The sequence below is a fragment of the Wyeomyia smithii genome, chromosome 1, assembly GCF_029784165.1.
Source record: "Wyeomyia smithii strain HCP4-BCI-WySm-NY-G18 chromosome 1, ASM2978416v1, whole genome shotgun sequence".
In the NCBI taxonomy this organism is placed as follows: Eukaryota; Metazoa; Arthropoda; class Insecta; order Diptera; family Culicidae; genus Wyeomyia; species Wyeomyia smithii.
In genome coordinates, this window is record NC_073694.1 from 151,046,564 (window position 1) to 151,118,652 (window position 72,089).

Here is a 72,089-nt window from a genome sequence, read left to right on the forward strand (position 1 = left end):
ATCGTGTGAAAAATTTGAGTCAAAATACGTTAATACACTAACGACATCTGTCTTGTGGTGCCCCAGTTACACTGCATAAATATTGCTGTATCGATATCAGTGCTTGGTTTGTAAGTGACAAAAGCGCCACATAGCGGGAGCATTACCACTTAGTGGTAAATGACGGTTGCAAGTTTTTACACACCTTTTGAAAAGAAGATGAACGTCTGTTCTCTGTGGTTGTACCACGAATCGAACCTCCAAAATTTTGCATCCGAAATATCCGAATTTGCAATAGGTAAATTCTAGTGTTACTCCATAAGACTACAAGTCGGAAAAAAATTAATAAATTATAAAACCAAAATATAAAACTCACTGGATAACTAGACATTTTTGAGTTGCTAAGGAACTTAGTTAAATTTTAAAAATAGTTTGAATAAATTTTGCTTGCTAAATTCCTATAAGTCGTCGCGCACACTACAATGTTACAATGGTTTTTTTTTTTTTTCAAAGCACCTAGATGTCGATTTTAAATGATGGTATTGTATGTATTGTAATTGGAGAATTACCAATCCGAATTTTTAGTAGCTGGCGAACGGCAATTTTGGTAGGTGAATTCACACAATTGTGAATATACCTACCAAAATCTCATCTTCCAATATTGTTGGTTATAATACTAGCCACATATTTGAAAAGCACTAGTTTATAAACGATTTGCAGCGGAAATATTTCATTTTGGTTGTTGTGGAGGGGTAGGTAAGATCACACAACATAATAGAAGTCGGAACTCACCTACCCGATTCCTTTACCAACCAAAATGAAAGATTTCAAATATTGAGGTAGGTAGGATTTTGGTAGGTAAATTCACACTAGTTTTCAAAAGGCCCTATTTGACGAAACTTATTTTTGTTATTTTTTTGCCAATTGGGTTGTTTAGCTATATATCAGTTTTTATATCATTCGAAAGATCTGCATTTTCTGGGTAAAACGTGATTTGAAAAAAATTTCTATCGTTGCCCTTCGCTTTTTAAATCAAGATTTATTTTTAATTTTTATTTTATTTATTGTTTCGTCTTCGATTTAATCGTACAGACTACCCTACCTAATCTTAATTCTATTTTTAAAAACATTTTTAGAGATGCTGAAGTCGTAGTGATCGCCAACGTCGTTAAAGGCCCTTAGGCAAGCGTTAAGTGGATTGTTCTGGCTGTACGTAGTTCTGTGTGTGGGAGCAGCAAGGAGAGGAGATCTTCTCAGTTGTCGGGTCGATGTTTCCGTCAAGAATGTCGAAGATAAACATTATTTGTAACCTTTGTCGTCTTGTTCCTAGTGTTTCCAAGCTGATAAGTGCACAGCGTGCTGGGTATTCTGGAAGATTAAGTGGGTCTCGCCATGGTAAATTGCGTAGTGCGAACCTTATGGATAGCCTCTGTATTCGTTCAATTTTAATAACAAGCGATGTATGAAACGGAGCCCAAATAGAAGCAGCGTATTCTAGAAGACTACGAACAAGGGTGCAGTACAGTGTCTTCAGAGCATAGATATCCGTGAAATGCCAAGCGTATCGTCGGATGAATCCAAGAACAGCATATGCCTTTGAGGAAATTAGTGTTACGTGGTTGTTGAATCTCAGTTTGGAATCTAGCGTCACTCCTAGATCCGTGATAGAGGAGACACGTTCTAATGGGATTGATTTTAGGGTGTACTGGTGATTGACTGTGATACAGCGACGAGTGAATGTAATTATTTTGCATTTCTTGCCATTGATGCTCATTCCATTTTCTTCACACCATTGAAGGAGAATGTCTATATCGCGTTGGAAAGCCAAACAATCGAGAATGGAAGAGATAATCCTTTACATCTTCAGGTCATCTGCAAACAGCTGCTTGATAGATGATATACGAGAACACAAGTCGTTCACGAACAATACGAAAATCAGTGGCCCCAGGACACTGCCTTGTGGAACACCTGACGTGATTGGAAAGGATTCGGAACAAGTTGATTGTATCTTCACGAAAGCGTATCGATTGGTTAAGTAAGAACGGATCCAATCGACCAACCAATCAGGAAGACCTAACACTCTTAGTTTGGCGCAGGCACGAAGGTGTGGTACCGTGTCGAACGCTTTCACAAAATCAATATGGATTGAGTCAATTTGATTGCGTAGTTCAATCTCTCGGAACAACGTATTTGTGTAGCACATCAGGTTCGTGGTTGTAGAGCGACGCTGCACAAATCCGTGTTGGAACTCCGATATCAAGGGTCGAACAGCATCATACAGTGCTTCATGAACCAGCGTTTCGAAGGTCTTACTGATACAGCATAGAAGTGAAATCCCTCGGTAATTCTCGACATTATTACGATTAGCGGACTTATGGATAGGTGTAATAGATGCAGTTTTCCAAAGGCTAGGAAAAGACTTCTCCGACAAAGAACGGTTGAATATGCAGAAAATCGGGAGCGAAAGTGAGCGCGCGCAGTGTTTCAAGAAGAGCGGAGGAATACCATCTGGTCCAGGGCTCTTAGTAGCATCGAGATTGGCTAATGCCTTTTTAACGTCGTCTGGTGTGAAGCTCAGCGGAGGAAAATTCACGTCATGTTCCGCGTTACCATTAACTCTTTGTGCCACAGGAAGTGCGGTGCTTGCGTTATGAATGGACTGGAAAAACTTAGCAAACAGATGCGCCACCTCGATGGGAGAGTTTGCCGTTGTACCATCTAGAGAAACCGTAGCACGAATGCGGTTGCACGTTCTCTGTGAACGCATGAATTTCCAGAACATCGCAGGGTTTTGCTTGAGGTTGGACTGTGTTCTCTCGACATAATCTTTGAAGCTGGTTTCAAGTAGCGAGCTGTACCGACATTCAATTGAACGAAGTGAGCTTCGACTGTCCTCGGATTTGGAGATGAAGTATTGCTTACGGGCCTTGCGGAGTTTATTGCGTAGAGTACGAAGTTCAACGTTCCACCAAGGCTTCCACTCAGTGCCGTTGGAAGGAGATCGACGGAGCGGGACATGGTCGCGAAAGATTTCATTGAGTTTTTCGTAAAATCTATCAGTAATGACATCCACTGAGTCACCGTTCATGAGCCTGTTCCAGTCTACTCTGCTGAGAAGGTCGTTCAAGAGAATCAAATCACAGTTCTTAAAGTCCAAAACAGCAGGGGCATGCTGACAGTCGGGTATGCGAGATTCGACGTCGAATTTTAGAATGAATGGTCTATGGTGAACATCGATATTGAGTAAGGGAACGGCTGGTTCTATGAGATCGACAATGTCATAATCTGATGTGAAGGCCAGATCGAGCAGCCTACCGTTTGCGTTCACATATGAATTTGTAGCGGGCCTGAAAGCCACACTCTCAAATCCGCAGTTCCGCTCCCCGTATCTTCAAGCAAGTGGCTTAAGCGCCACCTCAAAGAGGACCACTTGCCTGTCTTGGCTTGCCTGGCCAGAAACTCCGCCTCAGGGCGGGTCAGGAGAATGAACTGGGGGAAACGAAAAGGCAGATGCACTAACCTAAGGTACTCCGTCTCGAACGCTAATACAATCCTCAAGTGAATTATACCGTAGAATTTCGCGACAATAATCCTAAAGCCTCAGAACACCGGACTCGTGATTCTCCTCACTGGACCAATTCTGAACAATCAGATTGCTGCCCAGTTTAGCGAAACCAGAGTGCGGGGACTGTATTCCCAAGCAGTCCACTTGGAGTAACACCAATCAATACTAAATAAAACGAACGCGAGACGTGAGACACCTTAGATCACTTAAATCACCTTAAACATCACTTCACAACAGGGAAACGCACTATATTAATTTTACAGATATATTTACAACATTTCTAACTACTAATTTTGGCCACCTAAACTAACGGATTACACTATAGTGTGCGTGGGTGGAGAATTTAATGGCTACGCCATAAAGCTATCTGAAGGGTGGGGGTCTTGGCTAAACTTGATTTATATCAACCTGCGCAGGGATTTTTATAGCTGGCGTACTCACTCGTCAATGGCTACCTGACCTTCTTAATTCCATACGGCAATCATCAAACGGCTTATCACCATCAATATGCCATTCAGGCCCCGATCACGGCGGCGTCAGCAATGGCGGCGATCAATTGTTGAAGCTGCAAATGCCGATCGGTCCGATCAGCGGCTGGATCGGAACGCAACCAGGCGGTCGACGGCGAAAGCTGTACTAGCCGATCTGTCCGATCGGCGGCCCAATCAGTACGGAGGCTGGTTCGCACCCTAGCGAGCAGTATATCCAAAATGCGTGGTAGGAGGATGGATGGCTTTGCTGGCGGTGCGGATGTAGCTTCGCCAGGCGCTTTCGAATCTAACAATAAAAGCCGTCGAACGGCTGTTCGACGCCGTTAGCCATAAATATTAGCCAAACCCAACTATGCGTTACCTTATTTTTCCACCACACTTGCTCGCAAAGTCTCCACCAAATAGTCTTCTCCTAACTGCGCTAACCCTAATAACGAAACAACATTTAACATAACTAACTAATCTAAAGCTAGTCTCACTCTAACACAAACCTTCGAAAATCGCGGAACAAACATAAAACACGCACTCTGATATCGGTCGCTGCTCAGTTGTATCTGATCGAAGCGAGATTGGTTTGCTCCTCAGATCAAACGAGATTTTGAGTTTGAAACCGGAAATTTTGCAACGACTTCCACGGCAAATTCCAACCCGAGTTTACATCTCCCTTTCCCATTAGATTCATGCATCTAACCATTTCATTTCCCGAGTTTAATGACCTGCGCTGGCTGGGATTTTACCAATAAGAACAAGCAAGTAAGTCGCAGATTCGTGCTTGAGATTTTGGGTTGCGTCACCGCGAATGAGAGGCTAAAGGAAGAGCAAATATTCAAACGGCTAACTCGTACGCAAGGTGTAATTGCGCCTGGTTAGTCAACTAACCAAGATCTTTATAGTAGATCAGCTATAAATTCGAAAATTGACGAAGGATAATTATGCAAATTTAATTCACCAACATGATTGCTACAAATTAACCTGGCACAAACCATTTGCAAGCATTTCTTCCACGAGAGTTTCCTCTTGTTCGGTTGATGCATTCGAAGGTAGATATCCGTTGATATCCTCGTCTAAGTTCCAGTGTAAATCGGGTAGATTGTAATCGCCCAGGGTCAAGATGATGTCATTGTTCGTAGAAATTTCGACGATGTTCCGTACAGCTGAGGTATGCAACTTGTACACCTCTGGACTAGACGTAGGCCGAATATAGATTCCAGATATGAACATAAGGCGACTCTTTAGCTTAATCTGGACAACAACCTGCTCAAGCAAATCACAATCATGCAACGGAATCAGGGTACTGTGGTGTTGTAATTTGACTGCTATGAGTGTACCACCTCCTCTGGATAGATGACTTGAAGCCTCATTGCGGTCACATCGGAAGATTTGGTAGTCCTGGGAGAGCTCGCAGTCCGGAATATCCGGCCGAAGCCATGTTTCAGTCAAAACTATAGCGTCGTAGTCGCAACTGGAGAGGCGTAAGGAACCATTCAAATATTACATAACGCGGAATTTGGTAATTTTCAATACCCACCCACCCCCATGTAACGCAACTTTACATGTTTGCCACATGCAATATAACGCTTCGCTGAATACCCCCCCCCACCCCTGAGCGCGTTATGTATTATTTGAATGATCCCTAATCGAAGGTCGTGTGTTTTCGTACGAAGGTCTCTGACGTTCTGGTAGTACACAGAGAAGACTGAATCGGAAGAAAGTCCCGCTTTGCTGCTATCCACCCGTACCTTTGTAGCCGTGGGGCGATTTCGTGGTCCAGCCGGCGGGTTCAAGCGGGTGTTGCTAGAAACGGGGGACAGTTCAGAGCTTGAATTTGTACAGTTGCAATGGTACTTGCCTGGCGAGACACGGTGGAAGACCCCCTCCCCAATCCCAACAACAGGCCCGGGACGGCTGTGTTGACGCTGGCTGCAGGGCACGACTGCGTTGGGTGGGTTAAGGTCTTCCACAATGCATTGGTTCGTGCGTCCCGGGGAACCATAAACTGGTGTCCGAAAAGGCTCAACTAAAGATGAGTTTGCGGCGGTGCAAGTTGGACTTGACAATGTTTCGAAAATATCGTCTAACGGGTAGTGGTTGATGCTGGAAACGGAGGGCAAATCAGAGCTCGAGGGAATGCTGGAATAATGGTACTTGCCTGAAATTTAAAAATGCTCGAAATGACAGTTCGCCCATATACCAACTATCATTGTAGCGATTTGGAGAGAATTTTAATTATTGATTTAAAAATCGAAGGATAATGATATAAAGTTTAAAAAATCACGTTTTGCTCAGAAAATTACACTCTTTCCGATGATATATAAAAATCGGAAATCCGTGAATAGCTAAACAACCCAATTCAAAGGAGCATATCGCGTCTCCGAAAAAAAGTACAATGAGTTTTGGGTGAGAACAGAGAATGGAAAATATTTTTCATTGCAACCATAAAAACATGGTATTTATACTGTGAGCTTCCAGTTATTACTATGCTTTAATAACGTGTTTTGTTATTGAATCCAGAATCTTTTTTTAAGGAGAATACTTCTCTCAGTAAGGTCGGCTACATAGGGATGTGAAATGAAAATCTAAAACCAAAAAAAGTGAAAAATATGTCCAATTTCAAATGCTCATAAATCGATCGATCGATATTCGATGGATTACCTTCGTTCTTGCAGCAATAGATTGGAAAATCTTCTAAGATTTTTCCCAAATACAGATACAGAAAACGAAAAATTCAGCCTCTGATTGGTCGTCATATGATTGCTTTCCAAGCACGGTCGACAGAATCATATACCTTGCCATTTTAAATGTGCAATTTGGCCCATATAAGAGCCTGTTTCACCCGAAGCAGCTCATTATAATTCTAGACTGTTGTAACGGACGCATTATTTACGGCCACATAATTTAAATCTTACATTTAGAATTTATTCTTTTTGTTTCAATAACGGGCCGATCGCAGACATATGGTCTACGTTTCTTTTCAACGACTACTCAAAATATAAAGAAAAGGTTATAAATAGCTTAAGTTTTGTCTATTACGTCGGTTTACCAAAAGGAAATAGCTTTGTCATAAAATCAGTAGGGATCAGGCAACAGGATGTCGGCGTGCGCACTAGCTAAAGAGCAGGCATAGAATTTTGGGCCTACGCAGGCGCAAAGAGTCAATAAACTTGAAATGTTTATTATTCATCCCTTGAGGGCATAAATAAAAATGCGTTGGCGCTTGTGACAAGCAACAGGATGTCGGCGTGCAGATAGTGCGCAAGGGCAGGTATAGAATTTCAGTCCTACGCAGATGCAAAGGGTCGTTAAACTCAAACTATCTGTTTTTCGTTTCTTAAGGCATAAAGAAGCGTAGGCGTGTGTAAGGAAGGGTGATAATGTGCGACCCTTTCTAATGTCGGCCGTAAGTAAAGGAGACAGAATATAAACGAAGTTATTATCGCGTCTAGAGTGCTTCTTGAACTGTCCTACAGATCAGACGTTTTTTCGGTTGCTTGTGGACTGGTCTTTGACTGCCTATAGCTTCAAAGTTTGTGTTTTGTCAGTGTGTCTTTTTAAGATTACCTGAAAGTTATTTCCCATCAGTCTTTCTCAAGACTACCTACTTTTGAATTTAACATTTGTTTTAACTTTTTTCGTATCACCTGAAATGGCTGGACGGAAAAAGAAACCTCGCATCGCTGCGGGGAGGAAAAGAGAGGCATCTCTTTCTGACACATCGAGTGTCTGTAGTGACAATCCTTTTGATATTTTGCCTGAGCAAGAAGCTGGTGAAATGGAAGTTATTAATAATGAAACTATACAAAATATAAAATCTTTAAAAAAGGAGAAAGTTCCACCTATTGTGGTAACTATTTCTTCTGAATTTAATATATTCAAAAAGGAACTTTCAACGTTTGTTTCTGACGTTAAAGTTACCTATCAAATTGGCCGTAGAGGTGAATGCCGCTTATTAGCCGACTCAGTAAAGGGTCGTGATCGTCTTGTTCAGTATTTAACTGACAAGATGTACAAATTTTTTACATATGACACCAAGAACACCAAGCCGTTCAAGGTTGTCTTGAAAGGTCTCACCAACGATCAAACCGTTGATGAGATCAAACTTACTTTAACAGAATTACTTGGCATAGCCCCTACCCAAGTAATTCTAATGAAACAAAAATCACGAGGCGAAAACAGTCAGAGAACTGGAATTTCCCTTGTTAATTATTTAATTCATTTTAACCGCAATGAGGTTAACAACTTAAAATTTTTTGAAAAAGCACATGCTTTGTATAATGTGCGTGTAAAGTGGGAAATTTATAGGAAGTATGGCGGAGGTGAAAAGCATATCACCCAATGCCGTACTTGCCAACGTTATGGCCATGGTTCCAAATTCTGTAACATGGACCAAAAATGTCTTAATTGTGGAGACTCTTCTCACAAAAAGGACACATGTCCTGTGAAAGAGAGTAAAAATTTTCGCTGTGCGAATTGTAACGGCAACCATATGTCAAATTTTTATCAATGCCCAGTCCGTTTAGCAATTGTTAAGGCAAGACAAGGTAAACAAAATTCAATTTCTCAATTAAAACCAACTTCAAAACAAAATTCTCCAAGCGTACCAGTGACGCATAGTTTACCTACTCCTTTGCATACCCGTTTAACTTATGCACAGGTTACAGGTAGTTCGAACATTATACCGCCTAGTGTTGGTAGTTCGAAAATGACCGTTAATATGGGTAAGCAAAACAGGCTAGAAAATAATTGTACACCTATCACTCCAGCTAATATTGCTGCCGAAAATATTTTTTCTAATGTCAACTGCCTGGGGCCTATTACGGCAGGTAAACTTTCTTTTTTGCAACAGGCAATGTTCGATCTTATGAACGCCATGTTGCAGGCAAAATCAATGTTTGAAGCCATTCAAATAGGCACAAATTTTACTATTAAAATTGTTTCTAATTTAAAATTTAGCAATGATTTTAAATAAAACAATTAAAATATTAAATTGGAATGCTCGCTCATTGAAGGCCAATGAGAATGAGCTTTTTAACTTTTTAACAGTAAATAATGTGCATATTGCAATTATTACTGAAACATTTTTGAAACCTAACATAAAATTAAAATATGATCCCAATTACGTGGTTCATAGATATGATAGGATTCAGGGTTCCGGCGGTGGAGTTGCAATTGTTATTCATCGCCGAATCAAACATCGTGCTCTTCCCCATCTTGAGACGAAAGTTATTGAAACTTTGGGAATTGAAGTTCAAACTGAACTTGGGATTTTATTTATTGCCGCAGCATATTTACCATTTCAATGCACACGCGAGCTCAAAAATTATTTTAAAGGTGATTTACAAAAACTCACCAGAAATCGTTCGAAATTTTTCATAATCGGCGATTTTAACGCTAAACATCGTTCATGGAATAATTCTCAAAGTAATTCCAATGGCAAAATTTTATTCAACGATTGTTCTTCAGGATACTATTCTATTTTGTCTCTGAATAGTCCTACATGCTTTTCTTCTGTAAGAAACCCTTCAACAATTGATTTGGTGCTTACAGATCAAAGTCATGTATGTAGTGATTTGATCACACATGCTGACTTTGATTCTGATCATCTTCCAATAACTTTTTCTTTATCACATGAATCAGTTTTAAACCCTATGAGCTCTGTTTTTAATTATAACAAGGCTAATTGGGAAAGATACAAAACTCATATTGAGAGAAATTTCAATAATGAGCTTGATTTGCAAAACGAAGTGAATATTGATTCCGCTTTGGACGCATTAAAATGTGCAATTGTTGATGCCAGGAATTATTCTGTTCCAAAGGCTCAAGTGAAATTTGATTCACCAATAATTGACGAAAATCTTCAACTTCTAATTCGTTTGAAAAATGTCCGCAGACGTCAATATCAACGTTCTCGTGACCCTGTTTTTAAAACTATTTATAAAGATTTACAGAAAGAGATTAAACATAGATTTACTCTTCTGAGAAATCAAAATTTTGAGACTAAAGTTGAAAAATTGAAACCATATTCAAAACCATTTTGGAAGCTGTCGAAGATTCTTAAGAAACCTTCAAAGCCTATTCCAGTTTTAAAAGATGGTGAACGTTTTCTTGTATCCAATGAACAAAAGGCTCAAAGACTTGCTCAGCAGTTTGAGAGTGTTCATAACTCAAATTTGAATTTTGTGAGTCCAATTGAAAATGAAGTCACACGTCAATTTGATTTAATTTCTTCCCAGAATTTTTTACCTGCAGAAATAATTGAAACTAACTTGAATGAGATTAAATCAATTATTAAAAATTTCAAAAATATGAAAGCACCTGGTGACGATGGAATCTTTAATATACTAATCAAACATCTCCCTGAGAGCACAATGGAATTTTTAGTAAAAATTTTCAATTGCTGCTTCAAAATTGCATATTTTCCCAAATTATGGAAAAATGCAAAAATTACTCCCATTTTAAAACCGGATAAGAACCCAGCTGAAGTTTCAAGTTATCGACCAATCAGTTTGCTTTCTTCAATAAGTAAACTGTTTGAGAGAATTATTCTTAACAGAATGATGTCACACATCAACGAAAATTCAATTTTTGCAAATGAACAGTTTGGATTTCGCCATGGGCATTCCACAACTCATCAATTGCTCAGAGTTACTAATATGATACGAGCTAACAAATCTGAAGGTTATTCCACTGGAGCTGCTCTTTTAGACATAGAAAAAGCATTCGACAGTGTTTGGCATAAAGGTTTGATTGCGAAATTGCAAACTTTTAATTTTCCAAGTTTCCTAATCAAAATTTTAAAAAATTATCTTACTGATCGAACTCTGCAGGTTGTGTATCAGAATTCAAAATCTGATAGATTTCCTGTCAGAGCAGGTGTACCTCAAGGTTCAGTCTTGGGTCCAGTCCTGTACAACATATTCACTTCAGATCTTCCTGATTTGCCTCCAGGATGCACAAAGTCATTGTTCTGCGATGACACAAGCATTTCCGTAAAAGGAAAAAGTCTTCGTGTCATATGCAGTCGATTGCAGAAAAGTTTAGATATTTTTTCTTCCTACTTGCAAAAGTGGAAAATCTCTCCCAATGCTTCTAAAACTCAAATGATAATTTTTCCGCATAAGCCTAGGGCTTCTTTCCTCAAGCCAAACAATAATCACGTTGTCAAGATGAATGGGGTTATTTTAAGTTGGTCCGACAAGGTTAAGTACTTGGGACTAATTTATGATAAAAAACTTATTTTCAAAGAGCACATTGAGAGTATACAAGCCAAGTGCATCAAATATACGAGATGTTTACATCCTCTCATTAACAGGAATTCTAAACTTTGTTTAAAGAACAAACTTTTGATTTACAAACAAATTTTTAGACCAGCAATGCTTTATGCTGTGCCGATCTGGTCAAGTTGCTGTTCAACAAGGAAGAAAACGCTTCAAAGGATTCAGAATAAAATTCTGAAAAATATTTTGAAGCGTCCTCCTTGGTTTGGTACACTCGAATTACATAGACTTACTGGTGTTGAACCATTAGAAGCTATGTCAAATAAAATTATTAACAATTTTCGACAAAAATCGTTGCAATCCTCAATTGCTACGATAAGCTCTCTTTATAGCCAATAAGTTAGCAATTAAGTTAGTTGTAAGTTAACTTCCCCTTTTCTGACAAGTAGGTTTAAATCCCTACGAATGATAAGTCCTAATTGTGAAAGCAAACAAATCCTAACAATTAAAATTACAAATTTCTAACAGTGTTGAGAAGTCACCATTTGTGATTGGACACACATACTCATTATTTACTAATATTTATCATAAATACTTAAGCTACTAACAAATCCCCCCTTAAAAAAAAAAAAAAAAATCGCGTCTATTTTTATATCTATGCTTTTCATTAGCCGACCCGCGTTCCTTTTTTGTTTCCATTTTCTTTCCCACGAGGGTAGGTTTAGCTTGTAAGAAAAAAATGTATATAAAGTGTAAATTCTGGAAAATAAATTCAGTTTCAGTTGGTAAGTCTAGACGACAACGTGTCTTTACTTTTTCTATTCAAAGTATAAATAAGTGTATATCCGCGCCATCAGGTACCCTATTCCAGCCAACCATTCCGCCGATCTACATACGGTTTGGACTTGATTATCCGAACGTTCCAAAGCGAAACAGTGCCACTTCATCTCGAAAGCCTTTCGAGTAAGAAAAGGATATTTCGGTTTGAGGTTTAATGCGCTAGATCGCCGGCGAACCATTTGTTTCAAGTCAAACCGGACCTAATTTAAAGACCCCCTAAAACCAACAACTCACCAGGTGAATCCAGTTGGGAGATCGCCCCCAGAGAGCCAAAAATCTACAACTGCGATAACAGCAGTCCTCCCTTAGCAGCAGCAGTAGCAGTGCAGTGGATACAGCAGCAGTACCAGCATCGACAGCAGCGGATAGCGGTCACAGCTGTGGTATGGCAACGAATAGCGCAGCGCGTCTCAGCATCGATAGCAGAGCCAGCTGATGCAGGGCAGCGGATACCAATGGCAGCGGAAGCGTCCACTGCCTCGGCAACGGGGATAGCGCAGCGGTTGCAGTTGATCTTAGCATCAATCTTAGCAGGGCCAGCTGATGCAGGGCAGCGGATACCAATGGCAGCAAATAGCGACCACAGTTGTGGCAACGGATATCACCATCGATAGCACCAGGGCTAGCTGATGCAGTGGGGCATTTTAATGAAATGCTGTCTCTGAGCGATAGCGGGCACACTAGTAAATGCATCCAATGAAAAGAACGCTATGGAAACCTAGCGAAATTTGGAGCAGAACGTTCTGGATACCTAGCGAAATTTGGAGCAGATATATATTTGGCTTCATCTCAGTGTATCAGAACGTACTGAATTATATTTTCCTTCAGTCATGAGCACAACCGGAGCTTTCCGGATGGAAAGCTTTCATTATCAGCATAAAAATTAATTTTTCGCATAATCAAAACTCAAAAATTGTCAATCCCAAATCATAACAAGCAACTTACTATGTTATTGAAAATGGTCAATCCTTGTTGAAGTGCAAAATTCGATTGATCTGATTGGTCGTTAGTATGATTGCTTCCCAAGCACAGTCCACAGAAACACAGACCTTGCAATTTGAATGTGCTGTTTGTCTGTATATGAGTAAGGATGAGAAATGAGTCGAAACCGCTCATAATAGTTCTAGGCAGCGACAACAGCAGTCCTCGGATAGCTATAGCGGCCACAGCTGTGGCATAGCAATGGATAACGCACTAGTTGCAGCGAATCTCAACATCGATAGCAGCTGGGCCAGCTGTTACAGGGACAGCGGATACCAATAGCAGCGTTAAGCGGCCAAAACATTGGCATGGCTGCGGATAGCGTAACAGTTGCAGCGGGTATCAGCATTGATAGCAGCTGATGAAGTGAGGCACTTTAGTAAAATGCAGTCTCACGCGATAGCGGGCGTAAATGCATTCAATGAAAAGTTGACTCATTTTGACAACACATGAGCCGTCTAGTTTTGAGTGTTAAATCAGCTTTTCACTGTTTATTTATAGCTGGGTTATCTTTCTTGTAAAAGTATTCTACTTCATCCTTGCGGTCGTGGCTTTGCACACAACCCTCCTGTTATTTTTTGTAAGATTTGGACCACTGCGACCATTGTTTTGATCTTTTGTGGTAAATCCAGAATCTACCATCGACAATAATTTTACCATGTCAGTGACTTCTAAATGTATGGGAAAATGCCTGAAAAATTGCTGTTAAAATACATAGAACCCCTTTTCATGGTAAAATTTGCAAATACAATGTTATTTATTGTTTTGGACAAGGGGTTTTGGACTCCAAGCGAAAATTGTAAATGAGGCCAACATAAATATGTACACCGCAAATTCTGATGTTTAGCTGTGTATGCACTTCGTTTGAATTGACCGTTGCTTGGAAACATGTTTTTTTTCACAAAACATTTAGTTTCTATGGCACTACCTGGAAACATATGAATAGACATGCAAATATCCTGTCCCTGTGTAACTCATTCTTTCGTAAAAATTGGACGGAGACAGTACAACCCCAGCGGAAACGAAATGGATTTCGCATCAAGATCAAATTTGAAACGAAAACAGAAGATACTCACATTGCATGAAAAAGTTAGAATTATTGAAGACTTCGAAGGAGGAGGCGGAACGTACGAATCACTAGCCCGGAAGTATGGCGTGGGATCATCTTCCGTATCTCGGTTTATACAACACAAGGAGGAGCTCAGAACAAAATAAGACAGCTATCGAGAACACGGCGTAGAAAATAGAAGAACGCTCAAAGAACAACGCTTACCGGTGATGGAGAAATCGCTCTATCTGTGGATTCTTCAGCAGCGAGAAGCCAACATTCTAGTTGCGCCGGAAGCATTGCGACTAAAAGGAGAACTATTGCTGGGAGAACTTCAAAAACGTGGACATTACGTGGACCAAAGCTTTACATTTTCGGATGGTTGGATGCGGCGTTTCAAAGCTCGATATGGGTTGCGTGTCGAGCGAGTAACAGGTGAGAAAGCTTCAGCCGATACAGCAGCATACCTAAGGTTCAAGGACATTTTTAAAACCAAGCTAATCGAAATGGGATTGAAATAATCTCAGGTCTACAATGCTGACGAGTCAGCCATTTTCGTAAAGCTTCTAGCATCACGAAGTGTAGTGCTTTCGAACGAGCATCAACCTGCCGGAAGAAAATTGAACAAGTTGCGCTACACGTTTATGCCATGCAGCAACGTAGACGGTTTAAATAAATTAAAATTGATGTTCATCGGAACTGCCGCCAAACCACGCTCGTTCCCGGATAAGAAAAAACTGCCTGTATCATATTATAACTCGAAGAAAGCTTGGATGACGAGGGACCTGTTTAAGTCTTGGTTCTACAACGAGTTTGTGCCAGCTGTGAGAGAGTTCTCAGACAAGTCTAATTTAGAGCCAAAAGCATTACTATTGTTGGACAACTGCACAGCACATTACGATGGAGGAACGATTTAGTATCGGACGATCGATTGATTAAGGTAAATTGCTGAGGTTAGTTCTGGAAGATGAGGACCTGAAGTTCGAAGACCGACTCAGAAAAGTTACCTTACTGCACAGCATCGACTGGTTAGCAACTGCCTGGAATGAAATTAGCTCATCTACCATTGAAAATTCATGGAAGAAACTGATTCCCCAGTTTCCCCAGATTGCGAGTGGATTTCTGCTAACACTGATGAAGCTGACAGTGAAAAGGACATAAGGGCTCTTGTAGCGGCTGTGGATGCTTTAGCAGGTACCGTGACTTCTGACGAAGAGGTGAATATATGGTTGACGGATCGCGTGTACGATGAGAACCAAAACCCAGCTTGGCTCACTAGCGTGGTATTCACGGACGACAAAATATTAGATTCCGTGTTGGGCGAAAGCGGAGGTAATATTTCACCAATTAGAGACATAGCAAATGATTCAAATGACACACAAATGAACATGTCATCAACCTTGGGACAGAATCATCTGTATTCAGATTTCAACCATGCCATTAAATCTGTCGATTTTTTTTATTTCTTTTATGCAACACGATGCTGCAGAAATTGTGCGGTTCAAATCATTGCGAGCAAAAATAGTCAAAGACGAATGGCAAAAACAAAATTTGTAATAATCTTTTATGTTTAAAACAAATACCCATGTTATGAATTCTCCGTTGAAAAATATTTTGAATAATTTAAATTAAACAGATTCAAAACCATTTTCTATTCTTTTTATTTTTGACTCATTCTTCCATTCATATACCCCTCATTCGCTTTGACAACAATATGCCAAACGCAGATTTTTGACGTTCATCTGCTTTTTAACTGGGCTGTAGCCCAGTTAGCGAACGCCCAGTTAAAAAGCAGCCCAGTTAAAGAGCACCCAGTTAACGAATAGTTACTGTACAACAATCAACATATAGTTTAATTATGGTATAACTATGTTTTTCAGGTGATTGTTTTTTGTTGTGGTTTATTTAATTGAAAATATGTTGAGATCTAGGTTGAGATCTTAAAAAAGGAATTGCGATCTTAGAGTGCCAACTAGTACTACTCGGCTGAACTCGAAAATAATCGCAAGCAGGGCCGAATTTGGTTAATGAGGGGCCCAGGACAGATATTTACGAAAGGTATGCAAAGGTATGAAAATTGCTAGTAAAATTGTTTTTGATTGGCCCTGACGACTCTGCTGATATCTGTTTGGTTTTTGCTTGCGAAAAAGAAGGAAGGAAATATATTTGCTTCTTTTTCCATATAAATACACATAAATAAAAATTCCACGGATGCCAGCGCGATACTGGTTCGAACCTAAATGAATAAAGAAACGTTTCGACAGCAGTTAGCTCCAGGGTCAAAACTAGATTGGCGTTGGGGATAAAGAAATTTGCAAAGAGTAAACAGAGTGTAAGCAGCATGCTCCTAGTCTATAGAACAGAATATGACAAGAGAAACCAAAAATCACTCAAAGCTCTGTCAAAGTGAAAGCCCTCTCTGATTGGTCGATTTTATTGAACGTACTGTTGAGTTTTATTACTAGTCGGTATGGTTGGCCGTGCTGCAAAAACTTTCGATTTTTTTGGTTTACACTGTTTCTGCATACCAAGCGGATGAACTGTGTTTCGTTCAACAACTTTTCGAAACATTTTCATACACCGGATCTGTGAAAATTAATATTCGAAATATTAATCATGTTTTTTAAACTAGTTATGATGAACGACTGCAGATTTGATTCAAAAAAAGCAAGAGGAATAAGTTGAAATTATGACTAGATCAAATAAATCCAAAATATATTTTCAAATCAATTCAAGATTCATTGATTAACCTTTACCAAGTAACTAATTATAATTGTAACCCAGAACTTAAAAAATCTTAGGTATTGAAATTTCCTTTATTAAATATTCTTGGAACCACTGGCAAGCATCGTGCCCAAAAATTGAAATGTTGTATGAGGGCTATTTTGAGCGAAAAGAAGAATAACTAGAAGCCACTTGTCACATCCTGTCCTAGGTCCTAGCTGATGAGATTATTTTCGGTGTATTATTATAATTTTCGGAGTTTTGCTATTCTAAACAATCGGCCAATACCTGCGTGATAAACGTCAGTGAAACAGAAGTTTACGTGCTTCAACATCAACACATTGACAGATTTTTTTTGTCGCTCACTTTGCTCGCTCGGCTTCGATTCCGTCGTGTGTAAAAGTCACCTGCGGTCAGGTGCGTGTGTCGTGAAAATAGTGCAAATAATTCGCAAAACACTTTGGAAAAGGACCCGTAAAAAGGAATTATGTATCGCTTGCTAGTGCAAAGAACGATCTTTAACGGTTCGAAGGTAATTATGGCTTTTGACGATGGTGTATCTGCGTTTTGCAGCGGGTCAATTCTGCCGAAAAAAGACGACGATGGAAAAGGTGTTATGTCACAAAATACACGCAAATAGCGAGTCAGCAAATGTCATCAATGCCGCTGCCGTATGAGGGAATTTTATTCGGTTTCAAATTTTTGCTGCCTGATAAAGTAGGATAATATTTGCATTGATTGCTTTTTTGTATATCAAAGGATGAAGATATAATCATATAGAACACACTTAATTGATATTTACGAACCGGGACCTATCATAACCAATTCTATAATGACACAGAAATTGAAACTCAAAAATATCAAGCGTTTTAGTAAACTCTGTTTAGAAAAACATATTTTGGCCAGTACATTTAAATAATTAACTTTCCTATTATCCGAGTGGCTTGGACTCCGAAACCAGGCATTGTTCAATTAATCATTAAAATTATTGATTGGAATGCTCTTCTATTTCGAACAGAGACAAAGTGCTCAGTTAATGCGTAACCTGGGCACTCGAGGGCCTACAAATGCAACAGAATTTCGTGAAGCCGGCTTCGGAAAGGTGTTGGTTGTTTTATCACCATTTCTTGTGGGTGGTGGAGTAGTTGCTTATGCAAAGTGAGTCGAAAGTATTATCAACTGCAAAAAAGTGCAAACACTTTTCACTTTCAGATACGACTATGAATTTCGCAAAACTCTTGTCATCAATGTTCCAGCATTGGAGCCCGTACTGGAAATACTTTTGCAAGAAAAGAATCCTTTGGATGATGTAACAAAAAAGTTGGACGAAATTTCCAGCACCATTAGTGGGTACACTTCTAGTGTAACGAGTTTTTTCACTGGTGGAAAGGAAGATAAGAAACCCGAGAAACGTGAGTGAAGTTTAAGCGTTGTTAGTTGATATAAACTAATATTATCCAATAATACAGCCGTTGAATTACCACCCGTCACCCGTTCCAAATCGGTACACGTACCTGTTCCATCGCCTCCACTGCCAAAACCAGAGCCATTACCGGAGAAAGTTGCCCCTTCATCAACGTCTTCTGCTAAAACTCCGAGCTCAACTGTAACACCAGTGAAGCCAGCACCCGCTAAAGCTACAAGCCCTATAATCGTTTCAAAACCTGTCGCGCCAGCTGAGGAAGTACCCAAATCAATTAGTGATCTCGAACGGCAAATCGACGTAGCAGCGGCAACAGCCATTAAAGAATATGAAAAGGCTGTGCAGATTTTGAAAAACTACACGGAAACAGTTCGCAAAGTCGTTGACGAATCCGTCGATAAGCTGGACAACACGAGCTGGACATTATTACGAAATCGCACCAGCGCCCGTGACACTGCTCTGATGGCAGCGGAAGAAGCGGCTGAAAAGGCAAGAGAGCACATCGAAAAGCTAAAGCATTTGTTGGATGGCAGGGAATTGAAATGTTCCGACGATTTAAAATCCGAAGCACGCAAGAATATTGCTTCGTATCTAGAACATCTGAACAAAGCTAAAGAAGATGTGTACCGGGCGCGTGATGTTGCTAATATGGGTGAAAAGTACTGGAAAAAAGTGGAAACAGCAAGAAACTTTTTCATAGACGAAATCGAATCGCTGTTCCCTGGTATTAAATTGAACGAGAAAAAACTTAACATGTCGAAGGAGGATTTGGATCTGTTTATCCTACATGCCTTCATACAAGTGTCGGCTCATCAGAAAGAACTGCAAAAGTTACAAATTGAAGGCGAGCAACAGTTGAAACGGGCCTTGGAAGCGGTCCGTGGTACCGATCAAAGTGACGCAGTCAAGGCGCAGCTAGAGTACGAGATGGCAAAAGAGAAGCGTGACTTGAATTTGCAAAACCAGAAGAAGGTAAGTTTGTGTTAAATTTTAAGTTGATATTTTGTTGAAAGATGTAATTTTGTAATTCAACTTTGTCTGTGCTGTTAATCCGTTGAAACTATCAATAAATGTCTTTTACTCGCCAGCTTCTTGCTATCCGCGCTGAGTTGGAACGGGACCTGCGTAACCAAATGAAGCGACAACTGGATGCCCACGCGGATCATTTGGCGGATGCAATTGCTAAAAAGGAAGCTGAAATGAAACGAAAGTTTGATCGCGAATTGAATGAGAAAGTAACGACCGAACAGAATGCCTATCAGCTGCAACTGGCGGCAATGTACGGTAAACTGAAGGGCATAGATACTGCCCTGAAAGGTAATAGTCATTCTTAGCCTAAATACGGAATTCTATTCTTGAATGCGAGTGTTTGCGTGTGTGTCTAACCTATTAGTCTTATGAAGTCCTGAGATTAACTGACATTATTCGGAGCTTTCTTACAGAATTTTCTTTTACTTAGTAAATAATTTCGTTTAATTAGCAACCACGTACCGCGTTTTCTAGAAATTACTTGAAACCTAATGAGATTCGTCAAACAATTCCAGGTTTGATGCGGTACTTAGGTTCAAAAAAGCAGGCATGGGGAAACCACAGCACTCGAAAGCGCACGTGGCCCATCTGCTAACAAACACACCACGCAGGGCATTTCGTATTACCCTTCGTCGCGAGTTCAAGACAAAACACTGGAGAGCCATTCGTAAACACGCCAACCGAGGGTTTTTAACTTCGGCACATGAGGCAACCGAGAGCTTGCAGTTTCGGGGAACACAAGCATTAGTCGCCACGAAGAGATTGACAATGGAATAATAATGAATGCTTTGATGTTAGCCATCGCAAACATTCACCAGCAATATTTTTTTCATATGTACTTTTGAAAAAATGAAGCGTTTGAGAAAACACGTCCCGAGGGCTCACGAAGTTAAGAACACTCAGGTCTGTGTTTGCCGAATCTTTCGAAGGACTGTTTTATCTAGAACACTGCGGTTTTTTTGTTTTGTATACGCACTGAAGGGCAATCTAAATACCCTCCGTGGCATCGCTTGAAACACACACGCCGTGGTGTGGTGGGTTTAGACATGCCTGCAAAAAAGTACGAAACTGCTTTATATTTTTAAATATTAAACCTATGCTTATGTTACTATAAAATAATAGTAATGTTGCTTTCATATTTTATCTCTGTATTGTGTGTTGTCACTAAATACGTGTTTTCATCACCAATCTGCATTTACATCCTTTTATCATCATTGCTAACGCCACTACTCAGAGATCGACGATGACTTAAAAGGTATTCCAAACGTAGTTTTTTCGAAATTAACTTTATCGGATTCAATGTTGATGAAGTAAGGTCAATCTTCGTTTGATTAGCATTGAGATCGGTAAAGTTTTTCTTTATTTGAACTGTTCATTAATTATATTGTGCTAGAAAGCAATTTTCAATAAGCTTTCCAACCTAATTCAACTCTCACTATTCCCCAACAGCGCGTGCCGATGCTGAACGAAGTGCACACCAGGCCCAGGCTCTGTGGGGAGCTTGTCAGTCGCTCTGGTCCTCAATCCGGTCTGGTCAGCCCGGAAAGTCGTGGCGTGATCAGTTGCGACCGCTTAAAGATGAAATTAGTGCCGTGGGTCGTGCTGCCGAAGGCGATGAGCTGGTTAGTGCTGTTCTAAAAGGACTTCCGGAGCAGGCGAAAAAACGCGGTGTTTACCCAGAGCACGCTCTGCGGGAGCGTTTCATTAAGGTAGAAGACGTCTCCCGTCGCCTCGCTCTGATCCCCGCTGAAGGTGCCCGTTTGCCGATGTACTTCTTGTCCTTCCTGCAAGCTAGCCTGATCATTCGACCCAGCGTCCCAATATCCAAGGATGAGCTGGAAGATAAACCGTTCGATTTTAGTAAACTTGATACCTACGATATCTTAAATCGCGCTCGCTATTGGCTGGATCGGGGTGATCTGGTGCGCACGGTGCAGTATATGAACCTTCTCAAGGGTGCATCACGGAAAGCTGCGATGGAATGGCTGAATGAAGCACGTTTGCTATTGGAAACACAACAAGCTGCCAATACCCTCATGGCCCACGCTGCATCTAGCGGTATACGGTTTCTGTAGTGGTACGCGTAAGGTGTTTTTGTGTTGTAGTTCCTGCAAATTTCCACGTATCAGCACCATCAGCAGTCATAAGTCGAAAAGTTTTGGGCAAATTTCGAGTCCTACTATAGGAAATTAGGCGCCAGTTTTATGTTGAATCCATTTAACGAATATTGCTTAAAGAATTCCACCCATTTTACCACGCCCAAATCAGCAATTCAAAAGTTCAAGCTTAAGTTTCTTGCTGGAAACTGGATGCCATCAGTTTTGTACAAGCTCAAGAGACATTTGAATTGTACTAGACAATGCAAGTGATAAACAAAAATTAAGTATGTATTGCTTTCGTGTTATTGAAATAAATTTCCCAATTTTTGCACTTTCATACGTGAATCAGAAATGAAAATTTTCCAACTGGCACAGTCATGATTGCTTTCTAGAATGATGGTTTTTTCAAAAATGATTGGATAATGTCGTGAAAAAATGCAGAAACTGAATTGAAAAACAAGAACGTTAAATTTATGAAAGGTTAAACGTTGGTACCAAATCGTAGATTGATTCAATAAAAATCGTAAAAAATACAACCCCAACAAAAGCTATTATAAATATACCATTTGTTTTTCGAAAATGATTTTTTTGCGTAAGTCGCATCCACTTAAATAGCTGAGGATAGGAAATTATGAAAATTTCGAAAAATCGAACTTTAAACTGATTTTTGTTGAAAGTTTGAAAAGCCATTTTGTTTCGAAGAGAATGGTAACATATAATATGTCCCATGTGATTTGTAACACGTTACACGTAATACGGAACATGTTTGTTAAATGTAATGTTGCACGTGATTTTAACTAAATTAACGCCATTAGCTTTGTCATTTACTACTCCACTCTATTTCGAAACTATTCGAGTATTCCATTGAAATATATATAAAGTCCATAAAGTCAGAGTGATCTTAAAAAAGTTAGTTGCATTCCCTTGTAAAACCACTTCATATTAGAAAATTTGGTTTAAAAGAATTCGTTGTACAGAGTTTTATTTAGATTTTTCGAAAATTGCCTCTTCTCTGTTTCCCAACGGCATGTTAATTCATGTAAAATAAACTGCTCTCGTTTTGACCTAAGACAAGACGCGACAGCTGGCTTCTTATTTTTCTTTTCGTAACGGCCGTCATCCCCGTCGAAATTTTTTTGAACGTTCCATACCGTTGATGCCAGAATGATTATTTTTAACAACTTCTGCAGGTCAATTAAAATAAAACAAAATGAATTTGCAATATATAGGCTAATAATACTCAAATTTTAATCATTATTTTATGTTCAATAAAGCATACTTCTACTATCAAATTTTTTCTTCCTAAGTTTCTTGGTACCCAAATTTTTTCTTCCTAAGTTTCTTGGACTTCAACCGAAATAGTAAAAACGATTAATCAATGCATTTTTAAAGTTATAATAGTGAAATACATTACTCGGTAATATCATGTACCTTGCATACTTTTGCATCATTATTTATGAACAATTATAATAGCTAAATTATGACTCGCCAGCATCACTGCTTTACAGTGAAAAGTAACCTCGTTGTATTTTCTACGTGACGATTGCGTTATCGGATTCAGCCAATCAGCAGCCGGTTCAAATTGGTTGAATGTAACGGTGACCAGCTGTCACGTCTCGTCTTAGGTCGCGTCTTGTCTTAGATTTTAATAACCGTTGGTTAAATTTGCTCGTTGGTATATTTATAAGGGCATCTTCAGCGGTGGTCTATTTTTGAAACAACTTTATACTAGATTTACACCAGCGAAACCTGAATAGAACCAGTTAATATACAAACTTAAATTATCTCGGCGAACTTCCCAACAACCGATGGAGCTCGGCGAATTTTTTATATTTCGCCAATATATTAGCATATTTAATTAGCAATATATTAGCAATATATTTCGACGAACATTCAGCAAATACATCGATCTACCGTAAACCAGCAGGTATTAAATTTCGTTTGCCGAAGTTCTTGAAAATTCTGCCGAAAACTTGCAGAACATTTCGCTGAATTTATCAGCTGTTGAGTTCTCGGCAATAAAATCTAAGTGTGTAGACCAACTTTTCGTTCTCCGCACCGGTGTTGTATATCTTGTTGTTTTTTTTCTTGTTGCTGACTTTTGTCACACTCACCTTCATTCTTGTTTACGTTCGTATCCAACATTCGTACGAAAGTATGGATTCGAATGAGTTCGAAAATGCCATTCTTGTTTACGTACAAAGGCCATACGAATCCATTCGTATCGCATACGAATGCGATACGTATACGAAAAAGGTGGATGTCTATGCAAAAAAGGTTGATGTCTAGACTTAAGGGTTAGAAAAAGTTTAAACGTCAGGAGAGAAATGTCAAGTGTGTCAAGCCGATTGAGCGAGGCTTCTGACGGCAAACAGTTTTTCACTGAATGAAAATTTAATATTTTTTTTTTTATTATAATTTGCATAATAAAAATACTTTGTTCTTGAAAATATCGTCGGTAAACGTAAGCATAAAACACAAGAAAATTCCGGCTACTCAAAATTACCTTTCCAGGAATGAAATTTGCAAGCGAAATATGAAAATGGAACCAAATTTGGTGCAAAAACATAAGATCGTCATGGGCCTGCGTGAAGCAATAAAACTTAAACTATTTACATTTTTTGTGCAGTTTGGGTTGTGTTTTGAAGGAAGTTGATTCTGCTTAATTCTAGTAAATATTTGTAATAATTAGACGTGTGGTCAGGAGAGAGCCGATAGACTCAAACTGTGATTTGGCAGGAGTGATAGTTTTTTCTCATATAGGAGACTGATAAGCATGGTTGATAAGAAAATCATCATGGTCTACAAGCGGCCTGAAGAGCAGGTAAGTTTGCTAATAGAAATGATTACTTCCACTAGCCAAAATCAAACTGATATCGATTTTCTTGTGTGCAGCTGTTTTTAAGTTTTTTTTTTGTTACAGAACCTACAGTCGACGACGTTCTTCATCTACATTCAGGTCCCGATCGCAATCTCGACGTCGCACAACGTGTGACTTAAGACCCAACAGTAGTGATGGGCTCTGGCTACATCTGGAATTGATTACGACAATTAAAGTTTGGTCCTCAATGGATAAAGATATGACTCGTTTCGATCGGGAGGCAGCCACCAATGTAAATAATTTCATACAAAAAAAATCAAAAGGTGTTTTTTGCCTAGTAATATTTTTTTTAGCTCATAGAACGCAACGCAGTGATGCTGGAAGAAGCCAAGGACACCATTACGGCGCCGGCCTCGTTTATGATACGAATGCTGGCGTGTATTCATTCGCTACGGAATCGCCGCAGTGCGACCCAAGCCGCTGCGGCAGGCAATGATAGTGAAAGTGATAATGCCCCACGGGAGGGCAACAATAACAATGACGATATGACGGCGGCGACCTATCCCAGAACCGACTCGTCGTCCGACGGTAGATCGCCGAAACACTATCTTCAGTTTTAGGTTAAGAACGGGAAATGTGTTATTACACACGCTTGAGGAACCTCTAATTTTTAAAACTGCCTCGCCCTCGCAACTCCGCAGGGGAAAGTGAAATCTAAACTGATTCGCTTATATAATGGTTTGTGTATTAAAATTTCAGGCGACAGCGTAGGCAAGAATGATGTGATTTTGTTGTATAAATATTTTTATAAATAAAAACCAATAATAGCCAAATGTAACTAGTGTTAAGTTTTAGCAATTTCATGTCTTGCGTAAATTTGGGTTCCATTAAGCTTTCTTTAGATTTTATTTCATATTGTATGAGAATTGTTGGACTTCAAATGGTGAGTTGACAACCTCGAAGGAGCGGAAGCTGCGGGCCTCATAAGTTTTTGTTGTCAATACGACAACAGCTAAGTGCGAGGACGCTACGCGATCACTTGAGCGTTAACCATATTTCAGCGACAGAAGAAATGCTTCGACAACCCGAGCGGCTGTTCAATAAGATAGTGCGACTCAAAACAGCGTCTGTTCCCCTTGTTAAGGGTGGTTGATCCAGTGTGAAACACGGGATTGGTGAAAGCTTTACGTGCAGTAGTCGTAAAAATCTTTTGTACAGGAAGCAACAAATGTAAATACAGACCGGAACCGGAACGAAAATGGACTAACGATTGGAAACTCGGATCTGTTGGGCAAATCAGACATTGTACAACAAGTAAAACCGCGATTTATCGTGAGCAATGTGTTAGTTAGACTTAGTTTAATTGCACATGTAATAAAAAATGACAAAATATTGTATCAGCAGGCATCAGACAATTTTTGGGATAGACGGTGTTGGTTTGCTCTCAAGGTAGACCGGAATAGGGCAGAAGTTTAATCGATTCGACTCGTCCATGTATTTCAAATGAGGCATGTTGCTCTTCGAAGCTTCTGTAATACAGCCCAATGTGAGAATTTTCGTCATGTACTTTGTGAGTAGAAGATGATGAAAAATAAAATACATAGTTGTTAAACCCTTTTACTCGAAGCATTTCGCTCTTTGAAGTTAAGTCCTGTTCGTCAACTCTATTGGATTTTATATATGTACATATATGCCCTTTTTTTAAGTATTCAGGCTTTGAATAGATGGAACTTTGCCAGTTTTTTTATTAGGCAGGTGTCTAAACTTTTTCGCCGTCTCAGGGAACTCATTCAAGCGCGATTCAGTTTACTCTTGGAAAGGGTGATTTAACAGAGATTTCACGCTCTATTATCTTTGCGCTCGATATGACTATTTCAATACAACGGCTTCAAAGTTCAATGACCACATGATGTAATAGTGAAGTTTTTGGGTGTGTCTCGTGATGGCTCTCTAGTAAGTGACTTCGTTCGCGTTTATTCTTCACTTCACCAGTTTTCCAAGCCCATAACCTATCATATCACAAAATCAACCCGTTATAATTTTTGTTTCCCGTACAATTGCCAATAATTTGCTTTTGGCGTAATATTTGGCTTACGTTCTACAAAATCAATGCGTGAGATGGTGCACAAATTTAAACGGGAATTTTTTTGTGATACAAATTATTAACGATTAGGTATTAGGTAACCGAAATTAATTTGATATTTAGATTTTCTTGTATACCGATACAGCGGCTATAATACGGTGTCATTTTATTGCCTCCCTGGGGGCAGATGCTCAGAGAATAAGCAGTAACCGAATCGTGCGCGTATTTGTAAAGCAAAGATCGCACCACCAACCGTGCTGATCCAGATAAGTTTCTTTTCGAGTGCGGGGGGCAGGGGGCAGTTCACTCCGGATGTCTCCCTTAGGAAAATGACCCCATTGAGAATAATTTCTTGCGTGTCAGGAGGATAACATCCGTAAGAATAATGAAATCACCATGCTTCTCTATCGAAGAGTCACTGCAACAAATAATGGAGATACACCTGACATATTTAGTGGCATTGAAAATTTTGAAAATTCCAGAATAAAATTTTCCCATCAAGTTACATAAAAAAACTTATTGATTCGTTACATGTTACATGTATTATCATTGAACACGTCACACTTCATCTTATCGCACATTGAGAGCAAATCACAATAGAAATATTAGTCCAAATTTTATTTTTCATGTAAAGTTTCCTAAAGAAACTTGAAAAATCAAGCGATATATATATATATATATATATATATATATATATATATATATATATATATATATATATATATATATATATATATATATATATATATATATATATATATATATATATATATATATATATATATATATATATATATATATATATATATATATATATATATATATATATATATATATATATATATATATATATATATATATAAGTTAAAGTATGATGGACTTCGGGAGGTTTTCGATCGATCGACGGACTCCGACCCGGGCGATATACTGAGCTTGTGGAAGAATGTGTATCGAACGATGGTTTGGTTCGATCGCGTTGATGTTCCGATGAATCGATGGTGTTGCTCTTGCTGATGGTGCAGCGGTTAAGTTGGTGCACCATAAGTGATGATGTGGTGTTCTACTTGGTGGATTTGTCGATTGGTTGGCCGGGTGGCACTTGGTCTAACTTCTGATCAGCTGGCTTAAGCAAAACTGGAATCCGTTGTTCGATGACGATGACTAGATGGATCTTTTAAGGAGTGTGCGGGGATGTGGGTGATAACTTATATAACTTATATAGCTGCAACTCTAATATGCAGTATGTGCTTTTCCCACACCGGCGGCAACAACAACTACAACAACAACATCATCAGCAGACGCATCGCATTCCGGAGCACCATAAGTACCTGGAAACACGCGGTTGGACAGATAGATTAGATCAGCAGTTCGTTCAGGAGCTAGGGTCCAGTGTAGGTTAATTGCTTTTAAATAAATCAGTCTTAGAGTGGAGTCGAGGTTGAATAGTCCGTTTTTCATTCTTAGTTTTTCAAAAACCTAAATTTCAATGTTTAATACTTAACTTATATACATATATATATATATATATATATATATATATATATATATATATATATATATATATATATATATATATATATATATATATATATATATATATATATATATATATATATATATATATATATATATATATATATATATATATATATATATATATATATATATATATATATATATATATATATATATATAAATATATACATATATATATACATTACAAATTTACAAATGACTAAAAAATGCATAAAACGTCTAGATCTGGTGTAAACTCGAGAAAAAATTTTAACGGAAAATCGACCTTCTGGGACTTTTCTGTGCCGTTTTCTGTGCAACCGAAAGCTTAATATGGAATATTTTAGATCTGGCTTATGACAACTCGGTCCAAACCAAATGCAAATTACTATGATGTTTATTAGGTATCTCAAACTTGACTTTCATTAGAGTGGTTCATTTATTTTTATCCAGGGTGGTTCCAAACAAAATTAAAATTGAATTTGACGTTGAGAAGTAAGAAAAACCCTCATGTTTATTTGCCTACTTGACATCTTATACTTGATGTACCACGAAGATTGACCACTAGTCAGTTACCACAACCACTAGGGTTGTGTCAACTAAGAAAACCATGACATTTTTTAATATTTAAACGAAAAAAAAGCCACCTCTTAACCTTCCGTTACACGCCCTGTTATATTTCGTACGAAATTCTCTGTAATTTCCCATTTAAAAAATATCGCTAGTCATGGTGCGTGTACGCAATGTTAATGACATAAGTTTCCTACTATGATTGCTTTTTCATATTCAATAACAATAAATTTCGTTCTAATTATTTTGGGAACCACCATAGTAAAAAATAAATGAACCACACTAATGAACATTGGAATCATGTTTAGCACGAGTTGGTAAAATGACTAGAAGCCAGTTTTAGAATATTCCATATTAACTCTTCGGTTACCCAGATAACGGCAGAGTGGTCGATTTTCAGCCAATTTTTTTTTAGGTAACACTAGAACTCGACGTTGTATGCTTTTAAGTCATTTGGCATCGAAAAATGTTTCGTTTATTTTAATTAAATGTACTGCCTCCTTGGTAGATTTTCGAGATTCGAAAAATCACAACTTTGAGTGCTTAGAGGCTTCCCTTAATCATCTCCGATTGAGTTGAAATTTTGCACAGATCATTTTTTGGGCCAATGAACAGCGATTATCCGGGATTTTTTTTTTTTGGTGTTTTCAATTTTTTATCCGAAATTTTACTTTTACCAACATGAAGGGTTTGGGACATATTCAAATGAAGTGAAATTATCAATGTCCAATTTTTTTCGTTTCTCAGGGTTTACCCCTTTCCGCCTCAGAAATAATTTCTGGTTACGTCACTGCATCATACAAGTAAAATAAAAAAATACATCAATCAAAGAAATAGTTATCGGTTTCCGTTATACTCTACTAAATTTTTTGGAAATAAATATTGAAATTCAGTCCGCAAATATATATTTCGACTGTGACGTACAGTCTTCCTCAGTGCTTATGTGGACTGGTAAACCAGTTTTTACCAGTCCACATAAGCACTGAGGAAGACTGTACGTCACAGTCGAAATATATATTTGCGGACTGAATTTCAATATTTTTTTCCAAAAAATTTAGTAGAGTATAACGGAAACCGATAACTATTTCTTTGATTGATCTCAATCACTCTGCTAAGACGCTCGTTATAGATTTTCTAGATTTAAAAAAATACATATTTATTCTATGTTCGTTAATAGAAAATTTGAATATTTTTTCTGTGATTCGATTATTCGGAACGAAAAATTATTTGATGTTCCGGATAATCGAGTCCGACCTGTATATAGGGTGAGGAACGGTTCAAGCAGTGGCGCCTATTTTTATCAGTCAAAGAAAACGACCCTCAAACACTCGAATTTTAATCAATATGGACAGTTTCAATGATTTGAACAAACACTCCGATTACCTAGTTGTCTTACGAACACATAAAATACCGTTTAACACAGAAAAATCTTTGAATAAACATCAATTAAAAAAATCTAACAAAATTGCAGGCAACTCGGGTGCTGAAAAAAATCCCCTGCAAAACCGATGCAAACTGCTTAGAATAGGTTCGTTCGACGGAATAGTGTCCCTCGATTGGAAACATTGATGGTTTATTGTTAAAGTTTGCTAACTCAGTTTTACAATCTGAAAACAAGTGCTAACAGACAAAAAGATAGAGAACAATTTGGTATTTTCATGTTTGAATTCCACCCAACACATGTCGAGTATATCATCTCAATACACAGGCGGCTCCTAAAACTGCTTAAAATATGTTCCCTACCCTATATATACATAATTTTAGGAGGAAATTAGCTTTTTTTGTTTCAATTCCAATATTTAAGTTTAGTGTTCATTCTCCTTTTTTAATTAAATTCAAAGCCCCTTAAAAACGGGTTTATTTGGGAAGTCAATCATCATAAGCTTTTAGGTTCTGAATAACGGCTGAAATTATTTAAGGGCCATCCACATACCACGTGAACAGATTGTTAACAATTTGAAACCCCCCCCCCCCCCCGTCGTGGAGACAACTGCCCATATAAATTCTGAAACTTTTGTATGGACCGTGGACATTACACAACCCCCCCCCCCCCTCAAGCTGTCCACGTGGTATGTGGATGGCCCCTAATACCATTGGAATGCAACTTTCATTAGAAATGTGGAAATTAGAAAAATGCTCTGAAACTTAACCTCCAGGGAAAATGTTTTGTTTCATTTCTATATCCTGGATTTTTTGCCAATTTTTTTTAACACGCTAAGTTACTAAAAATCAACTCTGTTTTGTAAATAAATACTCTGTATTTATTTGTTTCACGTCAAAAACATGTTTTTACTATGCATTATTTGTTTTTCACATTTAATTTTCAGACAGTTTTTTTATACAATTGAAGGTTTATGGGCTACATTGCTTTAAAAAGTCTGTACCAAAATGCATTTTACATCTTTTAGAAAAAAAAAATCCCGCTTACGACAAGTACTTAATTTGCTAAGTCGAATACGTGTTGAAGTTTCCGAGCCACCGTTATTGAGAAAGTCTCCTAGTGGTCCGTCAATATTATTTCCAACTGTTGAACCAGTCAGAAGAGAATCGTAACAATGTGCGCCACAATCCGCTATAATCGGCTGTTTGGCACTGGTTCCCATAAAAAAGCCGATATTGGTGTGATCGACGAGGTATTTCAACCGGTGCTGAATCTAAAATGTAAATCTTTTAGTTAACAGAAAAATAGTTTTTTCTATTAAGCTTACCTTTTTCCTAATAATTCGGTTTCACCAACGGCTCTGTATCCTGACCGCTGAAATCGATCCTTTTGCTTATTCGGCCTGCCTCGTAAATTTTAATAAATCCATCGTCAATCAGTGATACAACAACTTTGTTCGTTGGCATTAAATGTATAAGCGTTTGCCACGACTTTCGCTGTTTACGTGAGGCAATAATCTAGTATGACGGTTTAACGTAGGTAGTTTGCTGGCTTATAAACAACTTGATTTTCTCTAGGCCAATAAGAGCGGTTATGGATCGATTCAACGCAGCTAGATCAGGGAGTACTTTTTGGTTAACAAGTTGCAGTAAAAATTATTTCTTCTCCGACGGCCACTGCAGCAACCTTAGCTACTTTCATTGTGATGTTCGTATCCTGTTGCCCATGTACTACTTGCACTTATCACAATTTGTTTGGTGACCGACTCTTGCTGATATCACCAACATCTAATTACCCGGCACCGTCACCAACACTTTTTTTTCTTGATGGTAGCGACTTTTTTGCTTTTCTTCCGCTCAGAATTTCCCCGTAGCTAGTGGTAAACCTCAATCACTTACTATCGCTCTGTGCTTCGCTTTCAAGCTAGGAGGTTTTCACGAAAAAGAAGTTTTATTCAACTTAACCGATTTTTTTTACACGAAACAACCAAAACAACCCGCGGCGACGGCGATTCGTAGAGCGATCCGCAACTTTCGACTGACGTTGCTGTTCCGATACCAAAACTGGATTTAAAAATAATCGATTGTCACAAATGTTTTGCATTAAACACTTCACAAAACAATACATTTTATTCGTCTTATTCAATTTTGTCAAAAAACTAACACCAAACAGCAGAAAAACCAGAAAAAAACTACCGGCGCCGGCAATTCGTACAGCGATTCGCAACTTTTGACTGACGTTTGCGAACGAGAGCAAAAATAATATGGATACGCATACGTACGTAAACAAGAATGACACGTTCGTACGAAAGCAACGATGTTCGAAAGCTCGAATTGGTTAGAACGAATCGGATTCGTATGCGTTCGTATCGCATTCGTACGTCGCTGCTGCTTTCGTACGAAAGCGATACGGCCGTAAACAAGAATAAGGGTGACTGTCCACAATTCAATACCCCATGCTATCAGTTTATGAGACTTGTTATAATAAAAAGCACTCAATATTAAACAAACGGAAATTCGATAATCTTTACGCACATTAAACGATTACTTTGGCAAGACACTTTATACCCACAAGACTTTATGGATCTGACGGTTTGACCCGAGCGTTAGTGACATTTCTCAGGATGGATTGGTATGATCGAAAAATTTCTGCTACTAGAAGGGCTTCGGAGCAGAGCGAGAAATATTCGATCGCGTAGATGTTCATCTTCCAATTTCGTCTCATCAATCTTTCAGAATCTTGCAGTTCTTCAAACTTGGGTTCGGTTTTGAAGATATTGAAACAAGCCTGCATTTTGAACGTTTTCAGTTCAGTGTCTTCAAGGAACATTTTTCTGGCCTCTTACGGTCTCCTCTACTCCCACTATAATTAAGGCGATTAACGAAATAGCCAACATATTTGTTATCCCTGTTTGTTATCCCTGATGGTTGCAAACCAAGTAGTCTTCCAGAATTCCCCCTTTTGCTGGTTGGTTTCCTTGAAGCCAAAAACGACAAACCTGTTCATTTTCTTTTTCAGAAAAGCCACAAAAATGAATTGTGAATTGTCATAAAAAATCTTTGTTTTGTTTATTCCCAAACACTCGCAAAATGCTTATATGGAAATAGCTAAACATGAGGTATTCAAATAAAATATGACATTTTACCCACTTATTGGTAGCGTACAAAGGGTTTTAGAACGATCTATTTCTTATTCCAAAAAGTGACAAAAATAGACCAAAACGTATACCAGTTTCAAATTTTTTCAATTTAGATCTGGTATAAAACAAAATTTACACCACCGGTGCAGCAGTGAATTTGAGTTTGTTCCAAAAAAATAGATCAAAACAACGATTTGGACTACCGCTGAAGATGCCCTAATCGTGCCGTAAAAAGATACAGAATTAATTAAACTCAATAATTGGACTTTTTGTGACAATTGCTATTTTTTTGAGAATAGCTATTGTAATGAATTAATGATATCACAATAATGTTAAATTTATACATGTGAGAAAATCACCAGGAATATTTTCTTTCGTCGCATTAATAACGTGCTCTTTTTATAAATAATTGTTTATTGATAATATTATACTGCCATAGATTTGCTGTCCTGTCGCTTTTCACGCTGTACTATTGTACGGGAAATGCTCAATCGAATCAAAATGATTTTATTTTAGATTTTCTCTTTCAACGAATAAATGAATTATCAGGTAACTCGCAAAATTTTAGCCATTTTCCTCTAATCTCCGCATTCTTTGGAAACCGGAGTTGTTTGTTTCTTTGTCCTTCGCCAATTGCTGTTACATTTGTTATAAACGCACTTCATTTTCACATCAAATGTTTACTTTCAAAGAAGTCATATGCAACATGAATTATATCCAGTGGTGTCAGGATTTTAATGTCGAAAAGTGGGTTGCCAGTTGCATGGTTCCCCACTCCGCCAGACTAGTAAAATACAGTGACTATAGTGCAGCAGTGAATATGAGTTTGTTCCAAAAAATAGAACAAAACAACGATTTGGACCACCGCTGAAGATGCCCTAATGACTGATTTATTTACTTTGTTGAAATCGTGTTTTTTAGTTTTTACCCTTTAAAAAAAAGTTTTAACCCTTTATAAGGCAGTGGCAATCGAGGATAGCAGCCCAAGACCGAGGGACATGGCGACGTATTCTGGATTCGGCACTGGATCGATAATCGGTAAGGCAGTGGCAACTATCCACCAAGAACTTTCGTTTTGTTCTGCTTCATAATTACGAGCTATGATCAGTGATCATGAATAAACAATAAAATTTTAACATTTTCTTAGCCTCGGCTTTTTGACGACATGGATATGGTAGCCTTCAAGCGTTACGAACAACTATTTCTGTACCGTTTGTCCCAAAACTACTTTTTCTGCTGTCACAGTTTGCTTCACTTTGCTTTGGGTTACAATTAATGTACTAAATATCACTTAGAATATCACATACCATGTGAAAACCTCAAGAAATTGCTCAAAACTGTCTGATATGCTATTAATAATTGCAGTCAACATTTAGCCGGTTTGCCCGAATCAACATAAGATAAGGGTAAACTGCCCATTTTTAGGGTGCCAGTGCCAGTGATGTTGGTAACGCGTCAAATGTATGGTAGCTGACAGCGATGCCATTCTCGTGTAAATTACCCACCCATTTGACAACTCTGCTTACGTCAGTTTGAAGTCTTCATACAAATTGATCAAAAGAAAAATAAATCTGGCAACATTTGTGTTGCCAATTTTTCAGAAATCGCAAATCTGACGTAAGCAGAGAGGTTCGCATGTTACGAACCGGCGTTATAGCGCCCGCCATTATGGTGCGTAAAAAGCTGGATAGAGATGCCAATAATGGTACGGTCTATTATATATACACTGAAAATAAATCGCACGCTAATCCCTAATGCTCTTTACATACATTGTAAATAAACAGCACGATTACTTCAAGTGTTTTTGCACTCGACTCTCACACTTGACGTCGCACTGCAAATTGAAGTGATTTAGAGTTGATTTTACAATGATTAACATTTTCCAACGAAATGAACTTGCGTTGGAAACTGTTCAATGGAAATCACCGTCATAAAAATAAAAAGGGGGGTTATAAGAAGTGTTCAAAATATGAACACATGGTTTTTGAACGGCCCCTGTGTTAATTTCACGTTTTTAACAACATCTGGCATCTCTGGTGCTGCGTTTGTTTACATTTACTTCCGTCAACCTCTTTTTGACAAGCTCCGTTATTTTTAAGAAATTATTGCTCTTGATAGGATCTGAAAAAGTTCGAAATAATGACTGCACTCGTCGAATCTGATACGTCTACACTCGAGGATAAGGATGTGTTGCTGATTTGCGAAATAATTCCACTGGAACTGGAGGAAGACATCATTGAAACTGTCCCTGTATCAGCACCTGTATTAGCGTCTGAGCTCCAGCTGGAATCAACAGCTCCGTCAACCGAAATGTTGAATGAAGTATTACCAAGTAACGAAGTAAGACCCATCCAACCCAGAATGTCCGACTGGAATCATGAAAAATATCGAAATTCCTTCGAACCTGAAAAACACTGGGATCTCCGACGAAAGTTCATCGAGCAACACAAATGTAAAATTCCGGAAGCTGAGCTTGTGGCGTTAGCCCAAGCTTTCGTAAATGTAGAAATTCTGGGGACAGTTTATAGTGAAGAGATGATGACTCGTTTAGATTTGCTGGGATCTGCGATAGCGAAGGATTATCGCAGATACAAACGCTGCAAACCAAAGAGAGTCACAGTTTTGGCAACAGTTGCAGCGAAGGACTGGATTCATCAACGGTCAAAAAGGATAAAGCTGTGCGAACGTAGGAGTTTTGCCACTCATTTGCTGAGTCCAGTGTTCCCTGTTACCTCCATTGAGGATGTATACCGGAACTTTGTTCTTCTTGACGACGACCTAGAGGAAAGTGGAAGAGAGTTTGAGAAACTAGGCTGCGGATGGATCGTGCACGACATGAGGCGGAACGAGCAGCTACAACAATGGGAAGCAACGGTTACAGTTGCCGGCTATCTTTTAGTCGAAGTGGCAGGTCCATTTCGAAAGCTGAGGCATAAATGTCAAGAAGTTTTCCTAAATTTGCTGAGAAAGAAGTGCTACAAGGTTAAGGTAAGCTTAATTTTACATGTACATATATTGAATATAATTTTAATCTCGGTAATCATTATTTGATTTCTTAGACTAATCCTAACCGACCTTGGGATAGTTGCAATGTAGAAAGACTAGAATCCGATCAGGAGTTGGATTGGAATGGAAATCCGTATGATAGACGTCTATTAGTTACTGCCTCATCAAAAGACCAACTTCGGGAAGACAATGTGGGCTTTCGTTTGTTGCGTAAACTCGGTTGGGGTGGAGGTCCTCTAGGTAAACACCAGGACGGCATCCTGGATCCTATAGAGGTACAAGCTAAACGCGGTCGAAGAGGGTTGGGCTTACCGCAGTTATCACTCAAACCGCAGCAACCAGATGATTCCCGCTTTGCTCATGTTCCCGTCAATAATAATGCGCTGCTGGATGGCCTAGACTTAACGAAAATACCTTTTCGAATCGACGTTTGTTTCTATAAGGATTTAATGAGGAATTTCAAAACAAAAAAGCTGGGTTATGATCTGATATTTTCGGCTGATTTTTCCGAAACAGAGAGGGGCTTGCTGGTGAAGTAAGTAAAACAAATTTTGGCTTATGAGTTTTAATTTTATAGCTGTCACTACTGGTCAATATTGTTCTCTTGTTAAAAATGCAGCAGTTCTTTTATACAATTGCTAAAATTTGTAGTGTAGAAACAGTTAATTCTAGGGTATCATTTACTAGAAATGCACTTTTTTCAATTGCGAGGTTTTCAATATGGAGTTACAAAATAAACGTCTGCTGACGTTAGTTCGAGTTTGTAGCAGTTTCGTTGTTGATCTATCGTCTCATCGTTTATCCTACCTCCATCGTCATTCCAGAATAGCATCTGACCTGGAGCTGCACTGCACCACAATCACCTACGACTATGAAAACTATCAGTTTGTGCTGATGAAGCATCGGATGTCACCCCATGAGTTGTTGGTAAAATTGTTGGTAGAGAAAAATCACGTTTATCGCTCGTTGTATACTGTCGAACCGCCTGAAGATGGCCTCTTTGAGTATAATGAAATATTAGAGCTGTGCTCTTGATAAAATTTGACTGCGTTCATTAGTTGAAGTATCACATTCTTCAGTCCCGTTTGTTGTGATTTAGGGTAGATCACTAAGTCTGAAATTAATAATAAACATTTTCATCGTGGATCCAAAAAAGTTTATTCATGTTTACAGCCGTACGATATTTTTTTGACAGACACCATTGAGTACTGTTTGACTCTTGTATAAATTTAAACGTAAGCCTGATTAAGTAAATCATGAAAGAGGGCTCGCTGAAACGAAGGTCGGCCTTGCCTTTGATGAAGTTATCAAAGAAATGCCGTTCTGACAGGCCAACGGCGACTTGTGTTATCCGACAGCAGCTGCGACTCACGGCTCAACTTGATCTGCAAAAGGTCAACAATAAAATCGAAAGCAGAACCCGGAGTGCATAATAACAATATTTATGATTACCGTCGGCTATGAACGACGCAGTCGAGAAAATTGCCTCGTTACAATTCGATCTGTCAGACAGAAAGAAGAAAAACTTTAAAATAATAATAAAAAAATGCGGTTTCCCCTGATAAGCAAAAGTGTGTTAAAAGGTTAAATTGATTTATACCAATAAAAGAGAACCGATCATGGAGAAAATGTGCAATATACTGCGTTTGATGGATTAATCCTGATAAAAACGTCGGTTGACTCGCTGTTGTGGCATGTGTAAATTGCACCAAGAAGTAACCATTGCTCAGGAGCGAAAATTAGACTCCCAAGTCCGGATCAATTTGCAGATAAGACAATCAAACGCTTCTTGATTATTGGGGGATGGTTAACAGCATGAAATCTTTCTTCTCTTGAGCGATTGTTATTCAGGTGTACCAGTAGATGTTGCTGGACAGTTTAAGTTGCTAACAAAAACCGTTAGAACTTTTTCTGCAGGTTGCCCAGTAGGCAACTGTGCGGATTCGCGATGAGGTTGTATGACCATTATAATTATATGAAGATTGAATTTGAAATATTGATAATGGTGAGTTATTTATAGAATAAGCTGAGCGATGAAAACATGACGGTGGCTACTGAAGTTAGTGACAAATCTATTACAAATGTTTTTTTTCGACGAGTAATGGGAGATACACAGGTTACGGCTATAGTTACTGTATATTTTACTAGTCTGGCGGAGTGGATTCGGGAATCAATTTAAACTGTTATAACGGGAACCAGTCAATGGAGATTCTGTACGAGTGGTTCCCGTTATATCAGTTCAAATTGGTTCCCAAATCCATTCCGCCAGACTGTAAACATAGAGACTGTAGTTATGGCTGGGTATTTGTATACCAATTCATGTTAAGGGGTCATATACTGTTTGTTTTTTGAGGTTTTACAATAGTGAAAAAGTTACATTCAAAATGCTTCGTTATGGCCGAATAAACTAAACTTGAAACATTAAGGAGTTGCCAACATATATTTATTTCAACTGATTTTTTTGCAGCGTTTACAGTTTTTGTTGTAGTTCAAAGTTTATTAGTTTCTCATATCCGTGTTATTTTTTTTGTCGACAATTCCTCACAGGAGCAATCTCAGGACACGTTGGCAGTGTTTTCTGATAAATGTTAAAAAATACATTAGCTGGTTCAGGTAGTTTATTTTGACTGTTCTGAAAATCCAGTATAAGCCGCTCGAGATAATTTTCACTACGCAAAAATGTTCCGTCGATGGAGTGTGCTTTACATATGTTTTCTACCATGTTATAAATCCATAGTATAACGATGTTTTTGGTCGCAGTCGTAAATTGCTCGAATATTTCCATTAATTCTGACAAAGCTTCATAAAACAGAACCAAACATCTGTCATACACGCACTGAAATCCGCTATTTATACGATAGTTTATTTGCGGGTCGATATCTGGAGTAATCGAAAGCATCATTGAAAGAAGGTTCAATTCTGTCGACTTGTTAATAGCATAAATAACCAAATGGTTAATTAACTTAATTGCGCATTCTTTGGTCACTAGTTCGGTTACTTCGGCTGGAATTGTTGCAACAGCACTTTGTTTTAAATCAAAACATTCAGCACCATCTGGGCAATAAACGTTTTTATTATCAGAGAGCATAACATCTCCGTGTAAAGCATGATCACAGATCCACTCTTCCGTAAAACTGTTCCTACAATCGTTCTCTTCTTTTGCTAATACAGCTGTATGACAACTATTATCATCCAAAGGAATAGTGACTGTTGTATCCTCGGATTTAACACTTTTGATATCACAAAGATCAATAATTTCGCATTTAGCTTTTTCCATTTCGTGATTGTTGTTGTTGTTGTTAGATTTTAAGTTTATTATGGCACCATTTCGTGATTCAAAATTGTATACACTAAGATTCGTCGATGTTGGATCGATCTTCTAAAGATCAATCTTTTTCGCTAAAATTTTCGAATATTTTAATCGATTCTTCAAGGTTGAAAAAATCGAAAAGAGCGTTTTTTTCGATTTGATGTTTTCGATCTTTCGAAAGTTTTTTGAAAAGTTCACCGAGCACCTTTCTTCTAGCTTCAGTTTTGAATAATAAGGTGTTTTAGGGGTATGAATATTATTTTTTCTTTTGATAAAAAATGTCAAAAGAAATACATATTCTACTGACTTTTCTTAATTTAAACAACAAAACTATTAAAAAAAATCGATTTCGAATTTTAACAACTGTAAGTGGTTTTAAGACATACCCTATCGTCAAGAAATCATGAGCAGATTGAAATCTGTAAACACGGTCCCCGTTGAACGATTACAAAACTTCCAGTGACACATTAAATCGAGTGCGGGTAATCAACCGACTAATAGGCTTCCACTCATTCACACGCGCTCAAATGTTTTCAATATTAAGACATGTCTCCACATTTTGCATCCCTGTCATGACACGTGAACCGGGGTGATATTTTGCAAAAGCCCGCAGCAGAAATGTCACTTTGCTTACTATCAGGGTTATATTCCACAAAAGCCAGCAACAGCAATGTCACTCTGTGCACTACTTGCCAGTTAGTGAAATTTAAAACAAATATAATTTTTCAATTCTAAAATCAAAGAAAGCTCGTAGAGATCTAAGACAAATTACGTAATGCCTACTGAAAGGTCTGTTATTGATTAGTATAAGAAAAAGCGGTATTTTTTGAAATTAAAACCCCCTTTAGTCAGTGATCGTGTACCGTTTCTAACGTTGTCATACCGGCTTTTGAGAGGTTGCGTGTGGTCGTGACGTCATCTATATTCATAATCCATTTCATTTCAAACGGCTTTCACGGTTGGAATTTATCAACCCGCTGGCTGACTGACGTTTACGGACCAACAAAAGTGGAGCCAGCATTAGCTGGATCACCTGGATCAATTGTAGAGGAACATGTCAAAAGAGTCTAACTACTTTCATCGATTTTCTTGATTGACTTTTCATTTGTTTAATAGTTCAGCTAAAGTAACTATTCCTAACGTGGTTTTTATTTAAAAAAACTAGATTAGATTCACCGCTATCAAATGGTGTAAAGGACATATCATGAAACGTGTTTAATAAGCCGTGGCGGTTGAAAGAATCCGATCGATCATAAAATCGATCAAAGCAGATAGATCCTTTTGACATGTTGCTCTACAATTTTACATGAAATTTGACAGTTGGTTCATCGACACCCAGGGAAACTACTGTTCATAACGCATAGCGTTAAATGGAGCAAATTCCATGGAACAAAAAAAAAAGTGTTGCATCACAAAAAAAATCGTGACACTTAAAAAAGCTTAAATTTGAACAAAACTAACACAAACCTTCTAAAGCATTCCTTTAACTTAGATTTTTAGAGAAGAAATTCTAGATTCTTCTTCTTATTATACAATGGCACATTATATTTTTCAAGAGATTAGCGTTCTTAATTTTATGTTAATATGTTGATAGCTATTAAAACTGCACATTCGAAGTGCGTTACAAAATTTTGATTCATTATCGCATAAATAAAAAAAAATATATTTATCATCCTTTGAATAACAATAAGTTTGAAGAATTTAAATGGAAATGTATTAATTCAAACTGTATTGATATAGTTTATAACACCACAGATAACAGACATCCAAGTTAATTTTACTTTATGTGTAAAAAGACCCAACTGTTTTTCAGCATGTCGCAATACGCAGTATGGTGGCTAAGAACACTTGGTCATTGATTTACTCTCAAAGATGCAAGATTATTGCTTATTGCTTTGAATACTGGATTTTTAGCTCACTTGTTCAAGCACAGTTTGAATCTGTACATTGTTGTTGCCAGAAAAGATTGAGTAACACTAATATACTTCCTTCGGAATTTGATTGATTCAAACTCTAACTATTTTTTTTTGAATGTTAAATCAAGAGTGGAATTTATTGAATGTATTACGTAACACTTATTAGATGTCCGTAACTTACTTTTTATATTTTTTTTTCTTCTAATAATGTATTTTGGCAGCACTGCCGCACACGCTTTCATTCAAGCTGTGGGTGACAGTAAATTCGTTTTTGCGGTGTAGCTACACTCGTGTTACACTTTTTACCTTGTAACTCCGGGATTGGTGTAGTACCGTCGCAAAAACGAATTCATAAATGTTAATGAGCACTTTGATGCACACTTTTTTTTTGAATCAATCAAATTCCGAAGGAAGTATATTAGTGTTACTCAATCTTTTCTGGCAACAACAATGTACAGATTCAAACTGTGCTTGAACAAGTGAGCTGAAAATCCAGTATTCAAAGCAATAAGCAATAATCTTGCATCTTTGAAAGTAAATCAATGACCAAGTGTTCTTAGCCACCATACTGCGTATTGCGACATGCTGAAAAACAGTTGGGTCTTTTTACACATAAAGTAAAATTAAATTGGATGTCTGTTATCTGTGGTGTTATAAACTATATCAATACAGTTTGAATTAATACATTTCCATTTAAATTCTTCAAACTTATTGTTATTCAAAGGATGATAAATATATTTTTTTTTATTTATGCGATAAAGAATCAAAATTTTGTAACGCACTTCGAATGTGCAGTTTTAATAGCTATCAACATATTAACATAAAATTAAGAACGCTAATCTCTTGAAAAATATAATGTGCCATTGTATAATAGGAAGAAGAATCTAGAATTTCTTCTCTAAAAATCTAAGTTAAAGGAATGCTTTAGAAGGTTTGTGTTAGTTTTGTTCAAATTTAAGCTTTTTTAAGTGTCACGATTTTTTTTGTGATGCAACACATTTTTTTTTGTTTCATGGAATTTGCTCCATTTAACGCTATGCGTTATGAACAGTAGTTTTCCTGGGTGTCGATGAACCAACTGTCAAATTTCATGTAAATTGTATATATGAATATATATATATATATATATATATATATATATATATATATATATATATATATATATATATATATATATATATATATATATATATATATATATATATATATATATATTATTATTATTATTATTATTATTATTTATTGAATAATTCATCCGACAGTAGTCTTAATGAATAAATATTAAACTATATGGCTGGGAAAAGCCACCTTGAAAGGCCGTGAATGCAACCATTCAAGCTGGCATAAAAACCCAACATCTTTTGCAAATAATACATGGCAACAGTACAAGTATAAAATAACATACATTATATACAATTCATAACATACAAGACATGACTAAAAATTAAAATTTGCGTAGTATCGATTGAAGAGCATATATATATATATATATATATATATATATATATATATATATATATATATATATATATATATATATATATATATATATATATATATATATATATATATATATATATATATATATATATATATAGGCCAATAATACTCAAATTTTATTTATTATTTTATGTTCAATAAAGCTTACTTCTACTATCAATTTCTTTCTTCCTTTGTTTCTTGGTACCCTCCTGACTTCAACCGGAATAGTTAAAAACAAAAAAAAAACAAAAACAACACGCAAGCAACACCAGTTACCCAATTTTGAGGAAATTTGCCGCCATGATCAATTTAATTCTACCCATTTTTTGACGTCTTCGAACATCTGAAAAAAAAATGATTAAAATTCAACTCAGCCGCTGAGTAGCCCAGAGTGAGCGTGTGCAACACTTGACACATGTCAAAATTTAGAGAGGGGTCCGTCCATTTTTGTTTTCAATGATGTCGATATGTTTTTTTTTAATGAAAAAGTGGCAAAAAACAGCAGAAAACTAAAATAGGCAAACTTTTCGATTAATCAATTTGGTATCTATATATCCGCATCATAATTTATTGCATTTTAGTAACTACTTTACATAACCAATATGTAGGTGAAGATAAAGTTCATCATCAAAATAGATCATTTTACGAGACGTTTCTGAACTCAATTCATGAATGAAATTTTGACAGAAAGCTCGGAACCGCTGACATAAGGCAAGTAAAAGCAACATCAATGTCAGCAGAATCTGTGACACCTGTCAGTTCGTAAAATGGTCTATTTAACGCTAGGTCACCAAATATTGTTTGTGATCTACTATGCACTGCCTCGCTGAGTAGTGAAAGCTAGTCAAACAATTCACAAGAGATATTTTTTTTCTCATATAATAATAAAGGAAAGTGAACCACATAACATGGTGATTTTGCTTCATCGATTAACAGTAGAGATCTTTAAATTCAATCTAGAATGAAAAGACAACAAGTAAACGAAATCGAAAAAAAAAACGAGAGAAATGAAAGTGTCCTTCGGAAATGTTTCTAGAGATTCAACAATTTTCATTTTCGAATGCATTTAGAATTCCTCCGCGAGATCTGTCACTTCAATGTCAAATATGACTTTGACATCAGATTTGACGGATGGCGGTCCGATAACTGCAAAGTTGTTGTAATTTTGCGGTCTTGCAGTTAGAAAGCGTTGCAGTTAAAAGTCTTGCAGTTATCGAACGGCGACTGTTTTCAGAAGGAGACAATACAATGGAGTATATATAGGCACAGAGAACAGACGTTCATCTTATTTTCAGAAGGTGTGTAATCAAATTGTTACACACGATTCTCAATTTTTTATATGAACACGAATGTCCGTTCTCTGTGATATAGGTATGGAGTATGGTTTGAACCTTTGGTTTAAAGGGCTTTCGTTTGTTAACAGCGATGACGTAGAACTCCGAAAACAATCCGGAAAAAAACCATTTTCAAAGATTATTTCAAGAATTTTCAGAGCTTGTTGGAGATCTACGTCACAACTCAACGTGTTTTTCCCGAGCCATTCACACTTATTTCCGCCTTGATTGTTCGGTAATTTTTATTACGGTCGCGTTCAGTAAACTTGAAATTTTACTGGTCATTCTGTAATTTCCTGAAAAATTACTGATGTCGGTTAACTTTTTTGCCGAAATACTGTTCAATAAAACTCACTTGACGAGTTCAGCAAAAAACATTGCTGACCTCTTCAGTAAACTAGAAAATTTTTTGCACTTTTTTATAGTTCAGTAAATATTTAACGATCTATCAGCACTTATCCAGATGTTGCTGAGTAATCTCTAATTGGTTTACTGAACTTTTGTTTATTTCACTATACTGTTCGGTAATTTTTTTACATCTGTCATAACAGAATCGCACATCAGAAGTCTGCCATTTTGAGATTTTCAGAAAAGTTTCGTGGTTGTGTTATTTAAAGTGTTCTACGAGCCATTTGGACAAAAAACTCTAAAAGCGGTATCGTGCTTTCAAATTTACCACCACAGTAGATTGATTTACATAAAGTCTTTAATAAAAAGTTTATATTCGTCATGATATAAAACGTATCTAGTTTTAGTAGAGTGTGCATGAAACGTTAGTATAATGGTCTGAACAATCCGAAATACCTGTATAAAATTAGTCATCGGTTGCAATAGCAGCTATAGGAATAGTTACATTCATATTTATCTATATTATTATAACCGGGAAAAAGCTTACGTTGCATTTTGCGGAACACTTGTAAATTTGTGACGAATCATCAGCTTTGTAAATGCCGACTAATGCAGCAACTTTTGATGGACGCTTTGTAAATTTTCGCTGAGCTATCTTCTTTATTTGACGTTTCAGCCACAGTGAAAAAATACCGAACGCTCGTTAAGCAAATGAATTACCGAACAGATTACTGATGGCTCAGCTGTTGAAAACTCAGTAAAAAGTTTGCTGAGTTCGGTAAAAGAAACTAAGTGTGTTGACATCCCTATACCGAGTAATATATGTATGGTATTCGGGTTATTCGCGTTGAAGGAGATTTTGAAGGCTGTTTGCACCTACGTGAACACTCTTATGTAATTGTCAAAATGTGCGTGATGACAAAAGCAAAAATATTTCCTTCCTTCTTTTTCGCATGCAAAAACCAAACAAATATCAGCAACACCGGTAACGCGAATGTTATCTCGTTTACACATACGTTGAGATGTGCCCTTGATTCACATGCTTTGAGATGTTAGCCCTATGGTCAAACGAAAAAGAGAGGTGCAATAAAGCCAAGTATAGATGACAGTTCTACAAGGTATGCTATTCACGTCCATGCAATAATATTAGTGAGCGTTATGAACTTTTTCAGATTTTGTATGAAATTTGAAATGATTATGCATTTTAAACTAAACTTAGAAAACATACTTTCCTGAAAAGTTAGAGAAATGATGTTGAAACATGTTTTATTCGTGAGAAATACATAAACATGCTGGGGTTTAGGTAAAATATGCTGTTTTTCATCATTTTACCGGTAACCTTCTTGCAATTTTCGTTTTTTTTCTTGTACTCTAATAGCACTTCTAAATAGAGTCGCTTATGTTTCATACAGTAACAAAAGTCATGAGCTATGACAATGACTAAGATTATGCTCCAACTATTAGAAATATAGCATTTTTATATATTTTATTTCGACATATTGTCGCAATTTTTCACACTAAACCTAAATTAATATCAATTTCTGTGTGTTTCAACTGGAGATTCACTCTCCAATCAAAAAAATCAAATATAAATTAACATAAAACGAGAAATCTCCAAAAATGTTCCGAATTCCATACAAAACGCGAAATTTTTGATAACGAGATTTGTTTGTGTGAGTGGATAGACAAAAATGTAGCATACCTTGTAGAACTGTCATCTATACTTGGGCAATAAAGAACGTTTCTATAGATCATTGCACGATGACGTCACAAAACAAGAAGAAGAAAGAGATTTGACAGTTGTCGCGGGTTTGTTTACATAGAAAAGTTTTCGGGTCGAATAGAAGCGGAAGTTTTTTGTTAAAAATTGCGTTTCCAAAAATAAACCAAAAGATCGCATAGGCGGAGAGTTTTCGTACATCTTTTTCGTACTCGTATAATTCATTTTCACTCTGATCACATAAAAAGTGAATAGAACACCTTGTAAACAAACCCGTGGGAAGTGTCAGAAAAGTGAGGTTATTTTTCGTGTGCAATGATCTATAGACCTCTCCAAGCAAGATCTCATGAACATTAGCACCATTGCAAACTAAGAGAGCATACACGCAGAAAAAACTCTCTGGGTTGAATCAATAAAATGTTTTATGATTAACAAATTCGACGATTTGGTTTGTTTCAATCAAAAGAACGATTTATTTCAATACAAACATTTTTTAAAAACAAACCAAGGACATAGTTTGAAATAATTCTGAAACACCATAAAAGTTTTGATCAAAATGGTTTGTTTGTACCAGTGGCGTAGCTATGGTTTGGTGGGCCTGGTGCGGCAACAAAAATGTGGGCCCCAATGAAAATGAATGGTCTACAACAAACAAAAAATTTAGATTTTTCTACTTATTTATCCCGCTGTCCGCAAAATTAAAAATTAGGTAAATTTAGATACTCATTTTCCATGCATTTTGGTTGGCAAAATCAGAAATTACAGATTCAAAATCGATTAATAAAATGGCAAGGTTTGTTAATCTCAAGTTACTCATCGGTGACCTCAAATAGTTCTTGATCAGCTTCAACTTAGAGAAACTTGATCAACTTTAACTTAGAGCCTACTGCTTCTAGGTACATATAGTTACGCGCGAACGCAGATTATTTCTCTCGCTCTGTTTCATGTTTTCAAGTTAGGCACGCAGCCAGATAGACAGCGTTTTCCAGACTTGGTAAAAGCTCCGCTTCGAGCCGCACGGTGACATCGGCAAATTATAGACACCCAGCACCACGAGCGTATTATCTTCTTATGCGGCATTCGTAGCAAGCACCAGCTCGGCGCAAGAGCTAAAGCAGCTACGAATGTAGTGCGGTAACCTTGTGTTTGTCACCGGGAGGCACTTTGAGCGTTTTTTTCTTTTTCGTTTTGTTTTGATCCATTAGGGGCCATCCACATACCACGTGTACAAATCTTCAACGATTTTGACCCCCTCTCCCCCTCCGTGGACAACTGCCCATATAAATTCTAAAAAAAATTATATGGACCGTGGACATTAGCCCACCACCCCCCCCCCCTCCCAAGAGATAGAATCAAGATTGATGATTATGCTTACTGAAACGACGGAAAGTATCAAAATAATTCTCTACTGTTTTTTTTCGGCTAAAGGCTCAAAACCATAAAGCAATTTAAACCACATATTAGAGGAAATATTTACCGAAACGCATGCTTTCTTTAAAACTATTTAATACGCCCCGGTTCTTATGCCTATATCTAGTTTTCTACATTTAGAGAACGACACCCCGTAGAACACCTTGCTCTTATTCTTGCTTCATTCTTTTATAAGAAGTAAATTAGCCTCCTGGTTACAGTGGTACAGTGAACGTGTGAAAAAAACATCAAATGTGAGAACGAAACAAACAAATCCAAGTAATTGCAACTATTAAACAGAGCATTATTTTACTGCTTCATCAAATTAAATTTCATTAAATTTCATTTCATTGAATTCATGACATTTAATTTAAAAAAAAAAACGTTTGTCGAAAAAAATGGACAAAAAATACCGATTTTTCACGGGTTCACCTTCAATCGCACTGACGAAACTACTCATGCATCATCAATCGTAGTAACCCATAAGTAAGTAAAAAAAATTGAGAGCTCTATCAGTCATACTCTAACTGTGATGATGAAAAAAGTGAAGCTACTCCGTTCAGAAGTGTGCGCGTTCAAAGAACGGTACCCCACCGCGTCGAAAACGGACCTCGTGCGGCACTTTGTGGACGTCGGGTATGCCCGTTTCGGCACTATTGGACAACGATCAGAGCATCGAAAAAAAACCCGGTTCCGGACGGCCAACGACCCTGTGGGACAAGAAGCTTTAAAGGATGCTGAAGAAGAAGACAGAGGGAAAAGTAGCTAATCGCTGCGTTCATTTGGCCGGGAGGTTGGTGCATGCGGTAAAACAGTGAAAAAGTATCTGGAGAACATGGACATACATGTCAGGAAGCGGCAGTGCCGTCCACTGGTTTTGGAGCTGCAGGCAATGGAACAGCGACAGCGGTTGAATAAGATTGTCAAGCCGATTTTCCCGGCGAATCGCGACGTGGCAGTGGTGATTGACGACGAGACCTATCTCACCCTGGATGGCAACGATTAGCAGGGCACTTCGTATTTTACCTTCCCCCACGAAGGAAGTGAGCACCGAGGAGAAGTATTTCACAGACCAAGTTCCCCAAGAAGGTGCGGCAGTGGCTGACAATCAGCGATAAAGGGATGTCAGCGCTGCTCTTTTTTTGCTCCGGGCTGGCCGTGAACGGGGAAATTTATAGTACGAAGTGCCTGCCGGAAGTTGCGTCGTTCATCAAGAAATACCATAAGGGCGAAGATACGGTGTTCTGGCCAGATTTGGCGTCGGCCCACTACTCGAAGCCATCGTTGGAGGAGATGGAGCGGCTGAATATCGATGTGGTACCGAAGTCGGCGAATCCACCCAACGTCCCCCAGCTGCGTCCCTTCGAGAACATCTGGGCAAACTTGAAGCGCAAGATTTATTCCAATAATTTTGTCGCTAAAACAGAGGACGACTTAATAAAAAAAAAACGAAGAAAGAGCTTGAAAACATGCCTACACGCGCCATGGCGAATGTTCCGGTTAACTGCCGGAAGGCCGCTCTTAAGGGCGTAGAATTTTTTTTTGCAAATAAGATAATATAATTACCATTAATGGGGAATTTATCCAACTCAATTATCTGTCTTAGTTTTTTTTTCATTACCATCTGAAAAAAATCCATTTTTTACCGCAAACGTTAGTCACTCACCCACTCACCCGCATACGTCGTCAGCGCTCACCCTCTGCACTAGTGTAACGTGTTGTATACATAGCAAGGAGAAGCAGAAGACGGAGATGCCACGAAACAAAAAAGCAAGCAAAACGATTCGGGGCTACACCGTGCGCTCTATGTAACTTAAGAAAAACACCAACGAAAAGATATCCGCTCTGTGGTGGTATTCTGCATTCTTCGGGTGCCGAATTATCGACCGAAGCACCCAGCTCAAGTGCGTGATACCTAGCAAGCTAGAGCTCAATTTTTGTACCGCTTCTAGTGCGGTGCGTTGAGTTCAGATGGGCATGTTGACTGGTTCGGTGTTCGCAAGATTTTGGGGCCCTCTTGAGTGGTGGGCCTGGTGCGGACCGCACCAACCGCACCCCCCCCCCCCCAGCTACTCTACTGGTTTGTACTTGTCGTGGTTTTTATCGAAACAATTACCAATTTTATTATCTCTGCTAATCATTCTTTAGCGTGCACTATCTAAGCAGTTCGATCCTGTCAACCTCTATTGATCATCTCATCTCCTGGCATTTTAGCCTCACAATCTGCCTAACTGTTCGGTTTAATTTCGAATTAAGTCGACTGAAATTGATTTTGGAATTTTTCAGCATTGCTCAGAGGTTTCCTAGGGTGCGCAGAATTATTACGATTTACGGTATCCGGTTTTGTGAACACTGAGATCAATTTCAAAAATCGATATAATAGCCAGGAAGAGAATTGATCATATTTTTGACTACTGTATGATTTGCTTTAAGTTGAGTTAAATTCAAATTAAGCTTTTGATCCTGCAAATTCATTATCATCTTGATAACAATAAAAAGACGTCCCTGTTTAATTTAATAAAAACCTTTACTGGATTCAATAAAATGTTGTATTATTTCAATAAAATCTGGTCATTTGTTTCATGCAAACGATTTTATTGAATTAATAAGATGCTTTGATTGTAATAAACTGCCCATTTTGTTGGTTAGAAAACAATCCAAACTGTTTATTAAAACAAACCAAAATTTATTTGATTTGATTGACTTTGGTTCGTTTATTTTTTTTTTCTTACAGCAAACAAAGAAAATCATCAACAATGCATCGCAACAATACGGAAATAGATAAAGAAGCCTATTGCTAAATGATGAATTGAAAACGCTCCAAAATTACATTATTCCGGTTCTTCTTAACTGTTTGAATGTAAAGCCAAATCAAAAAAATTTCAGGTTAAAAGGTAATCTTTATTGAACATCATCTCGTCAGGTCGTTATAAGCGACCTTGTTATCTAGCGATTGTTACAGTTGTTTTGTGTTCCTCTTTCTTAGACTTGTCTATCTACTATTGCTTATAGCTCATACACCTATACTCTATAAGCTGCCGCGCACGTATTGCACAACTTCAAGCTTCCCACCTAAAGCTTTCTATGCAATATTGCATACATGCTGGCTGTCAAGATATATTTAGTTCTTCTCGATCTACACACTAACTAATACAGGTATATTGCCTGGTAAATGGCAAATTGCTTATTATTGCTGATTCATCTGAAACGCGACAACTTGCAAGCAAAATGCTGATAACGTGCACGCCAGATTGATCGTATACCAGTAAACTAGAGCGAACGCGACAGAATGCCTTCGTTAATTCGGGTTATTCGCGTTGAAAGAGATTTGAAGGCTGTTCGCACTTACGTGAACACTCATATGTAATTGTCAAAATGTGCGTGATGACAAAAGCAAAAATATTTCCTTCCTTCTTTTTTGCATGCAAAAACCAAACAAATATCAGCAACACCGTCAACGCGAATCGTATCTATACAGTCTATCGCGTTCACTCTCGTATGCTGGTATACGATAAATCTGACGTACAAGTTGTTTGCCTTTTGCTTGCAAGTTGTCTGTAATTCGCGATTCATTGTTTAGGGTGATTTTTAATCTTCATTTAAAAATCGAGGAACAATGATATAAAACTTGAAACAATCACCTTTTGCTCAGGATATTACGCTCTTTTATCTAACATATAAAAATCATACATCCGTAAACAGCTAAACAACCCAATTACCACCACTATTATAAATTACAAGCTTCCACCTTTGATAAATGGAGCGCGCTGTTCGATTTGACACTTTTGATTTGTATGGAATCGATTCAGAGTTGCAAGTCTTTTTGATATGATGTTTTTGGTATACAGACAAAGAAAATATTACCAAGCGAACACGTAAAATAACGTAAATTTACGCAAACCTGAATGTTTAAACTGGTTTAGGTAAATTAAAGCATACGAATTGGTGAAAACAACGCAACTGCTTAGTAAAATGAGAATACTTAATTCTGGGTAAAATTTTTATGGAGTTTTCGATATTGATATTGATAATTCAAGGTATCCATTTTTACCTAAATGATGACTTCCGTGCAGGTACTTAGAAGTAGGTGAATCACGTTTACATAAAAGTACCTTCCCGCACAGAAGGGCTAATTTGCGTCATCAATAGGCATATTCGGGTATTTTCATTTTTCTATGTAGATTTGCACCTACTTTGGGAACCACTTACTGATTGGTTAAAACTGCATCAGCAAATTTTCTGAGCAAAACGTGATTAAAAAAAAGTTCACCGTTGTCATTCGATTTAAAAATGAAAATTAAAAAACTGCACGTTATGTTCTACACAACTACAACTTTTTCAGAGTCTTAAATGAGTTTTCCGGTATACTACACTGTAAAAAATCGACACGTTACTGCCAAGTGGATTCCACTGCTGTACTAATAGATGAAACATTTTATATCTACGTGGAATACACTTGCGTTCCATTTCACTGCACAAAATCAAGTGTCTTACACTTTGGTTCGCCATGTCATGCATTCCAAAATCAATCATTCCACAATCCGATTTCAATGCTTACACACGTCAAATGCCAAAACACGTTAATATACCGTGGATTCCAATAAAAAGCGATGTGGGTCGATATAGTAGAATGATTAGGTTCGGTTATTGACATTCATATGTAAAGAGCATTAGGGATTAGCGTGCGATTTATTTTCAGTGTACGCTAGGGGCACCAAAGTTCACATGATTGGTTAAAAGTATATAATCTTCTGAGGGCACTATTTTAAGCTTCAGGACAACATTTTTCCGTTTTGATATTTATTTTTCAGGATTCCTTGGTTTATTTTTTCGCTTTAGAGATATAAATAAAACAAAGTAAGAATTTCTGACTAAAAATGCGTTTTTTTTTCTCAGCGTAGAAGGGGCCCTCACCCTTCCCATTCCATTATTCCATTCGGAGGTATGTCATTTAACACCAGTACAAGATTCTGGCGTAATGGTTCGAGATGATTAACTCCACATACTTTGAACCAAATCCGTGTTGTGTTCAAGCGGTTCCGACGTATCATGTATGAAATGATCCACATTGAATGCTACTTCCAGTAACAAATAACAGCAGAAATTTTTGATAAAAAACAGCTCAAGAAGTTCAGATGTTGAAATTATCCAGTTGTGTTCAACAGTTTTTTACCTTTATCTATGTTCGTTTTGCGGAATTTTTTAAAAGCTAGTATTTCCGTTTGCAGTGTTAATGACAATCATTTGTTTGGCATCATAGTAAAGGGAAAACCGTAACTGATGCAGCAAATAACAAAGTTGCGCGCTCGCTTATCCTGATTGCGCATTGCTCAGGCGTTAAGACTGGTGCAGAATCTTCGCTAACGGGATCATGCCGGGAAAAATCCCATCATCGATTCGAGCGCTAATCGACAGCGCTGTTCCTGCTCACCATAGGTTGAAAGTTGATGGATGGATGGCTGGAAACATATTTATGAAAAAGCTAAGATCTACGACTCGCTCGGCATCTACGGCTGATCTCTCCCACTTTCCGTCACCCAGCAATTGTAAGGGAAAAGACGTTAGATGTAGTGAAGAACGGGCGGGCAAAACTGTTCCTTCTAGTACTCAAATTCACTCAAAATCTCCCTCTGCGCAATCTTTCTGAAGCTCATGATTGGTGGCTAAGGCAAATGATGATGATTATTATTATTATCGAGCTGCAGTAGTGGATGACTTTCTTTGGTGCCGTGGCTTTGCACTCGGGTTTGTAATGTCGGGTTGGAAAAAGAGTAGAGAAAAACTCATCAATCTTTTCGTCTTTGTAAAACGGTTGGAAATCAACCGAAGTAGATCATGAGATTTGAGTACACACTGGTATTGCTAGTTCAACACAAAATAATACAAGCTTGAACTGAATGTAGTACAAAGTATATCCAAAAAAGTCAATAGTGTGCACTTACAGTAATCTCATGGCTGAATTGAAGTTGCAAAAATTACAAACGTTTTTAAAATGAATTGATATAGGTACTGTACGTATTACACATTATTAGAACGAATAACAAACATTTGAGAAATTTACTTTACGAGCTTTGATTGGAGCAAATGTTTTAATATTATCTGTTTGTATGGCGACGACTTCAGCGCGTTTCGTGTTAGAAGAAACAGATAATAACTTCCCCAAAATCGATCGCCGCTTCTAGTTCGTTTTTAACAGATAAGATCGACAAATTATTTCGGTGAGATTGAGCCATAGCTGAATTTTACACGTGACTCCCTAAAACGTGTGTCATCGCCACTGGATAGGAATGTCATTTAAAGTAATCAAAATGTTTGTCGTCATTTTGTATTATATGAGAAAAATGCATTATTGATAATGTTCGCAACTACCAATATTCAATCTGAGACAAACATTGGAAAGCTGAAAAATAAAATGCTACAAGGGGCGGCGGGAAAAAATGCGGAAATTTGTTTTGTTACTTTCAAATATTATTCGAAGTACTTTTAGGCAATAATATCCAACAAACTTACTCGATGTATCCTTCATTTTGACAATGACATCCTCGAGACTACGCCGGAAGTTAGAACATGCTTTTAGAACCTAGTCGTGTGGCATCGACCGTCATGTGCGCGCTATGTTAGACTTTATGGTGTTCACACTACACAGTGGGGAATCGCTGGCCATCAGCCAAAAAAAAATTTTTTCGTTAGCTGTTTCATAATATTTTTCCTTTATTGCTATAACATTCAAGTGTCTAAATCCAAAATTTGGGCGCAATATCATGAAATCTGAATTTTTTATGACTTTGCAAAGCTTGGCGAACTGACGTTTTTTGTCTTTTTTTTGAAAAAAAGTACATTACTTTGAAACGCTCTGTAGCTTCAATGATAGCTTGGATTTTTTGACGTCAAAGAAAAAGTTGTTGTAAATATTGTGCAAAACAAACCCTTTTCATTAGACATAGTAAAATTTGTTCTAAATAGGCCTGACACTAGAAAAAAATTAAAAAAACGTGATTTTTTGTAAAAAAGTAGCTTAAAAGTTTAGTTGCCGCAGTTTGCCACGGTTGTGACTACATTCAAAATTTAGGTAAAAACGTGAGTTTTCAAATGCATACTGTCCGCTGCTGCGCAAAACTGCGCAAATTGTCACTTTAGTGAAAAAAGCGATAGCAGATTTTTTTATTTCTTATTTTTGAGGTTGAAATTTCATCCAGGATTAATTTTAATCATAACTATGATACCCCATTAATGGATATTTATGATATCGACCTCAATCCGTGAGAATAAAATAAAAATTTGGGCAAAAATTACAATATTTATCAATTAAAAGTTATAAAATAAGTGTTAAATAAGAAAATAGTAAACAAATCTTTATGAAACTTTTAATTATGTCAAACTTCATCACTTTCTGTAAATTTAAAACAATATTAAAAACATTCAGCCCATTTCAATTTATGATCATGAAATTCGCTAAACTGATTGAAGTGTTAAATACTAGCAGCAAATTCATACCATCAAACTCCGGCTAACAATAGCCCGTTTAAAGATTGCTTTTGCTTTGCACTCGTTGGCATACAAAAGGAAAGCACACATTTTGCTTTATGAGAAAAAAAAAACAAAGAACTGTCGTCCCCCTTTGCATCTTTTCCTATTCATTTAGAACGTTGTGTCATTCCAGTGTCTTGGTTTTCAAATTCATAAATTCGTTGAATTTTATTATGGAGCCTTCAACTTCAGCGGCACCACCTAATTCAATGTCTAGTAAGTTATCAATTCATGGTGTTATACATGTATTTAAATGTCCTTTTCAACCATAGAAACCGGGTTAGGAAGATATATATGAAACAATGAAACATCGAAAATTACTAGAAGAAATGAAAATTGCAGCGAAAGATATTTTTCCTGCTGATAAGTATAATGAACTTCAAATTTTCTGGACACAATTCAACACGAGATTTAAGCGATCACAGCGGAAGATGAGGATGCTGATGATGTTTTTTCAATTTGTAAATAGTTTGTATTACTTATGTTGTTTTAGTTTATAAAAAAAAAAAAAAAAAAAAAAAAATATATATATATATATATATATATATATATATATATATATATATATATATATATATATATATATATATATATATATATATATATATATATATATATATGTATTTTTTTTTTTGTTTCAGGTGGAGGGGAAATTTGCATCCAAACCCCTGAGGTGACCAACCTCAGGGAGTGTGGGGTTGGTTTGAATCAGTGACCGGACCCACTAAAACCCCTCCAGTCTCCAGCCCATAATACTCCCCGGGACCACCGCTAGGTATTGCTTCGGGGAGCGGCTTTTGTGCTCTGTGCACCCTCTTGGTTCTATAGATCTCTTTGCTAACTTAGCTAACTAACCTGGAGACTGGCCGTTAGCTAACACTGGCGTGTCGGTGGTCAACCTGTCGCCTGTTTTGCAATTCTAAAACTATTTGAGAGGCGGCTGTACAAACCGCCCTCCAAATGTTTGGGTCTTTACACATCCTCCGAACTAGGTTGTCCGGAGTGGTGTCTGGCCCGCTCACTACCATCATGTCGCTCCGCGCATGCACAAAACGAGGGCACACGAAGAAGACATGCTCAGCAGTTTCTTCCGCATCCGCACACTCGGGACACATGGGGGACCCCGCATGCCCGAATCTGTGTAGATACTGCCTGAAGCAACCATGACCTGACAGAATCTGTGTCAAGTGTAAGTTAACTTCTCCATGGCGCCTCCCGACCCATCCGGATACGTCCGGAATAAGTCGATGCGTCCATCTACCCTTTGCGGAATTGGACCATTCCTGCTGCCATCTGATCATCGAGAATGACCTTCTGGTGCCTCGTATACCCCTTGTGTCACGTTGATCGAAGCATTCTACGTCCTCCTTAATGGCTATGCTGATAGGCATCATGCCGGACAGGACGCAGATTGCGTCGTATGACACTGTACGGTACGCGCTCACAACCCTCAGGCACATGAGCCTGTAGGTACTTTCCAGTTTTCGACGATGACTGTTGGTACCTAACGCTTTGGACCACGCTGGCCCACCATACCTAAGTATGGACGAAACCACGCTGGCAAGAAGTTTACGCTTGCTGCCATATACCGCTGAGCTATTGGACATCATTCGAGATAGTCCTGCAGCGGCCGTTGAAGCCCTCTTACAGGCATAGTCGACGTGACTCTTAAATGTGAGCTTATCGTCAACCATAACCCCCAAGAGCTTCAAGGAACGCCTTGAGGTAATGGTGCAGTCACCGACTCTGATCACCGCCTGTTGCTCTAATTTGCGGTTGTTCACAACCGTAACCTCCGTTTTATGGTGCGCTAACTCCAGTTTCCTAGAGTGCATCCAGTCTTCGACCTTGCGTATGCAGTGCGCGGCCGTCAACTCGACCTCTTCGATCGACTTGCCGTAGACCTCTAGCGTGATGTCGTCTGCGAAACCGACGATCACAACCCCTACAGGGAACTTTAGTTTCAACACCCCGTCATACATGACATTCCACAACACCGGGCCCAGGATGGAACCTTGCGGTACCCCTGCGGTGATTGGGACGCACTTCTGACCCTCCTCCGTGTTGTAAACTAGTACCCGATTCTGGAAATAATTTTCCAAAATCTTGTACAACGACACCGGTACGTGGATGCTCCTAAGCGCGAGCGCTATGGAGTCCCAACTGGCGCTATTGAATGCATTCTTCACGTCAAGCGTGACGATTGCGCAATAGCGAATGCCCCAACTCTTACGCTGGAGTGCTACCTCTGCCGTCTTGGTGACAGAGAGAATAGCATCCAGCGTGGATCTACCTTTCCGGAAGCCGAACTGGTTACTTGCCAGACCGTTTACACCCTCTGTGTACTTCACCAGTCTGTTGAGGATAATCCTCTCAAGCACCTTGCCCGTAGTGTCCAGCAGACAGATAGGTCTGTATGCCGATGGGTCCCCTGGCAGTTTCCCAGCCTTCGGCAACAGCACCAATCTCTGTCGCTTCCACCTGTCCGGAAAGAGGCAGTCATCCAGGCACTTCTGCATGACTGCTCGAAATAGATCGGGGGCCACTTTCATGGCCGTCCTGATGGCCAAGTTCGGGATTCCATCCGGTCCCGGTGCCTTGCTCACCTTTAGGGAGTTGGCGATCACGATGAGTTCCTCATTCGTAACCCTTACCTCCTCCACAACCTCTGCACGGCTGCCGTCTCTCACGGATTGGATGCCCGGCAGGTTGGCCGACCATCCCTGGTCTGTGTCTGAGATACTGGAACGTCGGACGTGAGACTCAGCAACCGGAGGCCAAGGATTTGGCTCGTGTCGTGGAAAGAGTCCCTCGATGATACGCTCCAGCATCGCTGGTGATCGCTCTGCAGGCGCCAACACGCCTTTGGTCTTCGCCATTACGACTCTGTAGGCGTTGCCCCACGGATTCGTATTGGCACTCGCGCATAGCCTATCGAAGCAGGCCCTTTTGCTCGCCTTCATCGCACTTTTAAGCGCCGATCTTGCAGATCCGAATACTACACGGCGCTCTACCCTCTGTGCATCGGTACGTGCACGTTGCAACATCCGTCTTGCACGGAGGCACGCGCTACGGAGGTCCGCTATCGCGTCGGTCCATCAGTATACCGGTGACTTACCATTCCTAGGTTGGCGGGTCCTAGGCATGGTGGCGTCGCACGCCCGCGATAATGTGGCAACTAATTGGTCAGCACTCGGGCGGAGCCAACTGCCCCCCTCGCGCTCTCTTCTCATTGCTTCTGCAAATACCTCGGCATCGAAATGCGATGTCATCCACCCGCGGACGGTCGGAGTATTGGCTCTACCCGTCGCCTGCCGCCTCACGTTCTGGACTACGCTATAGCAGACCGACTGGTGGTCACTATAGGTGTAGCCATCGTCTACCCTCCAGTTCACGATCAGTCCTGGGCTGGAGAACGTCACGTCGATGATCGACTCCGCACCATTTCTGCTGAATGTACACTTGGTTCCAACGTTGGCCAGATCTAGGTTGAGCTTTGCCAAAGCTTCCAACAAGATCTGACCCCTCCGGTTCGTGCGGCGGCTTCCCCACTCAACAGCCCAAGCGTTGAAGTCGCCCGCCACTACTAAGGGTGTTAGTCCCGTCAGCTCCATAGATAACAAATCGACCATCTGGGTGAACCTTTCGATAGACCAACGCGGCGGAGCATAACAACTGCAGTAGAACACTCCGTCCACCTTGGCAACCGCGTATCCTTCATTTGAGGTTGACACAACCTCCTGAACCGGGAACTTGCTGGTCGTGCATATGGCCGCCGTACTGGACTTATCTGCAACCCAATTACCGTTTCCGGGAGGAATGCAGTAGGGGTCCGATACGATTGCGATGTCCGACCGCGACTCAGACGCTGCTTGGTATAGCAGCTGCTGTGCCGCATAGCAATGGTTCAGGTTCAATTGTGTCACCCTCACGCCCGTGGTTTCGTGGCCGCCTTACCGGCTGGGCACCGTGGGCCTCCCATAAAGTGCTTGGCGTCCCGTTTTCCAGTACATACCAAGCACTTGGGAGGCTCCCCGCAGTCTTTAGCTTTATGGCCAGCACCACCACAACGCCTACATAACTGGCTCCTCTCGGTGATTTCATCCAGGTTTTTGAGCTGGAGAGTCACCTCTGAGGTGAGTGCCCGAATTTGCACATCTTTCCCGAGGACCTGCTCGGCTACCGTCTTGTAGGCAGCGCCCTTGTTTTTAGCATCCTTACGGAGCTCAAGGATCATCTCGCCGGTGTGAGAACGACGGATGGTCCGCACATCCGCTCCCAGATCCTTGAGCTGGGTTTCGCCTCTCATTTTCTTCAAGACTTCGGAGTACTTGGACCCCTCCGTCTTGAGTATGAGGGCGTCGCCCCTGCTTCGCGCCTTCTTTCCCATTTTTGGACGATCTGTCGCCTTCTCGTCGTTGCGCTTGCTGTCTTTTTGGCGCTTCCTTCCTCCCACGGTAACCCAAGGGTTTCCCGTAGCTGCCACTTCGGCAGACTTTTCGGCGGACTTGGAGGCCGTTGGTGTGCTATCTCGCGGGCTTAGCACAACCAACCGTTTCTTGCTGTTCTCGGGGGCTTCCCCCGGAGACTGCCTTGCTCTTTTTGCGGCTGACCCGGAGGCGCAAACCGCTGCAAACATGCAGGTGTCCGTTTGGACCGACTTCGTCGCCCTTCCGGTCACCTCCGTTGCATTCTTCTCTGCAGCCACCGCTCTTGCCTTGAGCTCGGCGTGCTCCTTCTTCGCAGCATCGACGGAGGACCGAAGCATGTAGAGAGCCTGCTTCAGGTACTTCGTCGTGTTGGTGCGACTTTTCGCAAACTCGATTATGGCATCGAGCTGCTCCGACAGCGCTACTACCTTCGGTAGCGTGTCTCGCTGTCTTCCGACCGCCTTTATCAACAGTGGACCAGCCACTGCGATGTCTTGCGTCGATCCGGTAGGCGTACTGCCTTTGCCGTCTTCGCAGGCGTCCTTTACTGCATCCATCTCCGCCTTTCTCGGCGGAGACTTCTGGATGCCTCCTCGTGCAAACGGGTTTTTCAACCCATCTGCGCCCAATTGTTGATCTTCATTATTACTGTTCATTTTTGTTAAGTGGGTCCCCCTTCCAGCCGCTATCCTTATCCATACTGGAGTGGTCGCCTATCTGGTCCCATGGTAGTCTATGCCGAAGCAGTGAGGCCATGGCTAGTCAGGTCCGGCGCAAGTCAGGAAAGGACATCTGATCCCACTCCTGCCCGGTTCCCACCGGGCAATGAATTTGGAACGTACTGGAAGGCCTGCCAGGTTTTACGGGACGGAGACCCCTGCACCGGTTGTTGTCTTGCCGTTTCAGGCCGTTGTCACACGACCTTACTAAGGGAGCTCGGCGCAGGTGCCAGCCCAGAATCGTGGTACGAAAACGAAATCCGACTCTTATCATATGGCGTTGCGACCAGTTACCGTAATTGGGAACTTACTGGCATCAATCCCAATGGGCGAATTAGTGCATTTGGGTGGTGGGAGCGGCACTATTCGCTCCGTCAGAGCTGCTTCCGGATAATGTGGCTTTTGTGAGAATTCGGCGGCCCAATGCCTGAGTCTCACCACAACCTAGGCTAGCTCTCGCTGATGGTCCGGGACTGCGTTCTTGCAGTTAGCACTTCCGTGGCCTACGGTAATCGCCAAATACCGACCCGTGGTGGCATACAGCTCTGCCAAATATATATATATATATATATATATATATATATATATATATATATATATATATATATATATATATATATATATATATATATATATATATATATATATATATATATATATATATATATATATATATATATATATATATATATATATATATATATATATATATATTTAGGCAAAATTTGTTTAGTTCAAGGGGTCGTCCATTAATTACGTATATTTTCTATGGGGAGGACGCCCGATGGCCCAACTTGTGGTCAAAGATCATAGAATTCTATAAAAAGAGAAAAAAAGTGCCAAAAATATTAAAAATTGGATTTCGTGCTTTATGGACGGCCCCGAACAAAAAATTGATGCCAAATTCGTGTTCAGCGCCCCAAAATTATGTAAATACCAAGTTTTCGTCGCATTTATCGACACTTTTTTTTTGCTTGGCCAGCCTTTGAATGGAGTCGCCCCACTGTGCACTAGTGTGAAAGGTTCTGCAGGCTCTTGGTTCATCATACGAACAAATTGAATAATCCAACGGGTTAAGGTCCAGGCTGCTAAGAGGGCACAAATCTTTTGGCCGAAACTTCAAATTTTTTATTAGCCAGTGTTGGATCCGATTGGACGTATGACAAGGCGCTCCATCCTGTTGTAGCACAACGTATTGATCCTCAGATAAGTTGGCCTTCGTCCAAGAAAGCACATGAACCTCCAAAATACCGATATACACTTCGGTATTGATTTTTACACCAATATTAATAAAAACAGGCGGCAATTTCGAACCGTTGGACGCTACCAAGCCAAACATCATTGCACCAGACGGATCTTTGTTTTGGAACTTAAACCTTACTTTCTCAAGAACATCTTCAACTTTCCTCGATGAAATGAACCGGTCTGTGCGGCTATTGGATACAGTATCGATGCTAAATAGCTTATCGTCGGAGAACAGGATTATATTTTTTTCTTTTTCAGCGAAGAAAGCAATTTCATCGATCGAGTCACTCGTAGTTCTTTCATCCGCTCCGTGATCAAGTGTCGTTTCACTCTAGCTCTGGAAGATGCGTGCAAGCCTTCATTGATGATTCTCGCATGGATTTCTCAGAAATGTTGGCATCATTGGCAAGTTTCCTTATAGAAGGTACCAGCACAGATAACAGACATCCAAGCTAGAACAAAAAACTCCAGAAATCGCGAGTAAGATGTAAGATGCGTGAAAGTGTTCTTAGTGCCACCATACTGCATATTGAGACATGCAAAAAAAAAAACCGTGGCATCTTTTTACACATGAAGCAAAATTGGCTTGGATGTCTGTTATCTGTGGTACCAGGTTGCAAGCAATCTTTGCACGGACCGATTCGATCATGAATTTTAACTTGTTTGCAATAAACGTTAGAACAATTTTCTCTGCCGCACACTGCATAAGAAGCCACGATAGAACTGGATGAGCATTATAGTATTAACCCATCCACAGACTAACAGACTTAACACTGGAACCTAGCTCCACAGACTAGACATAACACTTCGAACAAATTTTCAATAAGATCATTGTTCGGATGATACCAGTACTTTACGTTAGTAACACTTGCACCATCTGCTGGCGTGTTCGCGTTGCGTCTTGTATCACGACATAAGCGCTAGCGTACGCACATGTGTCGTATTCGGAACTACAAAATATGTATGTATTTAGTTATATTCAACCTCTGCGCGGTAAATATGACTTAAACTAAAAAAATATAAAATATGTACAGTATTTAGTTATTTTCAGTCTCACTTCGGTAAATAATTATTTCTTTGGTCATTGTCCTAAAGTAATAAATATCAGAGTAATAAGTTAACAACTCGGTTGTTGCTAAAACAGCGATGAGCACTAACTGAATAAAAAGGTGCGCTCGGTTGGTCTATTTTTGACTGGTTTCAAACTATTGAATGGAATTTGCACGTAGCAGCACTGATTCAGTAATCTAAGCCTCATTATCAGCGGAGATAAACATTCAGATAAAGATTGCGACAACCGATTATGAATATACATTTGCCCATGAGAACATTATTCACCGATCGGATCTGCTTTTTTTTCTGTTCGGATGTCATACCATTCGTTAATTAATTCGCATCCTCGAATCGAATAACTTCATTCGGTTCCAACTAAGCCCCTCGACCCGAAATGTTGCTCGCTAAAGACGACCACAATCAGATAAGCGATGCTAATTAATTTCTTAATCGGCGTAACTGGATCCTTTCACAGCAGTGTGAAGGGGCCAGACTGGATTGCGATTGCCGTGTAGGGCTGCCCCGTGCAGCGTAAATCGTTTGCAAATTTCGGGCAAAAAGAGGCAAGACATGTTCCAAAAGAAGGTCTGAACGTGAACACACAGGAAACTCAATCACAGTCTTAAGTAGAGCGCTCATTTCCATTTTCGGTGTGTTCTGATAAAAAAAAAAACTTTCATAATCTAGCAAACTTCATTGCACTGAAACAGCTTGTTTGTTCTGTTATTTTAAGCTGATAAAACGGCAAACTTTAAGAGAGGGTCGATAATCTTTTGAATCAGACAGTAAACAGATGCTATCTACACGCAAAAGTTTGAGTTTTAATGAATATTTATGAGCTTTAATGAATTATCTTGCCAAAGTGCCTTAGAAAATTGAGTATTTCTCTTTAAATTGTAATTTCTTGAATATGGAAGGTTTTAAAACGTTGATCTCGACGAAAGTTATGATTTGAAATTTCCATTAGAATCATATTACATCATTGAAATAAGGCTATTCTTTGAAAAGGTTTTAATGTAAAATAATGTCTTAATGCACAATAAAAAAAAATAACAAGTTTTTAAAATAATTCAAAACTTTGTGTTTAAAAAAAAATTGTTAATTCTTAGTGTATATTTTTTCTTACTAAGCATTGTTCCTTACTAATAATTCTTAGAAAGTAACACTGGAACCCTGCTCCATCGTTAAAAAAAAATCATATAAAATTTCCAGCAAAAAAAAAAAACCATCGCGCGACATGACAATCTCACACATTTTTTGTGGTTCCCTGTTTGACACATGCACGTACGTTAGCGCTGCTGTCGAACTGTAAATGAGTGATAGTGTTAGTTACGTAAACTATTGTTATGATCCGATGATTTTGCTCAAAGTGTTATGTCCGTTAGTCTGTGGTTTTCATATAAAACTCATGATTTCTGAGCCACAAATTAGAGATGGTCGGGTATGGGAAATTTGTTACCCGTACCCGACCCATACCCGACTCATCGAAAATTTTCAAACCCGTACCTGACCCGAACCCGAAGTCTGGTTTGTTTAAAATACCCGTACCCGACCCGAACCCGAAAAATATCTATTCTAACTACCCGTACCCGACCCGTACCCGACAGAAAAAAACGCCGAAATTGCCGGTACCCGACCCGTCCTGGTTTTTTTTTTTAATTTTTTATTTCAACATGCCTGGGTACCTCGTACATTTTATGCACTGATTGTCATATGTGGTTTCTCGAGATGATGGCAGGAGCCAGGCTAGAACCGAGTGTGCGTGTGAACGAATGATAATGAACTCAGAGTTTCAGGCGGGTGGTCCACTATAAGGAATCAGTCCACTATGAAAAGTGCATGTCTGGTAAAGTTTAAAATAAACGACGAGTTTTATAAACACATAAAAGGGTCAAACGAATTTTAAAAGGTCGAAATTAATATAGTTTATAACTTGAGAAAAATTTGATAATTCACTGCATTTGCCAAAAACCTGTAATTTTGAGTATAGATTCGGTGTCATTGATAAATTCGAAAAATCTGTAAAAAAACAGATATTAAATAAATAAATAAATAAATAAATAAATAAATAAATAAATAAATAAACATTTAAGTGTTTAAGTCCAAAATTTGGGTGCAATATCATAAAATTTGATTTTTTTATAACTTTTCAAAACTCGGCATACTGACGTTTTTTGACATATTTAAAAAAAATATATCATTACTTTGAAACGCTCTGCAGCTTCAATGATAGCTTGATTTTTTGAAGTAGAATACTTCTCTCAGGAAGTTCGGCTACATAGGGATGTGAAATGAAAATCTAAAACCGAAAAAAGTGAAAAATATGTCCAATTTCAAATGCTAATAAATCGGCTAGTATTCGATGGATTTCCTTCGTTCTTGCAGCAATAGATTGAAAAATCTTCTAAGATTCTTCCCAAAAGAAGATAATTGTAGTTTTATTATTCACACTATTGTACTATTGAAAATAGTCAAGCCTTGTCAAAACGAAAAATTCGACCTCTGATTGGTCGTTATATGATTGCTTCCCAAGCACGGTCGACAGAATTATATACCTTGCAAATGAAAACATGCTATTTGGCCTATATAAGAGCCTGTTTCAGCCGAAGCCGCTCATAATAATTCTAGACAGCTACGACAGCAGTCGTCCTTCCTTAGCAGCAGCACTAGCCCTGTGGTTGGTCACCACGTCTCGGGAGCAACGCGGTTCTTCTCAGCGTGTGTCGCCAGACTGCCTTATTCCCCCCGTGTTGGGGCAGCATGAAGATTGCCATCGGGAAATCCAATTTTGAACATCAAAATGCCTTTTTCAAGTCAAATAAACAAGTCATTGAAAGTTAATAATTTTTGACAACGCAAGCAAGCATTCTGTGTTGCATCCTAGCAATTTAAATCTGTCACACCCGTCTAATTTACTGAATGTGAAATAGCTTTCACAGTGCATGTTGCCCGTGTATCTTAATCCCCCACTGTTAGGGCAGCTCAAAGGTTGTGATCAGCAACCGATTTTGAACCGCAAAATGCCTTTTTCAAGGCAAATAAACAAATAATTGAAGGTTAATAATTTTCTGGCATCAACACAAGCAGACATTCTGTGCGGGATGCAATCAAATTCTGTTGTAGTTGTCTAATTTTCACTTTATTTAGTAAACCCCCCACTGTAGGGGCAGCGCAAAGGCTGCGATCAGCATGACCGACTTTGAATGACAAACTGCCCTGTTAGAACGCATTCACAAAAGTAGTTAGTTCGACTATGCAGAGCTAATATGAAGTCGATTCAATCAATCAGCATGAACATAATTTCGTCGTCTTCCAGCTGCCAAGTTGCAACATGATGCAACACGCAACAGCGAGCGTTTCTGGGAAAACTAGCTACATTCATTAGTCGGAAGGTGAGCTGGATGGACCGTCCACAACGTTGACAGCAGTAGCAGCAGATATCAGCACTCACCAGTAACAGAGGATAGCAGCGGGTTGCGCCTGTGGCTGCCTTCAAATTAAACAAATCACTTGCCCTGTGGTTGGTCACCACGTCTCAGGTCTCTGCCAGGCTGAACGCCAACGCGAGCGATCGGGTGAGATTTTTGCCGTACATCAGCCGGCACTTCCTCTCATGGAAAAGTTGGATCATTTTGTTCAGAAGAATATTACTGTCGGTTAAATTACAGAGATGCGATTGCATTATATCCGATATGGAATTTAACAATTGTTCTTTTGAGGACAAATAAAGCACTTAATTTGAAGAGTTAATAGCTTTGGGTACCAGTAGCAGTATTGTAACAGCCTCAGCGGTAGGTGCAGCCGGTACTTCCCTGAGGCCGATGTTATAAGGAAGTAAATGGAAGCGGCACGGCGAAACAGTTCGGGTGTGCTTAGATGCGCGTCATTTCTCGTTGTTGATATTATTCCCCACATGAAACGACGCGCTTTCGTACGATAGCGGCGGTATTAGCGGTAGATGCATTTGCTAACACTTACTCCAGTAAATCCGTGTCTAATTTTCAATGTTAAAACACCTTTCTATTGTGTTGGCCGTGCGCATTAGGCCTCTGCCAGGCTAAACGCGAAAAGCGGCGCGAACCGATTCGCCCGGCCGTAGGTTAATGTACAGCCGTAAGTAAAGCTGTCTAAAAGTATTCTACTTCAACCTTGCGGTCGTGGCTTTGCACACAACCCTCCTGTGATTTTTTTTTGGCCTCGAAGAAAAAGTTGATTTGTAGTTAGTTTTTATTACCTATTATAATATATAATATTGCTTTAATTTTTATAAAAAACAATTTTTTTTGCGAAATTTGGTTGATTTGAGGAGTTGTGCAAAAACTACGTAAGCTGTTTTTGTAAAGAGGACGCCCTGTGGCGTTGCTTGTGGTTAAAGATCATATAATTCTGTTTAATAAAAAAGTGAGGGGAGAAGTGCTAAAAAATCATGAAAAATTAAGTCACGTGCTTTATGAACGTCTCCAAATAAAGTGTAATGGAGATTCGTGTTCAGCACCCCAAAATTAAGTATATACCATATTTTTGTCGTATTTATCGACACTTTTTTTTTACTTGGCAAGCATTTGTATTAAGTCGCCCCACTGTGCAATGCTCCGCGGTTTTCCTGACAGCTATGAAAAAAGCCCGACAAAAACTCCATTTAAATCAAAACCGTTGCAGGAAGAACTATTCAATCTAACATTAGAAAGCGATAGCATGATGTCATTCCCTTGGTGCAAAGACTGCCGACAACTGTCAGAATAGGTATTGGGCGATCTCTCGTTGAGTGATGATGGGCGATTTTCTCTCCGATCTTACCGATTATCGACATTAAGAAAACACCCAGGCTTGAAATGATAAAAATTAAATTCTCACAATGCACGAAAATTGAATTACCCGTACCCGACCCGTACCCGACCAATTGAGAATTTTTCAAACCCGTACCCGACCCGAACCCGAAGCCTTGGTTTTTTAATTACCCGTACCCGACCCGAACCCGTAGAATATTTTTTGGCGTTACCCGAAACCCGACCCGAACCCGTCGGGTACGGGTTTCGGGTAAAAATACCCGTACCCGACCATCTCTACTACAAATGTCTGCATCCTGACCCCTTTCCGTTTCTAAACCAAGTACGATTTTCTTGAATCTTGAAAACTAGCCGAGTGAAGTGAGTTCTAACCACATCACTACAAATTGGATCCTGTTAGAATATCACTAATTGGGATTAGTCCAATGGTAATGCCAGTTGACTGCACCTCAAGTAGCCACCTAGGTAACACTCATTAACATAAGAGTGATAATCATCTTCAGCAGTGGCAGCTATTGCTCAACAGGGTGAACAATCGATCGTGAAATGTTAAGCAGTCAGTCGCTGGTCTTCTTCTAAAAAGCATACAGGTTTACGTCAATATCTTGTAGATAATTCGCGATTTTCCACGCTCGAGTGCCGCCGATATGCAGCACTGCGCAGCCACTAGGCCAACTATGTTACTAGTGTTGCCCGTGATCATAATGATCATGTGAATTTTACCAAGCCCAAGACATTAAAGCCTCAGCAAGTCATCCCTTTTCAGAGAGCTGTCCAAACGTAAAGGAAGGTTTGGTTTCATCCTCTTGTCGAGCTGCCTTGCGGGCCGAACACTTCGTCTAATCTTTTAAGCCGCTTTTCGGTCTGCAATAAGCCGTTGTTTTTAGTTGGGAAATTGTGCAAAAAGTCGTGACGAAATATTCCACTGAAAGCTGTTTCTCGTGCAGGTTGCTTTAGATGTTAGCAACATGGGCCGAACAGGTGAACACATGTTTTTCTGTATTCACTTTTAATAATCCTCATCTCTCCACTGAGCACTGGTAGCACCTGAGGAGACCGGACCTGCTGCCAGTGCAAAAAATCATCCGAATCACAAAAAAGATGGGATCGCAAACTACCTACGGATGAAAGCAATAGTTTGTCGTGTAATTTATTCATAAACGTGGAATTAAAAATGTGTCTGCTTTGATTAGCAATTTAAATCGTATGAAACTATTTGACGTTCGATTTCGCTTTCGGATTTCGATGCAAATCAGAAATGAATATATTTTGAATGAATATATATATATATTTTGTATGATATTATTTAGAAAAAAAAAGTAAAAAAAGCCGTTGCGTTATTTTTTGTTCATTCAATTTTGTTATTCGCCGACATTATCCCTACAAATTTTGAATAAAAGAAGTTTGGGAAAGTAGCTTAAAATATAATGGTGAAGTATAAGCACAGACAAACAGACGTACCACGAAATTTATTTTCTTGGGATAAACATAACGGTCAAATAAAAAGGGTTACAGTTATGCGGAACATTCCCGTCGCAGCGGTGGTAGCGCTGATGTGCTTTATCCCTTTGAACTTATAACAGTTGTCGCAAACCATGCTGCCAAAACAGTAGAAGGCTTAAAGTTTACCTTTGCGAAATGTGTCCAGTATGTGTCGCACAAGGAACAACCATTTCCCTAGAATTTTGTACGGAGTGGTACGTCTGTTTGTATGTGGTATAGGGTCAAACACTACTTCAACTTCCCCACCCAAAAAAAAAGTTATTATTTGGCACTCGAAAAGAGCTTGCCAAAAAAGTAACAAATAATTTAAACAGAATTGCTTTGCACAGGAATTTTTCGTTCATATCGAAAGAATATATAGTAGTAATTAGTTGGGCGTTCGCTAATTACGATGTCACTCTTATGTCAAAATACAATGTTATTCAAATGGGGCCCGAAAAAGTGTTCTGAATAAAATTTGTTATAAAGAGATTTATTTATTAATCGGATATTCATTGTTTTTGAATAAATGAAATGTATATCAACATGGTTTGGGCGTTGCGCTTATTCATCTCGGTATTGATATTTTGTCAATCATTGCTACCAATTTGGTCACTTCATGCAGACCATTTTTGATCGTTTTATTCTTTCATTCTTTCAGCGCCTTCACTGAAAATGTCTAGCATCACAAAATATCAAAAGCTTACTGGCTGAAAAGGCTAAAGCTTGTCTTTTGTCGCTTTACTTCTCGATGGTAGGTTCAATTACTATTGAAAAAAGATTTGACGAAAAATATTAACAAAAAACAATAATCACACATCTTAGTATAAAGAATCTTCTTTGATACAATTCTACCGCTACGAAATCAGGAGATATTTTCAATTGCTGGAAGGAATAAAATATATAATCGGCGCATCCCTGCAAAAAAAATTGTCGCATTGTCGGATTACTCGATTAGCGAACACGATTCGCTTGTTGTGTGGCAGTCGTGACCTAGACAACGAATTCGGGCTGTATTTTTATATTACCATAATGTTATACATATGTACAGTGGAAGCTATTGAAAAAATACAAACATTAATACTGACATCCTAATGCGGTTGAAAAGCAATAGGTTAACTTCAACAGATTTTCATTTAGTACATTCTGTAGAAGATTGTACTTTATTCTATATTTAGTCGTCTTGAGCAAGAGGGTTATCTTGTCGACTCCAAGAACGGATCTCGCGTCATCTCAACCTGATGTTGGCACCCCCTTCCCTGAAATTAATGGGTGGGCACCCTTTGAGGCCTTACCAAACCAAGATTAAATTTTTTTTGGAAATCTGCATAGTAACGAATAAATCTTAATATTTCTTTGCGTTGAACTTTTTCCTGTAGGTTTTGTGCTCAGCTCAACTAAACCGACCAACATTTCTTCCATTTAAAACTCAAGATGTTCGGACCCTTCTCCCTTCTTTGCAACCAAATGTTGCAAACAATGTCACGGGTTTACATTTTCATCTCACTAGGTCGACGTTTGCGGAGAGCATACAAATTAAACACTACATATTCACGAGTTAATCGAAAAATTAAACAGGATACGCTTACTTAATATTTCGTGGAATAATCCGCTTTTTAAAACGTTTCTATGTTTGTGTAATCATTGAAATAACTGCTAACAGGTTTAACAGAGATTCAGTTCTGAGGACAAGAAGATACCTGAACATGTAGCTAACAGTAATTATCGCCAGCGAATGTCATTCTATTCACCAGTTTTTAGGTTGATTAATTTATTTACGAATTTATTCCCGGTCGATTTATAATGCAACATATTTCGATTACTTCTGAAAATCATCTCCTCTTGGAAATTAGAAAAATTATACGTTGTATAAAACACTTTATACATTACCGGTAGGTAAATTCTACATAAAACTCATATGCATATGTCTATCGAACAAAATTCACAGGATTATTCATCTAACCAGGTCATGACAAACTCAAATGAAAATCACGAAGAATTTACTGGAAATTGACAGTGGAAAAAATATTTACATAACTTTTCCGGTAACTATAACGTGAAAAATACTTTGAGTGTAGTGCTTGCGTCAGCAACACAAATGCCGCCAGATATATATTTCTTTTGATAAAATACATGAAGCTATTGACATCCCTATACCGAATAACAGTGAATGACTATAGGGCCGTTCAATTATTACGTAAGCAAATAGGAGGGTGTGTGTAATTTTCTTACGCTATCTTATAAGGGAGGGAGGGGAGTGAATTGATTATATTACGTAAGAAAACCATTGTTAACGCAGCTGTTAAAATAACCATGTTCATGAAAGCGTGGACGGTGAAATTCATGAAAAGGAAATCACATAATTACTCGAATAAAGGACAGAAGAGGAAACAAAGTATTGTGCTTGCTTCATAATGATAAAACTAAAATAAAAATCTATATATTAGGGTGGGGAATCGTTATATGGAAAAAACGAAACTTGATAGCAGAAAGCCAGAACCAAGTTTCTATTCAGAGCCCCAAACAATCCTAAATTTATCGGAAGTCGATTGGTTTAGTCTCCGCTTGGTGCATTGCATTTCAAATATATATGGAGATTTGTATGGAAAAACCAACGTTTTTGCATTTTCCATTCTAAAGAGCTCAAAGTGGCTCAAACCATAGGTTTCTTGACTTTAAATGGTAGGTTTTTTGATGCCTAACAACTTGGCCGAAGACATCAAAAAGCTAGGATGTCCCAAAAATATACTGGAGCTGTTCAAAGTTGGGTATGTCGAAATTTATGTTGCAAATCGTTTTTTCTGCCAACACTGCCAGTGTATCGGCGTTGGTCAGATTTCTATCAGAAGTAACCTCTGAAACACGTTGTAGATTCTACCTACGCCTAGAATATTGACCTGAATTTGTTTGTTTGATCCAGCTAAGTGTATAAACTCGTAACGACAGGTTATTTCTGACGGGAATCCTACTAGCGCCGGTACATTGGTAATGTTGGCCGAAAACAAGATTTTCTGCATTAAAATCGACATACTCAACTTTGAACAGCTATAGCTCTTCTTAGGGACATCCTAGCTCTTCAGTTCATTCTGCAAAGTTGTTAGGCATCTAAAATACTATACTTTTACATAATGTAGTGCATTATTAGATCATTATTGAGCTCTCTAGAAAGGTAAATGCAAAAAAATAGGTTATCCCATATAAATTTTCATACAAATTTGAAATGAAATGCGCCAAGCGGAGACAAAACCAATCGACTTCCGGTAAGTTTCGGGTTGTTTGGGGCCCCAAAAGGAGCCAAAAAAACTTGGTTCTGAAAAATCGATCATTTTTCCCCACCCTACTATATATGCTAGCAGTAAGATCTTACTAGGGGGGGAGAGGGAGTTGAAAAAGTGGAAAAATTTGCTTACGTAATTAT

The 72,089-nt window shown here is 38.8% G+C and overlaps 3 protein-coding genes and 1 long non-coding RNA gene across 5 annotated transcripts; 3 read left to right on the forward strand and 1 right to left on the reverse strand.

The window, feature by feature from the left end:
* Positions 1-17,199: 17,199 nt before the first annotated feature.
* Positions 17,200-22,358, forward strand: LOC129729908 (MICOS complex subunit Mic60). 2 transcript variants are annotated; one of them, XM_055688819.1, is made up of 7 exons: positions 17,200-17,374; positions 17,861-18,000; positions 18,055-18,254; positions 18,312-19,237; positions 19,354-19,582; positions 20,529-20,549; positions 20,744-22,358. In XM_055688819.1, exons 1-7 carry the CDS (start codon positions 17,330-17,332, stop codon positions 21,367-21,369), a joined length of 2,187 nt encoding a protein of 728 aa, XP_055544794.1. In that variant the 5' UTR covers positions 17,200-17,329; the 3' UTR covers positions 21,370-22,358. The 2 variants fall into 2 exon arrangements, with proteins under 2 accessions (XP_055544794.1, XP_055544802.1); XM_055688827.1 differs by lacking the exon at positions 20,529-20,549.
* Positions 22,359-22,506: 148 nt separating this feature from the next.
* LOC129729920 (DDB1- and CUL4-associated factor 6-like) lies at positions 22,507-25,780 on the forward strand. The gene is made up of 3 exons (XM_055688838.1): positions 22,507-24,217; positions 24,300-24,506; positions 24,568-25,780. Exons 1-3 carry the CDS (start codon positions 24,170-24,172, stop codon positions 24,832-24,834), a joined length of 522 nt encoding a protein of 173 aa, XP_055544813.1. The 5' UTR covers positions 22,507-24,169; the 3' UTR covers positions 24,835-25,780.
* A 9,200-nt stretch (positions 25,781-34,980) lies between these two features.
* On the forward strand, positions 34,981-36,972 carry LOC129733873 (uncharacterized). Its single transcript, XM_055695448.1, has 3 exons — positions 34,981-35,890; positions 35,962-36,443; positions 36,733-36,972. The coding sequence occupies exons 1-3, from the start codon at positions 35,042-35,044 to the stop codon at positions 36,941-36,943; spliced, it is 1,542 nt and encodes a 513-aa protein (XP_055551423.1). The 5' UTR covers positions 34,981-35,041; the 3' UTR covers positions 36,944-36,972.
* Positions 36,442-37,996, reverse strand: LOC129733874 (uncharacterized). Its single transcript, XR_008729736.1, has 3 exons — positions 37,361-37,996; positions 37,088-37,293; positions 36,442-37,022 (listed from the first exon to the last, which is right to left on the reverse strand). It is a non-coding gene; the product is annotated as an uncharacterized LOC129733874 (long non-coding RNA).
* Between the last annotated feature and the right edge of the window lie 34,093 nt (positions 37,997-72,089).

What these genes read in the sequence shown, in the direction of transcription:
- LOC129729920 (XM_055688838.1), top strand. Translation starts at nt 24,170, where the DNA reads ATGGTTGATAAGAAAATCATCATGGTCTACAAGCGGCCTGAAGAGCAG. An exon ending in ACAAGCGGCCTGAAGAGCAG is followed by an intron (nt 24,218 to 24,299) that starts GTAAGTTTGCTA and finishes GCTGTTTTTAAG; the next exon opens with TTTTTTTTTTGTTACAGAAC. An exon ending in ATCGGGAGGCAGCCACCAAT is followed by an intron (nt 24,507 to 24,567) that starts GTAAATAATTTC and finishes TATTTTTTTTAG; the next exon opens with CTCATAGAACGCAACGCAGT.
- LOC129729908 (XM_055688819.1), top strand. Translation starts at nt 17,330, where the DNA reads ATGTATCGCTTGCTAGTGCAAAGAACGATCTTTAACGGTTCGAAG. An exon ending in ATTTGCAAAACCAGAAGAAG is followed by an intron (nt 19,238 to 19,353) that starts GTAAGTTTGTGT and finishes TTTACTCGCCAG; the next exon opens with CTTCTTGCTATCCGCGCTGA. An exon ending in CATAGATACTGCCCTGAAAG is followed by an intron (nt 19,583 to 20,528) that starts GTAATAGTCATT and finishes GCCACTACTCAG; the next exon opens with AGATCGACGATGACTTAAAA.
- LOC129733873 (XM_055695448.1), top strand. Translation starts at nt 35,042, where the DNA reads ATGACTGCACTCGTCGAATCTGATACGTCTACACTCGAGGATAAGGAT. An exon ending in AGAAGTGCTACAAGGTTAAG is followed by an intron (nt 35,891 to 35,961) that starts GTAAGCTTAATT and finishes TTGATTTCTTAG; the next exon opens with ACTAATCCTAACCGACCTTG. An exon ending in GAGAGGGGCTTGCTGGTGAA is followed by an intron (nt 36,444 to 36,732) that starts GTAAGTAAAACA and finishes TCGTCATTCCAG; the next exon opens with AATAGCATCTGACCTGGAGC.